General features: G+C 39.8%; 1 protein-coding gene across 1 annotated transcript; it reads right to left on the reverse strand.

Annotated features, from left to right (window-relative positions):
* Positions 1-46,029: 46,029 nt before the first annotated feature.
* Positions 46,030-49,287, reverse strand: LOC128982225 (uncharacterized). The gene has a single exon (XM_054401292.1). It carries the CDS (start codon positions 49,285-49,287, stop codon positions 46,030-46,032), a length of 3,258 nt encoding a protein of 1,085 aa, XP_054257267.1.
* Between the last annotated feature and the right edge of the window lie 22,802 nt (positions 49,288-72,089).

Genomic DNA, 72,089 nt, shown 5'->3' on the forward strand with positions numbered 1-72,089 from the left:
CAACCTTGTACACAATTGTACAACCTTGTACACACTTGTACAACCTTGTACACACTTGTACAACCTTGTACACACTTGTACAACCTTGTACACAATTGTACAACCTTGTACACACTTGTACAACCTTGTACACAATTGTACAACCTTGTACACAATTGTACAACCTTGTACACACTTGTACAACCTTGTACACACTTGTACAACCTTGAACACACTTGTACAGCCTTGTACACAATTGTACAACCTTGTACACACTTGTACAACCTTGTACACACTTGTACAACCTTGTACACACTTGTACAACCTTGTACACAATTGTACAGCCTTGTACACACTTGTACAACCTTGTACACACTTGTACAGCCTTGTACACAATTGTACAACCTTGTACACACTTGTACAACCTTGTACCCACTTGTACAACCTTGTACACAATTGTACAGCCTTGTCCACACTTGTACAACCTTGTACACACTTGTACATCCTCGTAAAAACTTGTACACCTTTGTACACACTTGTACAACCTTGTACAACCTTGTACACACTTGTACAGCCTTGTACAACCTTGTACACACTTGTAGAGCCTTGTAAAAACTTGTACACCCTTGTACACACATGTACAACCTTGTACACAACTTGTACAACCTTGTACACACTTGTACAACCTTGTAAAACTTGTACACATTTGTACACACTTGTACACCCTTGTACACACTTGTACAACCTTGTACAAACTTATACAATCTTGTACACACTTGTACATCCCAGTACACACTTGTACAATCTTGTACAAACTTGTACTCCCTTGTACAAACTTGTACAACCTTGTACACAATTGTAAAACCTTGTACACACTTGTACAACCTTGTACAAACTTGTACACACTTGTACAAACTTTTACATCCTTGTACACATTTGTACACCCTTGTACACACTTGTACAACCTTGTACAACCTTGTACAAACCTGTACACCCTTGTACACACTTGTACAAGCTTGTACACGATTGTACACCCTTGTACACACTTGTGCACCCTTGTACAAACTTGTACATCCTTGTACACACTTGTACAACCTTGTACAAACTTGTACAAACTTGTACAAACTTGTACATCCTTGTACACGATTGTTCACCCTTGTACACACTTGTACAACCTTGTACACACTTGTACAACCTGATACACAATTGTACAACCTTGTACACACTTGTACAACCTTGTACACACTTGTACAACCTTGTACACACTTGTACAACCTTGTACACACTTGTACAACCTTGTACACACTTGTACAGCCTTGTACACAATTGTACAACCTTGTACACACTTGTACAACCTTGTACACACTTGTACAACCTTGTATACAATTGTACAGCCTTGTACACACTTGTACAACCTTGTACACACTTGTACAGCCTTGTACAAAATTGTACAACCTTGTACACACTTGTACAGCCTTGTACACAATTGTACATCCTTGTACACACTTGTACAACCTTGTACACCCTTGTACAAACTTTTACACAACGTACACACTTGTACACCCTTGTACAAACTTGTACATCCTTGTACACACTTGTACAACCTTGTACACACTTGTACAATCTTGTACACACTTGTACAGCCTTGTACACAATTGTACAACCTTGTACACACTTGTACAGCCTTGTACACAATTGTACAACCTTGTACACACTTGTACAACCTTGTACACCCTTGTATACACTTTTACTTATCGTACACACTTGTACACCCTTGTACAAACTTGTACATCCTTGTACACACTTGTACAACCTTGTACAAACTTGTACAAACTTGTACATCCTTGTACACGATTTTACACCCTTGTACAACCTTGTAAAAACTTGTACAACCTTGTACACACTTGTACACCCTTGTACACACTTGTACAAGCTTGTACACACTTGTACAACCTTGTACACACTTGTACACCCTTGTATACACATGTACAACCTTGTACACAACTTGTACAACCTTGTACACACTTGTACAACCTTGTAAAACTTGTACTACCTTGTACAAACTTGTACACCCCTGTACACACTTGTACACATTTGTACACACTTGTACACCCTTGTACACACTTGTACAACCTTGTACAAACTTATACAATCTTGTACACACTTGTACAACCCAGTACACAACTTGTACAACCTTGTACACACTTGTACAACCTTGTAAAACTTGTACACCCTTGTACAAACTTGTACACCCCTGTACACACTTGTACACATTTGTACACACTTGTACACCCTTGTACACACTTGTACAACCTTGTACAAACTTATACAATCTTGTACACACTTGTACAACCCAGTACACACTTGTACAATCTTGTACAAACTTGTACATCCTTGTACACGATTGTACACCCTTGTACACACTTGTACAACCTTGTACACACTTGTACAACCTTGTACACAATTGTACAACCTTGTACACACTTGTACAACCTTGTTTACACTTGCACAACTTTGTACACACTTGTACAGTCTTGTACACAATTGTACAACCTTGTACACACTTGTACAACCTTGTACACACTTGTACAACCTTGTACACAATTGTACAGCCTTGTACACACTTGTACAACCTTGTACACACTTGTACAGCCTTGTACACAATTGTACAACCTTGTACACACTTGTACAACCTTGTACACACTTGTACAACCTTGTACACAATTGTACAGCCTTGTACACACTTGTACAACTTTGTACACACTTGTACAACCTTGTAAAAACTTGTACACCCTTGTACACACTTGTACAACCTTGTACAACCTTGTACACACTTGTACAGCCTTGTACACAATTGTACATACTTGTACACACTTGTACAACCTCGTACACAATTGTACAACCTCGTACACACTTATACAACCTTGTACACACTTGTACAACCTTGTACACACTTGTACAACCTTGTACACACTTGTACAACCTTGTACACACTTGTACAACCTTGTACACACTTGTACAACCTTTTACACACTTGTACAGCCTTGTACACAATTGTACAATCTTGTACACACTTGTACAGCCTTGTACACAATTGTACAACCTTGTACACACTTGTACAACCTTGTACACCCTTGTACACACTTTTACTTATCGTACACACTTGTACACCCTTGTACATCCTTGTACACGATTTTACACCCTTGTACACACTTGTACAACCTTGTAAAAACTTGTACAACCTTGTACACACTTGTACACCCTTGTACACACTTGTACAAGCTTGTACACACTTGTACAACCATGTACACACTTGTACAACCTTGTACACACTTGTACAACCTTGTACACACTTGTACAACCTTGTACACACTTGTACAACCTTGTACACACTTGTACAACCTTGTACACACTTGTACAACCTTGTACACACTTGTACAACCTTGTACACACTTGTACAACCTTGTACACACTTGTACAACCTTGTACACACTTGTACAGCCTTGTACACAATTGTACAACCTTGTACACACTTGTACAGCCTTGTACACAATTGTAAAACCTTGTACACACTTGTACAACCTTGTACACCCTTGTACACACTTTTACTTATCGTACACACTTGTACACCCTTGTACAAACTTGTACATCCTTGTACACACTTGTACAACCTTGTACAAACTTGTACAAACTTGTACATCCTTGTACACGATTTTACACCCTTGTACACACTTGTACAACCTTGTAAAAACTTGTACAACCTTGTACACACTTGTACACCCTTGTACACACTTGTACAAGCTTGTACACACTTGTACAAGCTTGTACACACTTGTACAACCTTGTACACACTTGTACAACCTTGTACACACTTGTACAACCTTGTACACACTTGTACAACCTTGTACACACTTGTACAACCTTGTACACACTTGTACAACCTTGTACACACTTGTACAACCTTGTACACACTTGTACAACCTTGTACACACTTGTACAACCTTGTACACACTTGTACAACCTTGTACACACTTGTACAACCTTGTACACACTTGTACAACCTTGTACACACTTGTACAACCTTGTACACACTTGTACAACCTTGTACACACTTGTACAACCTTGTACACACTTGTACAGCCTTGTACACAATTTTACAACCTTGTACACACTTGTACAGCCTTGTACACAATTGTAAAACCTTGTACACACTTGTACAACCTTGTACACCCTTGTACACACTTTTACTTATCGTACACACTTGTACACCCTTGTACAAACTTGTACCTCCTTATACACACTTGTACAACCTTGTACAAACTTGTACATACTTGTACATCCTTGTACACGATTTTACACCCTTGTACACACTTGTACAACCTTGTAAAAACTTGTACAACCTTGTACACACTTGTACACCCTTGTACACACTTGTACAAGCTTGTACACACTTTTACAAGCTTGTACACACTTGTACAAGCTTGTACACACTTGTACAAGCTTGTACACACTTGTACAACCTTGTACACACTTGTACAACCTTGTACACACTTGTACAACCTTGTACACACTTGTACAACCTTGTACACACTTGTACAACCTTGTACACACTTGTACAACCTTGTACACACTTGTACAACCTTGTACACACTTGTACAACCTTGTACACACTTGTACAACCTTGTACACACTTGTACAACCTTGTACACAATTGTACAACCTTGTACACACTTGTACAACCTTGTACACAATTGTACAACCTTGTGCACACTTGTACAACCTTGTACACACTTGTACAACCTTGAACACACTTGTACAGCCTTGTACACAATTGTACAACCTTGTACACACTTGTACAACCTTGTACACACTTGTACAACCTTGTACACAATTGTACAGCCTTGTACACACTTGTACAACCTTGTACACACTTGTACAGCCTTGTACACAATTGTACAACCTTGTACACAATTGTACAACCTTGTACACACTTGTACAACCTTGTACACACTTGTACAACCTTGTACACAATTGTACAGCCTTGTACACACTTGTACAACCTTGTACACACTTGTACATCCTCGTAAAAACTTGTACACCTTTGTACACACTTGTACAACCTTGTACAACCTTGTACACACTTGTACAGCCTTGTACAACCTTGTACACACTTGTAGAGCCTTGTAAAAACAAGTTTTACAAGGTTGTACAAGTGTGTACAAGGTTGTACAAGTGTGTACAAGGTTGTACAAGTGTGTACAAGGTTGTACAAATGTGTACAAGGTTGTACAAGTGTGTACAAGGTTGTACAAGTGTGTACAAGCTTGTACAAGTGTGTACAAGCTTGTACAAGTGTGTACAAGCTTGTACAAGTGTGTACAAGCTTGTACAAGTGTGTACAAGCTTGTACAAGTGTGTACAAGGGTGTACAAGTGTGTACAAGGTTGTACAAGTTTTTACAAGGTTGTACAAGTGTGTACAAGGGTGTAAAATCGTGTACAAGGATGTACAAGTTTGTACAAGTTTGTACAAGGTTGTACAAGTGTGTATAAGGATGTACAAGTTTGTACAAGGGTGTACAAGTGTGTACGATAAGTAAAAGTGTGTACAAGGGTGTACAAGGTTGTACAAGTGTGTACAAGGTTTTACAATTGTGTACAAGGCTGTACAAGTGTGTACAAGGTTGTACAATTGTGTACAAGGCTGTACAAGTGTGTACAAGGTTGTACAAGTGTGTACAAGGTTGTACAAGTGTGTACAAGGTTGTACAAGTGTGTACAAGGTTGTACAATTGTGTAAAAGGTTGTACAAGTGTGTACAAGGTTGTACAAGTGTGTACAAGGTTGTACAAGTGTGTACAAGGTTGTACAAGTGTGTACAAGGTTGTACAAGTGTGTACAAGGTTGTACAAGTGTGTACAAGGTTGTACAAGTGTGTACAAGGTTGTACAAGTGTGTACAACCTTGTACAAGTGTGTACAAGCTTGTACAAGTGTGTACAAGCTTGTACAAGTGTGTACAAGCTTGTACAAGTGTGTACAAGGTTGTACAAGTTTTTACAAGGTTGTACAAGTGTGTACAAGGGTGTAAAATCGTGTACAAGGATGTACAAGTTTGTACAAGTTTGTACAAGGTTGTACAAGTGTGTACAAGGATGTACAAGTTTGTACAAGGGTGTACAAGTGTGTACGATAAGTAAAAGTGTGTAAAGGGTGTACAAGGTTGTACAAGTGTGTACAAGGTTTTACAATTGTGTACAAGGCTGTACAAGTGTGTACAAGGTTGTACAATTGTGTACAAGGCTGTACAAGTGTGTACAAGGTTGTACAAGTGTGTACAAGGTTGTACAAGTGTGTACAAGGTTGTACAAGTGTGTACAAGGTTGTACAAGTGTGTACAAGGTTGTACAAGTGTGTACAAGGTTGTACAAGTGTGTACAAGGTTGTACAAGTGTGTACAAGGTTGTACAAGTGTGTACAAGGTTGTACAAGTGTGTACAAGGTTGTACAAGTGTGTACATGGTTGAACAAGTGTGTACAAGCTTGTACAAGTGTGTACAAGGGTGTACAAGTGTGTACAAGGTTGTACAAGTTTTTACAAGGTTGTACAAGTGTGTACAAGGGTGTAAAATCGTGTACAAGGATGTACAAGTTTGTACAAGGTTGTACAAGTGTGTACAAGGATGTACAAGTTTGTACAAGGGTGTACAAGTGTGTACGATAAGTAAAAGTGTGTACAAGGGTGTACAAGGTTGTACAAGTGTGTACAAGGTTGTACAATTGTGTACAAGGCTGTACAAGTGTGTACTAGGTTGTACAATTGTGTACAAGGCTGTACAAGTGTGTAAAAGGTTGTACAAGTGTGTACAAGGTTGTACAAGTGTGTACAAGGTTGTACAAGTGTGTACAAGGTTGTACAAGTGTGTACAAGGTTGTATAAGTGTGTACGAGGTTGTACAATTGTGTACAAGGTTGTACAAGTGTGTACAAGTATGTACAATTGTGTACAAGGCTGTACAAGTGTGTACAAGGTTGTACAAGGTTGTACAAGTGTGTACAAGGGTGTACAAGTTTTTACAAGGTTGTACAAGTGTGTACAAGGTTGTACAAGTGTGTACAAGGTTGTACAAGTGTGTACAAGGCTGTACAATTGTGTACAAGGTTGTACAAGTGTGTACAAGGTTGTACAAGTGTGTACAAGGTTGTACAATTGTGTACAAGGTTGTACAAGTGTGTACAAGGTTGTACAATTGTGTACAAGACTGTACAAGTGTGTACAAAGTTGTGCAAGTGTAAACAAGGTTGTACAAGTGTGTACAAGGTTGTACAATTGTGTACAAGGTTGTACAAGTGTGTACAAGGTTGTACAAGTGTGTACAAGGGTGTACAATCGTGTACAAGGATGTACAAGTTTGTACAAGATTGTACAAGTGTGTACTGGGTTGTACAAGTGAGTACAAGATTGTATAAGTTTGTACAAGGTTGTACAAGTGTGTACAAGGGTGTACAAGTGTGTACAAATGTGTACAAGTGTGTACAGGGGTGTACAAGTTTGTACAAGGGTGTACAAGTTTTACAAGGTTGTACAAGTGTGTACAAGGTTGTACAAGTTGTGTACTGGGTTGTACAAGTGTGTACTGGGTTGTACAAGTGTGTACAAGATTGTATAAGTTTGTACAAGGTTGTACAAGTGTGTACAAGGGTGTACAAGTGTGTACAAATGTGTACAAGTGTGTACAGGGGTGTACAAGTTTGTACAAGGGTGTACAAGTTTTACAAGGTTGTACAAGTGTGTACAAGGTTGTACAAGTTGTGTACAAGGTTGTACATGTGTGTACAAGGGTGTACAAGTGTGTACAAGCTTGTACAAGTGTGTACAAGGGTGTACAAGTGTGTACAAGGTTGTACAAGTTTTTACAAGGTTGTACAAGTGTGTACAAGGGTGTAAAATCGTGTACAAGGATGTACAAGTTTGTACAAGTTTGTACAAGGTTGTACAAGTGTGTACAAGGATGTACAAGTTTGTACAAGGGTGTACAAGTGTGTACGATAAGTAAAAGTGTGTACAAGGGTGTACAAGGTTGTACAAGTGTGTACAAGGTTGTACAATTGTGTACAAGGCTGTACAAGTGTGTACAAGGTTGTACAATTGTATACAAGGCTGTACAAGTGTGTACAAGATTGTACAAGTGTGTACAAGGTTGTACAAGTGTGTACAAGGATGTACAAGTTTGTACAAGGGTGTACAAGTGTGTACGATGTGTAAAAGTTTGTACAAGGGTGTACAAGGTTGTACAAGTGTGTACAAGGTTGTACAATTGTGTACAAGGCTGTACAAGTGTGTACAAGGTTGTACAATTTTGTACAAGGCTGTACAAGTGTGTACAAGGTTGTACAAGTGTGTACAAGGCTGTACAATTGTGTACAAGGTTGTACAAGTGTGTACAAGGTTGTACAAGTGTGTACAAGGTTGTACAATTGTGTACAAGGTTGTACAATTGTGTACAAGGCTGTACAAGTGTGTACAAGGTTGTACAAGTGTGTACAAGGTTGTACAAGTGTGTACAAGGTTGTACAAGTGTGTACAAGGTTGTACAAGTGTGTACAAGGTTGTACAATTGTGTATCAGGTTGTACAAGTGTGTTCAAGGTTGTACAAGTGTGTACAAGGGTGAACAATCGTGTACAAGGATGTACAAGTTTGTACAAGTTTGTACAAGTTTGTACAAGGTTGTACAAGTGTGTACAAGGATGTACAAGTTTGTACAAGGGTGCACAAATGTGTACAAGGGTGTACAATCGTGTACAAGCTTGTACAAGTATGTACAAGGGTGTACAGGTTTGTACAAGGTTGTACAAGGTTGTACAAGTGTGTACAAGGGTGTACAAATGTGTACAAGGATGTAAAAGTTTGTACAAGTGTGTACAAGTTTGTACAAGGTTGTACAAGTGTGTACAAGGTTTTACAATTGTGTACAAGGTTGTACAAGTTTGTACAAGGGAGTACAAGTTTGTACAAGATTGTACAAGTGTGTACTGGGTTGTACAAGTGTGTACAAGATTGTATAAGTTTGTACAAGGTTGTACAAGTGTGTACAAGGGTGTACAAGTGTGTACAAATGTGTACAAGTTTTACAAGGTTGTACAAGTGTGTACAAGGTTGTACAAGTTGTGTACAAGGTTGTACATGTGTGTACAAGTGTGTACAAGTTTTTACAAGGCTCTACAAGTGTGTACAAGGTTGTACAAGGCTGTACAAGTGTGTACAAGGTTGTACAAGGTTGTACAAGTGTGTACAAAGGTGTACAAGTTTTTACGAGGATGTACAAGTGTGTACAAGGCTGTACAATTGTGTACAAGGTTGTACAAGTGTGTACAAGGTTGTACAAGTGTGTACAAGGTTGTACAATTGTGTACAAGGCTGTACAAGTGTGTACAAGGTTGTACAAGTGTGTACAAGGCTGTACAATTGTGTACAAGGTTGTACAAGTGTGTACAAGGTTGTACAAGTGTGTACAAGGCTGTACAAGTGTGTACAAGGCTGTACAAGTGTGTTCAAGGTTGTACAAGTGTGTACAAGGTTGTACAAGTGTGTACAAGGTTGTACAATTGTGTACAAGGTTGTACAAGTGTGTACAAGGTTGTACAAGTGTGTACAAGGTTGTACAAGTGTGTACAAGGTTGTACAATTGTGTACAAGGTTGTACAAGTGTGTACAAGGTTGTACAAGTGTGTACAAGGTTGTACAAGTGTGTACAAGGTTGTACAAGTGTGTACAAGGTTGTACAAGTGTGCAAGGTTGTACAAGTGTGTACAAGGTTGTACAAGTGTGTACAAGGTTGTACAAGTGTGTACAAGCTTGTACAAGTGTGTACAAGCTTGTACAAGTGTGTACAAGGGTGTACAAGTGTGTACAAGGTTGTACAAGTTTTTACAAGGTTGTACAAGTGTGTACAAGGGTGTAAAATCGTGTACAAGGATGTACAAGTTTGTACAAGTTTGTACAAGGTTGTACAAGTGTGTATAAGGATGTACAAGTTTGTACAAGGGTGTACAAGTGTGTACGATAAGTAAAAGTGTGTACAAGGGTGTACAAGGTTGTACAAGTGTGTACAAGGTTTTACAATTGTGTACAAGGCTGTACAAGTGTGTACAAGGTTGTACAATTGTGTACAAGGCTGTACAAGTGTGTACAAGGTTGTACAAGTGTGTACAAGGTTATACAAGTGTGTACAAGGTTGTACAAGTGTGTACAAGGTTGTACAAGTGTGTACAAGGTTGTACAAGTGTGTACAAGGTTGTACAAGTGTGTACAAGGTTGTACAAGTGTGTACAAGGTTGTACAAGTGTGTACAAGGTTGTACAAGTGTGTACAAGGTTGTACAAGTGTGTACAAGGTTGTACAAGTGTGTACAAGCTTGTACAAGTGTGTACAAGCTTGTACAAGTGTGTACAAGGTTGTACAAGTTTTTACAAGGTTGTACAAGTGTGTACAAGGGTGTAAAATCGTGTACAAGGATGTACAAGTTTGTACAAGGTTGTACAAGTGTGTACAAGGATGTACAAGTTTGTACAAGGGTGTACAAGTGTGTACGATAAGTAAAAGTGTGTACAAGGGTGTACAAGGTTGTACAAGTGTGTACAAGGTTGTACAATTGTGTACAAGGTTGTACAATTGTGTACAAGGTTGTACAATTGTGTACAAGGCTGTACAAGTGTGTAAAAGGTTGTACAAGTGTGTACAAGGTTGTACAAGTGTGTACAAGGTTGTACAAGTGTGTACAAGGTTGTACAAGTGTGTACAAGGTTGTACAAGTGTGTACAAGGTTGTACAAGTGTGTACGAGGTTGTACAATTGTGTACAAGGTTGTACAAGTGTGTACAAGGTTGTACAATTGTGTACAAGGCTGTACAAGTGTGTACAAAATTGTACAAGGTTGTACAAGTGTGTACAAGGGTGTACAAGTTTTTACAAGGTTGTACAAATGTGTACAAGGTTGTACAAGTGTGTACAAGGCTGTACAATTGTGTACAAGGTTGTACAAGTGTGTACAAGGTTGTACAAGTGTGTACAAGGTTGTACACACTTGTACAGCCTTGTACACAATTGTACAACTTTGTACACACTTGTACAACCTTGTACACCCTTGTACAAACTTTTACACATCGTACACACTTGTACACCTTTGTACAAACTTGTACATCCTTGTACACACTTGTACAACCTTGTACACACTTGTACAATCTTGTACACACTTGTACAATCTTGTACACACTTGTACAGCCTTGTACACAATTGTACAACCTTGTACACACTTGTACAGCCTTGTACACAATTGTACAACCTTGTACACACTTGTACAACCTTGTACACCCTTGTACAACCTTGTACAAACTTGTACAAACTTGTACATCCTTGTACACGATTTTACACCCTTGTACACACTTGTACAACCTTGTAAAAACTTGTACAACCTTGTACACACTTGTACACCCTTGTACACACTTGTACAAGCTTGTACACACTTGTACAACCTTGTACACACTTGTACACCCTTGTACACACATGTACAACCTTGTACACAACTTGTACAACCTTGTACACACTTGTACAACCTTGTAAAACTTGTACACCCTTGTACAAACTTGTACACCCCTGTACACACTTGTACACATTTGTACACACTTGTACACCCTTGTACACACTTGTACAACCTTGTACAAACTTATACAATCTTGTACACACTTGTACAACCCAGTACACAACTTGTACAACCTTATACACACTTGTACAACCTTGTAAAACTTTTACACCGTTGTACAAACTTGTACACCCCTGTACACACTTGTACACATTTGTACACACTTGTACACCCTTGTACACACTTGTACAACCTTGTACAAACTTATACAATCTTGTACACACTTGTACAACCCAGTACACACTTGTAAAATCTTGTACAAACTTGTACATCATTGTACACCCTTGTACACACTTGTACAACCTTGTACACACTTGTACAACCTTGTACACAATTGTACAACCTTGTACACACTTGTACAACCTTGTACACACTTGCACAACTTTGTACACACTTGTACAGTCTTGTACACAATTGTACAACCTTGTACACACTTGTACAACCTTGTACACACTTGTACAACCTTGTACACAATTGTACAGCCTTATACACACTTGTACAACCTTGTACACACTTGTACAGCCTTGTACACAATTGTACAACCTTGTACACACTTGTACAACCTTGTACACACTTGTACAACCTTGTACACAATTGTACAGCCTTGTACACACTTGTACAACCTTGTACACACTTGTACAACCTTGTAAAAACTTGTACACCCTTGTACACACTTGTACAACCTTGTACAACCTTGTACACACTTGTACAGCCTTGTACACAATTGTACAACCTTGTACACACTTGTACAGCCTTGTACACAATTGTACAACCTTGTACACAATTGTACAACCTCGTACACAATTGTACAACCTCGTACACACTTGTACAACCTTGTACACACTTGTACAACCTTGTACACACTTGTACAACCTTGTACACACTTGTACAACCTTGTACACACTTGTACAACCTTGTACACACTTGTACAACCTTGTACACACTTGTACAACCTTTTACACACTTGTACAACCTTGTAAAACTTGTACACCCTTGTACAAACTTGTACACCCCTGTACACACCTCGTACACCTTGTACACACTTGTACAACCTCGTACACAATTGTACAACCTCGTACACACTTGTACAACCTTGTACACACTTGTACAACCTTGTACACACTTGTACAACCTTGTACACACTTGTACAACCTTGTACACACTTGTACAACCTTGTACACACTTGTACAATCTTGTACACACTTGTACAGCCTTGTACACAATTGTACAACCTTGTACACACTTGTACAGCCTTGTACACAATTGTACAACCTTGTACACACTTGTACAACCTTGTACACCCTTGTACACACTTTTACTTATCGTACACACTTGTACACCCTTGTACAAACTTGTACATCCTTGTACACACTTGTACAACCTTGTACAAACTTGTACAAACTTGTACATCCTTGTACACGATTTTACACCCTTGTACACACTTGTACAACCTTGTAAAAACTTGTACAACCTTGTACACACTTGTACACCCTTGTACACACTTGTACAAGCTTGTACACACTTGTACAACCTTGTACACACTTGTACACCCTTGTACACACATGTACAACCTTGTACACAACTTGTACAACCTTGTACACACTTGTACAACAAACTTGTACACCCCTGTACACACTTGTACACATTTGTACACACTTGTACACCCTTGTACACACTTGTACAACCTTGTACAAACTTATACAATCTTGTACACACTTGTACAACCCAGTACACAACTTGTACAACCTTGTACACACTTGTACAACCTTGTAAAACTTGTACACCCTTGTACAAACTTGTACACCCCTGTGTACCTTTGAACACCCAAGTTGTACCTTTGTACAAGGCTGTACACACTTGTACAGCCTTGTACACAATTGTACAACCTTGTACACACTTGTACAGCCTTGTACACAATTGTACAACCTTGTACACACTTGTACAACCTTGTACACCCTTGTACATACTTTTACTTATCGTACACACTTGTACACCCTTGTACAAACTTGTACATCCTTGTACACACTTGTACAAGCTTGTACACACTTGTACAAGCTTGTACACACTTGTACAACCTTGTACACACTTGTACAACCTTGTACACACTTGTACAACCTTGTACACACTTGTACAACCTTGTACACACTTGTACAACCTTGTACACACTTGTACAACCTTGTACACACTTGTACAACCTTGTACACACTTGTACAACCTTGTACACACTTGTACAACCTTGTACACACTTGTACAACCTTGTACACACTTGTACAACCTTGTACACACTTGTACAACCTTGTACACACTTGTACAACCTTGTACACACTTGTACAACCTTGTACACACTTGTACAACCTTGTACACACTTGTACAGCCTTGTACACAATTGTTCAACCTTGTACACACTTGTACAGCCTTGTACACAATTGTAAAACCTTGTACACACTTGTACAACCTTGTACACCCTTGTACACAATTTTACTTATCGTACACACTTGTACACCCATGTACAAACTTGTACATCCTTATACACACTTGTACAACCTTGTACAAACTTGTACAAACTTGTACATCCTTGTACACGATTTTACACCCTTTTACACACTTGTACAAGCTTGTACACACTTGTACAACCTTGTACACACTTGTACAACCTTGTACACACTTGTACAACCTTGTACACACTTGTACAACCTTGTACACACTTGTACAACCTTGTACACACTTGTACAACCTTGTACACACTTGTACAACCTTGTACACACTTGTACAACCTTGTACACACTTGTACAACCTTGTACACAATTGTACAACCTTGTACACAATTGTACAACCTTGTACACACTTGTACAACCTTGTACACACTTGTACAACCTTGTACACAATTGTACAACCTTGTACACACTTGTACAACCTTCTACACACTTGTACAACCTTCTACACACTTGTACAACCTTGAACACACTTGTACAACCTTGTACACACTTGTACAACCTTGTACACACTTGTACAACCTTGTACACAATTGTACAGCCTTGTACACACTTGTACAACCTTGTACACACTTGTACAGCCTTGTACACAATTGTACAACCTTGTACACACTTGTACAACCTTGTACACACTTGTACAACCTTGTACACAATTGTACAGCCTTGTACATACTTGTACAACCTTGTACACACTTGTACATCCTCGTAAAAACTTGTACACCTTTGTACACACTTGTACAACCTTGTACAACCTTGTACACACTTGTACAGCCTTGTACAACCTTGTACACACTTGTAGAGCCTTGTAAAAACTTGTACACCCTTGTACACACATGTACAACCTTGTACACAACTTGTACAACCTTGTACACACTTGTACAACCTTGTAAAACTTGTACACATTTGTACACACTTGTACACCCTTGTACACACTTGTACAACCTTGTACAAACTTATACAATCTTGTACACACTTGTACAACCCAGTACACACTTGTACAATCTTGTACAAACTTGTACTCCCTTGTACAAACTTGTACAACCTTGTACACAATTGTAAAACCTTGTACACACTTGTACAACCTTGTACAAACTTGTACACACTTGTACAAACTTTTACATCCTTGTACACATTTGTACACCCTTGTACACACTTGTACAACCTTGTACAACCTTGTACAAACCTGTACACCCTTGTACACACTTGTACAAGCTTGTACACGATTGTACACCCTTGTACACACTTGTGCACCCTTGTACAAACTTGTACATCCTTGTACACACTTGTACAACCTTGTACAAACTTGTACAAACTTGTACAAACTTGTACATCCTTGTACACGATTGTTCACCCTTGTACACACTTGTACAACCTTGTACACACTTGTACAACCTAAAAAACACAATTGTACAACCTTGTACACACTTGTACAACCTTGTACACACTTGTACAACCTTGTACACACTTGTACAACCTTGTACACACTTGTACAACCTTGTACACACTTGTACAGCCTTGTACACAATTGTACAACCTTGTACACACTTGCACAACCTTGTACACACTTGTACAACCTTGTACACAATTGTACAGCATTGTACACACTTGTACAACCTTGTACACACTTGTACAGCCTTGTACAAAATTGTACAACCTTGTACACACTTGTACAGCCTTGTACACAATTGTACAACCTTGTACACACTTGTACAACCTTGTACACCCTTGTACAAACTTTTACACATCGTACACACTTGTACACCCTTGTACAAACTTGTACATCCTTGTACACACTTGTACAGCCTTGTACACAATTGTACAACCTTGTACACACTTGTACACACTTTTACTTATCGTACACACTTGTACACCCTTGTACAAACTTGTACATCCTTGTACACACTTGTACAACCTTGTACAAACTTGTACAAACTTGTACATCCTTGTACACGATTTTACACCCTTGTACACACTTGTACAACCTTGTAAAAACTTGTACAACCTTGTACACACTTGTACACCCTTGTACACACTTGTCCAAGCTTGTACACACTTGTACAACCTTGTACACACTTGTACACCCTTGTACACACATGTACAACCTTGTACACAACTTGTACAACCTTGTACACACTTGTACAACCTTGTAAAACTTGTACACCCTTGTACAAACTTGTACACCCCTGTACACACTTGTACACATTTGTACACACTTGTACACCCTTGTACACACTTGTACAACCTTGTACAAACTTATACAATCTTGTACACACTTGTACAACCCAGTACACAACTTGTACAACCTTGTACACACTTGTACAACCTTGTAAAACTTGTACACCCTTGTACAAACTTGTACACCCCTGTACACACTTGTACACATTTGTACACACTTGTACACCCTTGTACACACTTGTACAACCTTGTACAAACTTATACAATCTTGTACACACTTGTACAACCCAGTACACACTTGTACAATCTTGTACAAACTTGTACATCCTTGTACACGATTGTACACCCTTGTACACACTTGTACAACCTTGTACACACTTGTACAACCTTGTACACAATTGTACAACCTTGTACACACTTGTACAACCTTGTTTACACTTGCACAACTTTGTACACACTTGTACAGTCTTGTACACAATTGTACAACCTTGTACACACTTGTACAACCTTGTACACACTTGTACAACCTTGTACACAATTGTACAGCCTTGTACACACTTGTACAACCTTGTACACACTTGTACAGCCTTGTACACAATTGTACAACCTTGTACACACTTGTACAACCTTGTACACACTTGTACAACCTTGTACACAATTGTACAGCCTTGTACACACTTGTACAACCTTGTACACACTTGTACAACCTTGTAAAAACTTGTACACCCTTGTACAAACTTGTACAACCTTGTACAACCTTGTACACACTTGTACAGCCTTGTACACAATTGTACATACTTGTACACACTTGTACAACCTTGTACACAATTGTACAACCTCGTACACACTTATACAACCTTGTACACACTTGTACAACCTTGTACACACTTGTACAACCTTGTACACACTTGTACAACCTTGTACACACTTGTACAACCTTTTACACACTTGTACAGCCTTGTACACAATTGTACAACCTTGTACACACTTGTACAGCCTTGTACACAATTGTACAACCTTGTACACATTTGTACAACCTTGTACACCCTTGTACACACTTTTACTTATCGTACACACTTGTACAACCTTGTACAAACTTGTACATCCTTGTACACACTTGTACAACCTTGTACAAACTTGTACATCCTTGTACACGATTTTACACCCTTGTACACACTTGTACAACCTTGTAAAAACTTGTACAACCTTGTACACACTTGTACACCCTTGTACACACTTGTACAAGCTTGTACACACTTGTACAACCATGTACACACTTGTACAACCTTGTACACACTTGTACAACCTTGTACACACTTGTACAACCTTGTACACACTTGTACAACCTTGTACACACTTGTACAACCTTGTACACACTTGTACAACCTTGTACACACTTGTACAACCTTGTACACACTTGTACAACCTTGTACACACTTGTACAACCTTGTACACACTTGTACAACCTTGTACACACTTGTACAACCTTGTACACACTTGTACAACCTTGTACACACTTGTACAGCCTTGTACACAATTGTACAACCTTGTACACACTTGTACAGCCTTGTACACAATTGTAAAACCTTGTACACACTTGTACAACCTTGTACACCCTTGTACACACTTTTACTTATCGTACACACTTGTACAACCTTGTACAAACTTGTACATCCTTGTACACACTTGTACAACCTTGTACAAACTTGTACAAACTTGTACATCCTTGTACACGATTTTACACCCTTGTACACACTTGTACAACCTTGTAAAAACTTGTACAACCTTGTACACACTTGTACACCCTTGTACACACTTGTACACCCTTGTACACACTTGTACAAGCTTGTACACACTTGTACAAGCTTGTACACACTTGAACAAGGTTGTACACACTTGTACAACCTTGTACACACTTGTACAACCTTGTACACACTTGTACAACATTGTACACACTTGTACAACCTTGTACACACTTGTACAACCTTGTACACACTTGTACAACCTTGTACACACTTGTACAACCTTGTACACACTTGTACAACCTTTTACACACTTGTACAACCTTTTACACAATTGTACAACCTTGTACACACTTGTACAACCTTGTACACACTTGTACAACCTTGTACACACTTGTACAACCTTGTACACACTTGTACAGCCTTGTACACAATTGTAAAACCTTGTACACACTTGTACAGCCTTGTACACAATTGTAAAACCTTGTACACACTTGTACAACCTTGTACACCCTTGTACACACTTTTACTTATCGTACACACTTGTACACCCTTGTACAAACTTGTACATCCTTATACACACTTGTACAACCTTGTACAAACTTGTACAAACTTGTACATCCTTGTACACGATTTTACACCCTTGTACACACTTGTACAACCTTGTAAAAACTTGTACAACCTTGTACACACTTGTACACCCTTGTACACACTTGTACAAGCTTGTACACACTTGTACAAGCTTGTACACACTTGTACAAGCTTGTACACACTTGTACAAGCTTGTACACACTTGTACAACCTTGTACACACTTGTACAACCTTGTACACACTTGTACAACCTTGTACACACTTGTACAACCTTGTACACACTTGTACAACCTTGTACACACTTGTACAACCTTGTACACACTTGTACAACCTTGTACACAATTATACAACCTTGTACACACTTGTACAACCTTGTACACACTTGTACAACCTTGTACACACTTGTACAACCTTGTACACAATTGTACAACCTTGTACACACTTGTACAACCTTGTACACACTTGTACAACCTTGAACACACTTGTACAGCCTTGTACACAATTGTACAACCTTGTACACACTTGTACAACCTTGTACACACTTGTACAACCTTGTACACAATTGTACAGCCTTGTACACACTTGTACAACCTTGTACACACTTGTACAGCCTTGTACACAATTGTACAACCTTGTACACACTTGTACAACCTTGTACACACTTGTACAACCTTGTACACAATTGTACAGCCTTGTACACACTTGTACAACCTTGTACACACTTGTACATCCTCGTAAAAACTTGTACACCTTTGTACACACTTGTACAACCTTGTACAACCTTGTACACACTTGTACAGCCTTGTACAACCTTGTACACACTTGTAGAGCCTTGTAAAAACTTGTACACCCTTGTACACACATGTACAACCTTGTACACAACTTGTACAACCTTGTACACACTTGTACAACCTTGTAAAACTTGTACACATTTGTACACACTTGTACACCCTTGTACACACTTGTACAACCTTGTACAAACTTATACAATCTTGTACACACTTGTACAGCCCAGTACACACTTGTACAATCTTGTACAAACTTGTACTCCCTTGTACAAACTTGTACAACCTTGTACACAATTGTAAAACCTTGTACACACTTGTACAACCTTGTACAAACTTGTACACACTTGTACAAACTTTTACATCCTTGTACACATTTGTACACCCTTGTACACACTTGTACAACCTTGTACAACCTTGTACAAACCTGTACACCCTTGTACACACTTGTACAAGCTTGTACACGATTGTACACCCTTGTACACACTTGTGCACCCTTGTACAAACTTGTACATCCATGTACACACTTGTACAACCTTGTACAAACTTGTACAAACTTGTACAAACTTGTACATCCTTGTACACGATTGTTCACCCTTGTACACACTTGTACAACCTTGTACACACTTGTACAACCTGAAACACAATTGTACAACCTTGTACACACTTGTACAACCTTGTACACACTTGTACAACCTTGTACACACTTGTACAACCTTGTACACACTTGTACAACCTTGTACACACTTGTACAGCCTTGTACACAATTGTACAACCTTGTACACACTTGTACAACCTTGTACACACTTGTACAACCTTGTACACAATTGTACAGCCTTGTACACACTTGTACAACCTTGTACACACTTGTACAGCCTTGTACAAAATTGTACAACCTTGTACACACTTGTACAGCCTTGTACACAATTGTACAACCTTGTACACACTTGTACAACCTTGTACACCCTTGTAAAAACTTTTACACATCGTACACACTTGTACACCCTTGTACAAACTTGTACATCCTTGTACACACTTGTACAACCTTGTACACACTTGTACAATCTTGTACACACTTGTACAGCCTTGTACACAATTGTACAACCTTGTACACACTTGTACAGCCTTGTACACAATTGTACAACCTTGTACACACTTGTACAACCTTGTACACCCTTGTACACACTTTTACTTATCGTACACACTTGTACACCCTTGTACAAACTTGTACATCCTTGTACACACTTGTACAACCTTGTACAAACTTGTACAAACTTGTACATCCTTGTACACGATTTTACACCCTTGTACACGTTTGTACAACCTTGTAAAAACTTGTACAATCTTGTACACACTTGTACATCCTTGTAAACACTTGTACAAGCTTGTACACACTTGTACAACCTTGTACACACTTGTACACCCTTGTACACACATGTACAACCTTGTACACAACTTGTACAACCTTGTACACACTTGTACAACCTTGTAAAACTTGTACACCCTTGTACAAACTTGTACACCCCTGTTTACACTTGTACACATTTGTACACACTTGTACACCCTTGTACACACTTGTACAACCTTGTACAAACTTATACAACCTTGTACACAATTGTACAGCCTTGTACACACTTGTACAACCTTGTACACACTTGTACAGCCTTGTACACAATTGTACAACCTTGTACACACTTGTACAACCTTGTACACACTTGTACAACCTTGTACACAATTGTACAGCCTTGTACACACTTGTACAACCTTGTACACACTTGTACATCCTCGTAAAAACTTGTACACCTTTGTACACACTTGTACAACCTTGTACAACCTTGTACACACTTGTACAGCCTTGTACAACCTTGTACACACTTGTAGAGCCTTGTAAAAACTTGTACACCCTTGTACACACATGTACAACCTTGTACACAACTTGTACAACCTTGTACACACTTGTACAACCTTGTAAAACTTGTACACATTTGTACACACTTGTACACCCTTGTACACACTTGTACAACCTTGTACAAACTTATACAATCTTGTACACACTTGTACAGCCCAGTACACACTTGTACAATCTTGTACAAACTTGTACTCCCTTGTACAAACTTGTACAACCTTGTACACAATTGTAAAACCTTGTACACACTTGTACAACCTTGTACAAACTTGTACACACTTGTACAAACTTTTACATCCTTGTACACATTTGTACACCCTTGTACACACTTGTACAACCTTGTACAACCTTGTACAAACCTGTACACCCTTGTACACACTTGTACAAGCTTGTACACGATTGTACACCCTTGTACACACTTGTGCACCCTTGTACAAACTTGTACATCCATGTACACACTTGTACAACCTTGTACAAACTTGTACAAACTTGTACAAACTTGTACATCCTTGTACACGATTGTTCACCCTTGTACACACTTGTACAACCTTGTACACACTTGTACAACCTGAAACACAATTGTACAACCTTGTACACACTTGTACAACCTTGTACACACTTGTACAACCTTGTACACACTTGTACAACCTTGTACACACTTGTACAACCTTGTACACACTTGTACAGCCTTGTACACAATTGTACAACCTTGTACACACTTGTACAACCTTGTACACACTTGTACAACCTTGTACACAATTGTACAGCCTTGTACACACTTGTACAACCTTGTACACACTTGTACAGCCTTGTACAAAATTGTACAACCTTGTACACACTTGTACAGCCTTGTACACAATTGTACAACCTTGTACACACTTGTACAACCTTGTACACCCTTGTAAAAACTTTTACACATCGTACACACTTGTACACCCTTGTACAAACTTGTACATCCTTGTACACACTTGTACAACCTTGTACACACTTGTACAATCTTGTACACACTTGTACAGCCTTGTACACAATTGTACAACCTTGTACACACTTGTACAGCCTTGTACACAATTGTACAACCTTGTACACACTTGTACAACCTTGTACACCCTTGTACACACTTTTACTTATCGTACACACTTGTACACCCTTGTACAAACTTGTACATCCTTGTACACACTTGTACAACCTTGTACAAACTTGTACAAACTTGTACATCCTTGTACACGATTTTACACCCTTGTACACGTTTGTACAACCTTGTAAAAACTTGTACAATCTTGTACACACTTGTACATCCTTGTAAACACTTGTACAAGCTTGTACACACTTGTACAACCTTGTACACACTTGTACACCCTTGTACACACATGTACAACCTTGTACACAACTTGTACAACCTTGTACACACTTGTACAACCTTGTAAAACTTGTACACCCTTGTACAAACTTGTACACCCCTGTTTACACTTGTACACATTTGTACACACTTGTACACCCTTGTACACACTTGTACAACCTTGTACAAACTTATACAATCTTGTACACACTTGTACAACCCAGTACACAACTTGTACAACCTTGTACACACTTGTACAACCTTGTAAAACTTGTACACCCTTGTACAAACTTGTACACCCCTGAACACACTTGTACACATTTGTACACACTTGTACACCCTTGTACACACTTGTACAACCTTGTACAAACTTATACAATCTTGTACACACTTGTACAACCCAGTACACACTTGTACAATCTTGTACAAACTTGTACATCCTTGTACACGATTGTACACCCTTGTACACACTTGTACAACCTTGTACACACTTGTACAACCTTGTACACAATTGTACAACCTTGTACACACTTGTACAACCTTGTACACACTTGCACAACTTTGTACACACTTGTACAGTCTTGTACACAATTGTACAACCTTGTACACACTTGTACAACCTTGTACACACTTGTACAACCTTGTACACAATTGTACAGCCTTGTACACACTTGTACAACCTTGTACACACTTGTACAGCCTTGTACACAATTGTACAACCTTGTACACACTTGTACAACCTTGTACACACTTGTACAACCTTGTACACAATTGTACAGCCTTGTACACACTTGTACAACCTTGTACACACTTGTACAACCTTGTAAAAACTTGTACACCCTTGTACACACTTGTACAACCTTGTACAACCTTGTACACACTTGTACAGCCTTGTACACAATTGTACATACTTGTACACACTTGTACAACCTTGTACACAATTGTACAACCTCGTACACACTTATACAACCTTGTACACACTTGTACAACCTTGTACACACTTGTACAACCTTGTACACACTTGTACAACCTTGTACACACTTGTACAACCTTGTACACACTTGTACAACCTTTTACACACTTGTACAGCCTTGTACACAATTGTACAACCTTGTACACACTTGTACAGCCTTGTACACAATTGTACAACCTTGTACACACTTGTACAACCTTGTACACCCTTGTACACACTTTTACTTATCGTACACACTTGTACACCCTTGTACAAACTTGTACAACCTTGTACACAATTGTACAGCCTTGTACACACTTGTACATCCTTGTACACACTTGTACAGCCTTGTACAAAATTGTACAACCTTGTACACACTTGTACAGCCTTGTACACAATTGTACAACCTTGTACACACTTGTACAAACTTGTACACCCTTGTACAAACTTTTACACATCGTACACACTTGTACAGCCCTTGTACAAACTTGTACATCCTTGTACACACTTGTACAACCTTGTACACACTTGTACATCCTTGTACACAATTGTACACCCTTGTACACACTTGTACAACCTTGTACACACTATTACAACCTTGAACACACTTGTACAGCCTTGTACACAATTGTACAACCTTGTACACACTTGTACAACCTTGTACACACTTGTACAACCTTGTACACAATAGTACAGCCTTGTACACACTTGTACAACCTTGTACACACTTGTACAGCCTTGTACACAATTGTACAACCTTGTACACACTTGTACAACCTTGTACACACTTGTACAGCCTTGTACACAATTGTAAGACCTTGTACACACTTGTACAACCTTGTACACCCTTGTACACACTTTTACTTATCGTACACACTTGTACACCCTTGTACAAACTTGTACATCCTTGTACACACTTGTACAACCTTGTACAAACTTGTACAAACTTGTACATCCTTGTACACGATTTTACACCCTTGTACACACTTGTACAACCTTGTACACACTTGTACAACCTTGTACACACTTGTACAACCTTGTACACACTTGTACAACCTTGTACACACTTGTACAACCTTGTACACACTTGTACAACCTTGTACACACTTGTACAACCTTGTACACACTTGTACAACCTTTTACACACTTGTACAACCTTGTACACACTTGTACAACCTTGTACACACTTGTACAACCTTGTACACACTTGTACAACCTTGTACACACTTGTACAACCTTGTACACACTTGTACAACCATGTAAAAACTTGTACAACCTTGTACACACTTGTACACCCTTGTACACACTTGTACAAGCTTGTACACACTTGTACAACCTTGTACACACTTGTACACCCTTGTACACACTTGTACAACCTTTTACAAACTTGTACACACTTGTACAAACTTGTACATTATTGTACATACTTGTACACCCTTGTACACACTTGTACAACCTTGTACAAACCTGTACACCCTTGTACACACTTGTACAAGCTTGTACACACTTGTACAAGCTTGTACACACTTGTACACCCTTGTTCAAACTTGTGCACCCTTGTACACCTTTGTACACCCTTGTACACATTTGTACAACCTTGTACAAACTTGTACACACTTGTACAAACTTGTACACACTTGTACAACCTTGTACAAACTTGTACAACCTTGTACACACTTGTACAACCTTGTACACACTTGTACAAGCTTGTACACACTTGTACAAGTTGTACACACTTGTACAACCTTGTACACACTTGTACAACCTTGTACACACTTGTACAACCTTGTACAAACTTGTACACACTTGTACAACCTTTTCATCCTTGTACACATTTGTACACCCTTGTACACACTTGTACAACCTTGTACAAACCTGTACACCCTTGTACACACTTGTACAAGCTTGTACACGATTGTACACCCTTGTACACACTTGTGCACCCTTGTACACACTTGTACACCCTTGTACACACTTGTACAACCTTGTACAAACTTGTACACACTTGTACAACATTGTACAAACCTGTTCACCCTTGTACACACTTGTACAACCTTGTACACACTTGTACAACCTTGTACCCCCTGTTACAACCTTGTACACACTTGTACAACCTTGTACACACTTGTACAGCCTTGTACACAATTGTACACCCATGTACACAATTTAAAAACTTGTACACACTTGTACAACCTTGTACACACTTGTACAACCTTGTACACACTTGTACAACCTTGTACACACTTGTACAAACTTGTACACACTTGTACAACCTTGTACAAACTTGTACAAACTTGTACACACTTGTACACCCTTGTACACACTTGTAAAAGCTTGTACACACTTGTACAACCTTGTACACACTTGTACAACCTTGTACACAATTGTATAACCTTGTACACTTTTGTACAACCTTGTACAAACTTGTACAAACTTGTACACACTTGTACACCCTTGTACACACTTGTAAAAGCTTGTACACACTTGTACAACCTTGTACACACTTGTACACCCTTGTACACACTTGTACAACCTTGTACACACTTGTACAACCTTGTACACAATTGTACAACCTTGTACACACTTGTACAACCTTGTACACACTTGTACAACCTTGTACACACTTGTACAGCCTTGTACACAATTGTACAACCTTGTACACACTTGTACAACCTTGTACACACTTGTACAACCTTGTACACAATTGTACAGCCTTGAACACACTTGTACAACCTTGTACACACTTGTACAGCCTTGTACAAAATTGTACAACCTTGTACACACTTGTACAGCCTTGTACACAATTGTGTAACGAGTTATTTTTCCTAGGGGGGTAAATATGGTATTTATTTTCCAGTGCGGGTTAGAGCGTCGCAAGATGGCGCCTGCGAACAGGGACTGAGGTTGGCAGTGGTGCTGAGTTGCTGACGTATTAACGGCGCCCGAACAAAATAATTTTATTAGTGCAGATTTGCTGCGGACTTGTGCAGATTGGCTGCGGACCTGAGCTGTTGAGCAGAGTTTTAGGCAGACCTGCTGTGATTTTATAGTCGGCTGGGTAGGCCTAACCTGTTTTCTGTTACAGCGTGGTGTGTTGTGAACCCTAATTTATTTAGTGGTTGTATACATAGATATTAGTTAGTAATTTTAATTTTGCTAATTAATTGAGCTTTATCATCGAATATTATTTGAGTGAGAACCCTTATTGTGTATTTGTGGTTTGACTTTCACACCTATAATTGGTTTGATTTAATAGTACGGTGTTAAATAGATTTTAATTGGTTACGCCCTTATTTTTGTGGATTAGTCTTGGTATTTGAGTTTTAAATATGGTTGTCACTACGAGTACGACGTCTGTGCTGGGCGGTACGCCTATTACGTCTGCTATTGTTACAACTAGTTCTGGGGTTAGCTCCGAACTGTCGGTGATGACGACGTCGTCATTGTGGCCTGCGTCATCGCCCGTTTGGCCGACTATTTCATCGGTCGTGGGTACGACGGTGACAACGTCTCTGACCTATTCCGCGCCAGCGACTATGTCCTTGGGGTCGCAGCCCCGGGACGGTCGCGTGGGTTGGATATATGACCTCTCGAAAGGGGAGCTCATGAGAACGATGGACCAGTATGGTTTGGTGACCACTGGGACCTCTGCGGAATTACGGCAGAGATTTTCATCGTTTTGGAAGCAGCGGAATGCCCGTCGGTACAGCGATGATAGGATGTTTACGGCTGGGGCTGCTGCACCGACATATGTACCGCCGGCTACTACAACTATGGAACTTCCTGACCCCCTGAGAACCGTACCTCAGGTACTGGGTAGTACGGGATCGGGTCAAACAGAGTTAGTGGGACTTAACAGTGAGTTAGAGGCGATTAAAGAGATCCTTGGGTTGTCTTTGGAGACGGATACCCGGACTCTTCGAGAATGTCTGGCATCGGTGGTGCGACAGGCGAGAGGCTCGCCGAGTAATGAGGTCGGCTATGGGTTCGAAAGACCCGCCAACCCTATGTCCCCTGTTGTGGCTGCTCCCATGCCTACCTTTGGGTTACCAAGTAGACCCGAGGGATGGCAACGACCTAGTGATCATTCAGAGAGACCAATTCGTCCTTCTAGCGTGGAGGTGCCACGTGGATCGGATATGCTCTCGAATGAGGCCAGCAGGGTGGAGCCGAAGAATTGCTCCAAGATATGTGACATGGTCCAAAAGTGGGGTTTGAGGTTTGATGGCCGACGAGACCCTGTGTCGTTCCTGGAGCGTCTTGAAGAGTTGATGGTCTCGTACTCTATAACACCAGAGGACCTGCTCAGAGCGCTGCCGGAGCTGTTGCAAGGCTCAGCACTTCTTTGGTACAGGAACTGCAAGGAGCTCCTGTATTCTTTTGAAGCTTTCCGGCATCAATTTGAGATCCAGTTCCTTCCACCTGGTTATCAGAGGAATTTGGATGAGGAGATCCGGAAAAGGACGCAGGGTGAGACCGAACACTTCCGAGATTATGTCGTGGCCATAAGTACCTTGCTTAGGCGTAGCGGTACGTTGTCAGAGCATGGTAGATTGGACTTGATCTACAAAAATATGCGTCCTGAGTACAAGCTCATGGTGCGACGGCGGGACTTCAGCAACGTGGCTGAGATGATTGAGTTGGCTGAAGACTATGAGGCCATTCTGCGAGAGAAGGCGGCCTTCCGACCTCCTCCTTCTCCGAACGTAGCGCTGGTTTTGGAAACCGCCTACACACCCAAAAAGAAGGTGGAGAAGCGCGCCGAAACTGCCGCCGTCGAGAAGCGGAGTTTCGAGAGACCATCTCCGGAAGCCGAGTCGCGTGGGCGGGTAGCTTTGAAGTTGGATCGGGTCCACGGTCAACGGCCCGTGACAGCAGCTAGAGCGCCTGAGGGTCCAAAGGGGACGGTGAAATGTTTTAGGTGCCAGGAGGTTGGTCACTTTGCCCGAGAATGTGGTAAACCAAGGACCGTCTCCTGTTTTGGGTGTGGCAAACCTGGTTTGACGGCGAGGGATGTGGATGTCGTGCGGGAAACGGCAGGCCAGCTCAGACATCCGGAGGTAAACTGGGCAAGGCTACCGAAAACGAACGACCTCAGAAGAGTGGTCCGAGTGGCTCGGAAAACTAAACAGCCTGGTCGGTGGAGTAGACGAGGACCGGCTAACTTTGGACTCTAGGCCCTTCGTTGAAGTTGTGCTGATGGGCAGCGTTTTTGTGGCGTTACTGGACACTGGGTCCGTCGTCAACTTGGTTGGGCGAGGAGTCACCGAACATCTTCAACGCCTGGGGATAGAGCCTTGTAAGAAAACCACTCCTCTGAGGATGGCAGATGGGACACGGTCAACAGCCGAGTATTCATTCCGATTGGCAGGAGAAGCTGCGGGAAGACGGTGGGTTGGAGATGCCTTGTACGTCCCCACTCCCACCAGGTATGGATGTCATCCGAGACCTCGGATTGGTGACATGGGGGACAGAGGTAGTAAGAATGGGCGTGGGTGATGACTGTTCTGGCCAAGGTGGCCGCATAGACAGTGTCAAAATTGGTGACGAAGACCCCGAAGGCCCTTGCAATGGAAATCCCCGTCTGGTTCCTGATGCTAAATCATTCTGCACCTTGTTGGCTGGTAGTGGCTAGTAGAAGAGTTTTTTTTTTTGTTTTGAGTTTGAGACCTGTGGTGTAGGGTTCACCATTGGGTTAGGGGTTGGAGTATTTTGTTTTGGCCGGAGTTCAAAGATTTTTTTTCTTTTTGGCCGTTTTCTTTTTTTTCATCCCGATGTAAGTGGGGGATGTAACGAGTTATTTTTCCTAGGGGGGTAAATATTTGCTATTTGGCCGCGCACCGATTGTTGAGGTAGGCAAGCGGCGGCGGCGAACCTGGCTAGCGCCCTTTGACCCGGCTTATCAGTGCCGATAAGCCTGGGATATCCTAGTTTCTCAGGATAGCCTAGGACAGACATTCTAGTGGTGGATCTCGGACAGTCAAGAAGTGAGTGTTGGTGTCCTGTGCCTGTGGAGACGTCCAGTGGTGTACGTGACAGTGGTGTCGGGGTATGCTGGTGGTGTGATCGCGCCGAGTGTTGGTGTAAGTTGGGTACTGACCCACTTGTGGTGAGTGGACGACTTGATATTATTCGTTTGATAATATTAATATCTGGTTTTATTGCGAGAGTTAGAGTTGTAACCGTGCTGGTCAAAGCCTGACGGTAGTTAGGATTTATTTATTAGTCAGGAATAATATTAAAGTATATTCCTGACGGTTCTGGGCAGGTGCTAAAGCGCAAATAATATATTTAATTGGCTGTAGTAGATATTATTTTGCGTTGTACCTAGAGTTAGTTATATTACTAATAACTGTAAGGCCCGACAAACCTAGGCTGCACGATTTGGCGTGCGTAGTTGGAAGCACGAGGCCAGTAGGCTAGTAGCTAGTTTTATCAGCCTATTAACAGAAGCCCGGCTAAGCAATATAACGTTGATATAGTAGCAGTAGTGGTAGTAGCAGTAGGGTTGGTATTGATTAATCATTTAATTATCTTAATTTAACCTGAACAGCTTGCTTAGTAGTCCAACACGTTAGCTTGGTAGCTTGGATAGCGAAGTACCGGCTATCAGATAATATATTTATCTAGTGTTTGGAACGTATTTAATATTTATTTATCTGCTACTAAGTAGCTCAATATTTTAATAGTGCAATTGCCATTTAATTTTGCTTGTTTGGCTTGGTATTTATTGAGACCAGCTACTAGTAGGCTACCTAGCTCTTGCGGGGACCAATCAGAGAGCAGCATTTCATCCCCACCCCTCCCTAGGCCACGCCCCCTAGCCAATCAGAGCTCAGCATTCCACCTAGGCCACGCCCCCTAGCCAATCAGAGAGCAGCATTCCCCAGCCAATCAGAGAGCAATATTTCCCTTAAGCCATGCCCCCCTGGTGTCCCACGTGGTCTATCCTCACACGTGTTCTAACCTCACTTTTATTTTCCCGCCAAATAACGTAACCTTAAGCCATGCCCCCCTGGTGTCCCACGTGGTCTATCCTCACACGTGTTCTAACCTCACTTTTATTTTCCCGCCAAGTAACGTAACCTCATCTCCCCATGCAAATATTGTAAATGTCTACAAGGTAAGGATTACAAGGTAAGGTAAGGTAAGGATTGAACCTGTGAACCTCTTAGATCAACGACTAACGCTACTCCCGCTATGATACATCACCATACCAAAAATCAACATTTCACCCCGACCAGAAATAAAACGTTTGGTGATTGGTAAGGTTCGAACCCGTGAACATCTGGCTCATACACAGTCTCATACACAGTCAGCTACTAGAAAGAAACATTATTCACATTACCAATCATCCCAAAAATACATGGCATCTATGAAATGTAAGTTTAACATCGAACATATTGGTGGCCTTTACAAAGGCCGTTTTTTATGTTCAATGGTAAAGTTCCGTTTAAGCCTTCTTTCAGTTGTTTTTAACATTGGATACGTGAATTATCATTTGTTTTGTCATTTTTATTGACTGCAGTATATTATAGGTATATGTAAATAAGACTCAGTCATCAGGGACTCCACAGCAGTGACAACTCTCCGAGACTTCGTCGACGGCCTTCGAGCGAGACTTGAAGAATCGGCGGATGTTTCTCCGTGGGAACATATCAGGGACCTGGTCGCTGAGGATGTTCCGCAGCTCCGCCCCCAGATCAACGAATAACCCCCAGGAACGACGTTGACGTCTACAGGTAGCTGAGCTACCAGGGCTTGGACCCACAGCAGACCGGAAGTATATGCTCCCAGCGAGCAGGCACTTCCCCCAGACGTGGCGCTAGTCGCCACAATCATATACACTTGGACTTGGACTTGGACTTGGAGCAAATATTGTGATTGGTAAGGATCGAACCCATGAACCTCCGGCTCATATACAGCTTCATACACAGCCAACTGCTAGAAAGAAACATTATTCAGATTACCATCATCCTAACATTACATAACATCTATGAAATGTTGATTTAACGTTCAACATTTCGTGGCCTTTACAAAGGCCATTTTTTATTCTCAACGGTAAAGTTCCGCTTAAGCGTTTTTTCAGCTGTTTTTAACATTGGATACGTGAATTATCATTTGTTTTGTTATTTTTGGATACGTGAATTATCATTTGTTTTGTTATTTTTATTGACTGCAGTATTATAGGTATATGTAAATAAGACTCAGCAAATATTGTGATTGGTAAGGATCGAACCCATGAAACTCCGGCTCATATACAGCTTCATACACAGCCAACTGCTAGGAAGAAACATTATTCAGATTACCATCATCCTAACATTACATAACATCTATGAAATTTTGATTTAACGTTTTAAAATTTGGTGGCCTTTACAAAGGCCGTTTTTTATTCTCAACGGTAAAGATCCGCTTAAGCGTTTTTTTGTGCTGTTTTTAACATTGGATACGTGAATTATCATTTGATTCGCTTTTGTTATGGACTACAGCATGTAGAATTTTATAAAATAAAATAAAAATTTAATGTTTTTTTCTTGGATAATTATACACATTGCTTAGTATATAATGGTTTTAATACTATGGTTTAATACTATCTATCTACGATTTAAATTTACATTTCTCTATCTAAAAATTAGTAATGTCTAAGAAGAATTGGTGGTCATTTGTAAAGTTTTGTTTAATGGCTATTACTAATACCTATTATTTACAATAATCTAAAAAGTTATTGCAAACATTATATTTCTACAAATTTTCTTCTTCTTCTTCATCATCATCACGGTTCTGTAACAAAACAAGGAAGTGTTAATTGTGTGTATCCTGGTTGCTGATTGGTTGTAATAAGCTTGTACCTGATTGGTCATAAATAGGTAATCTGTTGTGTGATTGGTCAATTTTTGCTATTTATACTTTTCAGTACTAATTTTCTTTCACTTTGCTTTTGGCAGTTGAACGTGTTGGATGTGTGCTCTTGTGTTTGACGTTTTGAGGTTATGTTTGCAAGTTATTTCTAGTGTTAATGTTAGTCTGATTATTTATTGTGTAGTACATCAGTTTTATAGTAAGTGAACATTTTTTCTTTTGTGTAACGTGTTGTGCAATCAGTGTGTTATATTAAGCTTTGTGTGCACGCAGCTGTGCCCCCACCACATCTTGTGTCCCTGTGTTGTATTGTGCAATCCGTGTGATATATTTAGCTGTGTGCCCCCACTAGAACTAGTGTATCTGTGTCCCTTTCACTTTTCTCTAGGCATCTGACTACGATGGATGTAAGTATGGCTGATAATGTATCCGATGAAGTAGTTGAACCCGTTAAAGTAGTTGAGCCTGTTACTTTGATTAGTACTGATCAAACTTATGTTAATTGTGTGTATCCTGGTTGCTGATTGGTTGTAATAAGCTTGTACCTGATTGGTCATAAATAGGTAATCTGTTGTGTGATTGGTCAATTTTTGCTATTTATACTTTTCAGTACTAATTTTCTTTCACTTTGCTTTTGGCAGTTGAACGTGTTGGATGTGTGCTCTTGTGTTTGACGTTTTGAGGTTATGTTTGCAAGTTATTTCTAGTGTTAATGTTAGTCTGATTATTTATTGTGTAGTACATCAGTTTTATAGTAAGTGAACATTTTTTCTTTTGTGTAACGTGTTGTGCAATCAGTGTGTTATATTAAGCTTTGTGTGCACGCAGCTGTGCCCCCACCACATCTTGTGTCCCTGTGTTGTATTGTGCAATCCGTGTGATATATTTAGCTGTGTGCCCCCACTAGAACTAGTGTATCTGTGTCCCTTTCACTTTTCTCTAGGCATCTGACTACGATGGATGTAAGTATGGCTGATAATGTATCCGATGAAGTAGTTGAACCCGTTAAAGTAGTTGAGCCTGTTACTTTGATTAGTACTGATCAAACTTATGTAAATAAATTTAGATTGTATGGAAGTAAAACAGTATTTAAGTTCACTAATCCGCCTCCAGAGACTAATGAGATTGATTGGTTGAGACAAGGGTTTGCGCAAATTGTAAATAGTATGAAAGAACAAGCATTTGAAAACGATCAACTTGGGTTTACTCTACAAAGTCTCAACTTGAAATCAAAAGCACCTGGCTATGTAAATTTTCGTCCGGCTACTGAAATTGATGAAAATGTTTTGTGGCAAATCTTTGGTGGTATTGTGCAATCAAACTCTGAATCCATCAAATCTACCGACACCTTTAAAGTGGAATGCACTAGAATTAATCTTCCTGTAGGTTCTGGGAGAGTAAGGCCTGGGTTTTACAATACGTTTGATGAGGAATGCAAGTCAAGACGGGGAATTGTTGTCATTAATAATAAAGATAAATTGTGTTTACCCCGTGCAATTGTAGTGGCTATGGCCAATGTAACCAAAGACCCCCTTTACAATGCAGTTAGAAAAGATGATGGGAAAAGACAGACTGTTAGGGCTCAGGAACTTGTGTGTCGAGCCAGGGTTGAAATGCCAGAGGGTGGAGCTGGGATCCCGGAACTTGAAAAATTTCAGGGGTTTTTGAGAGACTACAAAATTGTCGTGTACAACTATGACAGGAAAGGACGTGATGTCTACTTTGAGGGAAATGTAGAAAACCCCAAGTTCAAAATTAACTTGATTTTTCACAATGGACACTACAATGTGATTAATTGTTTGACTGCTGCTTTTGTTTGTAATTATTTCTGTGAAGCCTGTCATGTACCCTACGACCATAAAAGAGAGCATCGTTGCTCAAACATTTGCCCACAGTGTCAAACTATCTCACCTCCTTGTGTAGTGGAGAGTGGTGGTGTTCTGTGCCCTAAATGTAACATGACTTATAAAAATCAGAGATGTTTTATCGCGCATCAAGCTGATAGATGTAAAAATGTAAAAAAGTGTCTAGACTGTGGGAAATTGGTTTTGATTAGAGATCGGTCTAAGCCTCATAAATGTGGTGAAGTATATTGCAAACCTTGCTGTTCATTTGAAGACCCTAACCACAAATGCTATATGAAACCAGACACAAGAAAGCCTAAATCCAAAAACTTTTTGTTTATTTTCTTTGACTTGGAAACCCGTCAAGATGAGTCCCTGCCCTCAGATCCCGAGTCTAAATTGCATCAAGTGAACTTGTGTGTGTCACAACAGTTTTGCTATCAGTGTATTGAGGCTAAATTTTGTATGGCTTGTAAAAATCGTACGCGAGTGTTTAGTTCTGAACCAGTCACTCAGTTCATGGACTATGTGATGCAAGTCCGTAAAAATTTTAAAGATGTCTGTGTCATCGCACACAATGGGCAGGGCTTTGATTTCCAGTTTTTGCTCAAGTATGTGCTGGAGGATACGAAGTTCACTCCGAAACTTGTAATGCGGGGAACTAAGGTAATTTTGATGGAGATTGACAATGTGAGGTTTGTTGATTCACTTAGTTATTTCCCTATGCCTCTTGCTGCACTACCTAAAGCCTTTGACCTTCCCCCGGAAAAGAAGAAAGGCTATTTTCCCCACCTCTTCAACACCCTTAAGAATCAAAATTATGTGGGTCCTATGCCGGCAAAGGAGTTTTACTGCCCAGAATCTATGTTTGAAAAATCACACAAAGATTTTGAAAGATGGTATAATGATCAGGTTGGAAACCACGTTACATTTGACTTTAAGAAAGAAATCCTAGAGTATTGTATGTCGGACGTTGATATCTTGGCTCAAGCTTGTTTAAAGTTCCGTTCAATTTTCCTGCAAGAGTGTAATGTGGACCCGTTTCTCGAGGCTGTAACCATTGCCAGTGCTTGTAACTTGGCCTTCCGTCGGAAATTTTTGAAGAAAAATACCATCGGCATCGTTCCTAAAAACGGCTATAGGCTTACAGACGCCCAATCGGCAATCGCGTTACAGTGGCTAACGTGGGAAGAGGAGAAACGTGGAGTTAGAATAGAACACGCCGGCCGTGGAAAAGAAGTTAAGATTAGTGGAATGAAAGTTGATGGTTTTGACGGTCAAAATATTTATGAATTTCAAGGCTGCTACTGGCATGGCTGCCCTAAATGCTTTCCCTATGATCGTGAACTTGCTTTGAAAGAGGATCCCTCTGACTCACTCCATTTGCGGTATGAACGGACCAAATCGAAAATAGCAAAGTTGGGTGATAACGTTGTACAAATGTGGGAATGTGAGTTTAGAAAGTTAAAAAAGACAGAAAACCTGAAACACCTAGAAAAGTTGCCGATCCTCAACAATTTACCTCTGAATCCGAGGCAAGCATTTTTTGGGGGCCGAACCGGGAATGCCAAAACCTATCACAAATGCGCCGAAGGGGAAACCATTGAGTATGTGGATGTTTGCTCTCTCTCTATCCCTGGGTATGTAAATATGGCAAGTACCCTGTAGGCCATCCAACGATCTATGTAGGAGACAAAGAGTGTAGACAGAGAGGTCTCAATGTTGAGGGTCTATTAAAATGTAAAGTACTTCCACCTCGTGAGCTCTATCACCCCGTTCTCCCAGCCAAAATGAATGACAAGTTAATGTTTGTTTTGTGTGCGACTTGTGGAGATGGTCAGATTCAAACTGATTGCGACCACGAAAGTGGTGACAGAGCACTTATTGGGACCTGGACCATGGACGAAGTTCGTAAAGCTGTAGAAAAGGGTTATGTTGTGCTTGACATGTATGAACTTTGGGAGTATAAGGTAGCCACATATGAAAACGGGGGATTGTTCACTGACTTTATAAATACATTTTTAAAAATGAAACAGGAAGCATCTGGGTTCCCTAGTTGGTGTGAAACCGAGGAAGATAAGGATCAGTACGTTGACGATTATTTTAAAAGAGAGGGTGTCCAACTGGAAAAAGACCAAATTATCAAGAATGGTGGATTGAGGTCGTTAGCTAAACTGATGTTGAACTCTTTTTGGGGAAAATTTGGACAGCGTGAAAATCAGACCAAAGCTACAATCGTCAGGGACCCTAAAACACTTTTCAAAATGTTAACTAGCCCTGAAATAGATGTAAATAGAGTACAGATTGTCAATGATAAGGTTCTTGTTGTCAGCTGGGAGTATATTGAGGAGGTTGGGGAGCCATTGCAAAATGTAAATGTTGTGTTGGCAGCTTACACCACAGCCCAAGCGAGATTGAAGCTCTATGAGCATCTAGATGCTCTGGGTGGTCAGGTATTGTATTATGATACTGATTCTGTACTATATGTATATAAGGGTGGTTTGTACAGAGTCCCCACGGGAGATTATCTAGGGGAAATGACCGATGAGTTGGCCGAGTACGGCCCTGGATCATATATAGTAGAGTTTGTTTCTGGAGGTCCGAAAACCTATGCATACCTTGTGTGGTCAACAAACAAACAAAAATTGATTCCCGTATGTAAAGTAAAAGGGCTTACATTAAACATGAAAACTTCTAAAAAGATTGGATTTGACAGTTTGAAAGAGATGGTCCTTGGTGATGCTGCACAAACAATGGACATTGAGGAAAATAGAATCAGACGAACAAAGAATAGGAACATAGTTACAATCAGTGAAGTCAAACAGTTTAAAATTACGGGACCAAAGAGGAAACATAGTAGCAATTATGATACACTTCCATATGGGTTTAAAATTAAAAAAACTCGCCAAAATCTCAACTCCTGAATCATCACTATCACTCAAGTACTCCCAGTCCCCAACATCCACCTCGTTCCAGCCATTCCACCCTCCTTGCTACCAATTAAACCCAAATACCGAATCTGTGTCTTCGTCTTCTTTTTCTTCGCTTAAATTTAAAAATTAACAAATCCTACACCATAAATAATTTTGAATGAAATAATTTACAACCAACACTAGAGAGATCATGTTGGACACTGAACACATGTTGCACATGCTGCACATGTGTAGCGCTCCCCTCTCCACTATCGCTACATACCTTAATGGCGGCATACGCAGTTTTTCTTGGCGGTAACGGTGGTGGCCTTAGATCCAGGGGTTGAAGTTCTTAGTATATTGGCTCCAACGGCTCGCGTTTGATGGAAAACACCCACCCAAAACATGATGCGAAGCACATGGTGACTGAGATCCAACTGGAGTGGGGCTATTTTTAAATCTGTTTGTACATTGAGGCGCTCAAATCTGGAGGGACTTGGGCTACTCCTTGTGCATGTGTGAATGCTATTGGTCACTGGCGCGGCCGACTAAAAAGCCCGTAAACCATGAGTGAATGTTGGTCACTGGCACGGCTGACTAAAAAGCCTGTAAACCATGTGTGAAGGTCACTGGCGCGGCTGACTAAAAGGCCCGTAAACCACGTGTGGAGGGGTAAGTGTCATTCCACTTGGAACCTTTACACCACCATGTTGTCCCTACTCGAGTTTTCAGCTAGAACGATTACTGTTAATCTGTTTCTTTTAAATACTGTAAAGCAAGCAGCAATCCCACCTATGATTAAAGATTAAATATTCAATTACCACCATGAAAACTGCGGCTATGTCTACTACCATATTTGTTTTTTCGACAATGAAGAGTTTTGTAGGGATTTTGGAGAGGCAGCGAATATTTCTTTCCGATCGTTTGGAACGATTGTATGTGTACCAAAATTTAAAACTCCAAGAGATAGATGCACCGTCTGTGCAGCACGTCTATACAAATGGACCAGATTGAGATGTTCCTGTTTACAATCCATGATCCCATCCTTGAGAAGGTGGTAAGAGACGTTTTGGGGGAACGGAGACGGCAACTAGTTTGTTTTTGGAGGCCGTCACGAGCTGTGGCGGTGGAGGGGCCGCAGCTTTTCTGGGGGCAAATAAAAAGATAGTCTATTCTATTTGGAACATTCTAACCATCATGTTGTCCCTGTCCGAGCTTCCAATTAGAAAGATTTACACAACCGTCATCCTTTTACTTTATGTAAAAGAAAGTGTTGATCTTCCATCAACGCTATGGCAGGACATTTTGAACTATCATAAAGAAAACTGTGGTTATGTAACCCTAAAATACTACGAGTCTTTTCGAGGCTCTAGAAGGTTATGTATTGACTGTGGAAGAATGGTTGATCTTCCTTCTCACTTAAGGCAAAGAGACATATAAGGCGATACATGTATCCAAAGTTTAAGGTACCAAAAGAAACATGCCGCATTTGCATGGCTCCTTTATTTATCTTCCATAAAGTCACTTGTAAATATTGTAAAATCTAAATGTAAAAATAAGAATAATAAACGGAGATGGCAACTAGTTGGTTTTTGGAGGCCATCACGAGCTGTGGCGGTGGAGGGGCCGCAGCATTTCTAAAAACTTAATAAGTTATCAATACACTGTTAAGTTGTATCATTTTAACAATGGATGTCAGACGTGCTATAGCTAAAGAGCTACACAAACCTGCTAGAAAGAATTACACTAGACGGAAAGTGACTCTTAAAGGGTTGAATGATTTGTACCAGGCCGATCTCGTAGAGATGCAGCCTTATGCAAAGTTAAATAAAGGTAATCGGTACATAATGACTATGATTAACTGTTTTTCAAAATTCGGTTTTGCAGTCCCGTTAAAAGATAAGACAGGTCCAGCAGTTGTCAAGGCACTTGAACCTATATTGATCAAACATAAGATGAAACACTTTCAAACCGATCAGGGAACCGAATGGTTTAATAAACATATTGGTGCTCTCATGAAAAAGTATAGAATTAACCATTATTCTACGTTTTCCGATTTAAAAGCTAGTATCGTGGAGAGATTTAACAGAACTTTGAAACAGTGGATGTGGAAAGAGTTTACCGCTAAGGGTGCATATGAATGGTTATCATTACTTCCTGATATTCTCAAGCGATATAATAACTCGGTACATAGAACAATTGGTATGAAACCAAAAGATGTGAAACAAAAGAATGTAAAGGAAATATTAAAAAGGATAAACAAGAAGGGAAAAAGGGTGGCACCAAAATATAAACTGGGAGATAGTGTTAGGATAAGCAAGTATAAAAGAGTTTTCACTAAAGGCTATCTGCTAAACTGGACAAACGAGGTTTTCACCATTTACGCAATCAAACCGACAAAACCACCTACATATGTACTCAAAGACCATAATGGTGAAATACTAAAGGGAGGGTTTTATGAACAAGAGCTAAATAAATCAAAGACCGGAAATGTATATTTAGTTGAAAGAGTGTTACAACGGAAAGGAGATAAAATAAAAGTCAGATGGCTTGGCTTTGACAAGAAAAGTGACACGTGGCTTAGTAAAAGCGACATTCTTATTTAGAACATACATCCGGTGACTGCTACATGTAGATCAAGCAGCTGCATCCGGTCGTATTTATAAACGATAGGGTGAGTGTGCTACAATCAGTTGAACACGATGGGTGTGGCGCAGCAGAGCCCCCCTTTGACGTTAAGAAACTATGACAAGTATTTTGGCGAGGGTCTGGCATCTAAAAATAAACACGGCCATCTGTTACTAGACTTAATTCGCTGCTCCTTTCAGTCCCCAGCAACTGGGGTAAAACTAATTTTGTGTTTAATTTATTATTCGATTCAAATGGTCTTCTTTTTAAAAATATCTACATTTTTGAAAATCCCTTAATCAGTCTAAATACCAGTTTTTACCGTTGGCTCTGCCTAAGCAAATGGGCCATTTTGCATATGGTGACAACAACTTGGTAGTTCATCCAAGTAAGACTAAACAGCATTCAAACGCAATCAAACCGACAAAACCACCTACATATGTACTCAAAGACCATAATGGTGAAATACTAAAGGGAGGGTTTTATGAACAAGAGCTAAATAAATCAAAGACCGGAAATGTATATTTAGTTGAAAGAGTGTTACAACGGAAAGGAGATAAAATAAAAGTCAGATGGCTTGGCTTTGACAAGAAAAGTGACACGTGGCTTAGTAAAAGCGACATTCTTATTTAGAACATACATCCGGTGACTGCTACATGTAGATCAAGCAGCTGCATCCGGTCGTATTTATAAACGATAGGGTGAGTGTGCTACAATCAGTTGAACACAATCAGTTGATTTGAGTACAATCAGTTGGGTGTGGCGCAGCAGAGCCCCCCTTAAGAAACTATGACAAGTATTTTGGCGAGGGTCTGGCATCTAAAAATAAACACGGCCATCTGTTACTAGACTTAATTCGCTGCTCCTTTCAGTCCCCAGCAACTCGGGTAAAACTAATTTTGTGTTTAATTTATTATTCGATTCAAATGGTCTTCTTTTTAAAAATATCTACATTTTTGAAAATCCCTTAATCAGTCTGAATACCAGTTTTTACCGTTGGCTCTGCCTAAGCAAATGGGCCATTTTGCATATGGTGACAACAACTTGGTAGTTCATACAAGTAAGACTAAACAGCATTCAAAAATGATATTTGATGATATATACTGTGAGAAACACGACAAATAATAAATAAATTATATAAATAAATTGGCTCAAAATTATTTTCAAACCACCTTATAGTACTGTATTACAAATTTAAATGATAAAATGCAAAGAACCGCTCGCTGGGATTCAAAAAAGGGTTAATTGAAAGGCTTCACCAAGTAAATAACCCATTACATTAGTCAAAGGACAAAAAAAGTGGGAGGTGGCAAATCTGTTATGGAGTGGCCATCACCGTAGGCTGCGGTGGTTTGGGCAGCCTACCCCAGAGGTTAGGACTCTTGGTGAAGCTCTAGGTTAACAAAAAGAACGCGCCGGGACCCTACGGCCTAGCCTAACAGCTTACCGTAGTGTGGAAACTGGGTCACTTGTCTAAACTCCAAAGAACAGGTAGAATCTCTCCACAAACTAAACATTTGAGTTTGTCAAAGTCCAGATCACGGATATTTGTAACAAACCAGCCGCATGCTTCATCAGCATCATCAATAAAAAATGAATTACACACTCTAGATCAAATAAATTTATCGAATATCGGTTAGTACCAGAATTTTACCAAACACTGTCCGTACTCCATAGTCCACACAGCCACTCTAATTGACAGGCATCTTGTGGAAGCCAAGGATGATGCTAGTAATTCACGCGTGAGCTTGAACCAGGCAACACAGCCTCCACCAATTTACACTACATTGAGCCCTGTACAAATATCTCAAGAACCCCAATTATGAACATCTTTAGGGTTGCCGAGAGCTCTCCCGCAATGAATGCGATCTCGTCCCGAACCATCAACTTCAACAGGAAGAACTAGGGTAAGGTGATCGGGTTTGGGGAAAATACATATAGGTATACATTTAGACATACAATAATACTTACCTATGTTTCCAGAAGCGACAGTCTGCTGCTCGGTGTGTATCGTGCCAAGTTGAAGCCGACCGCCAACAAATTCGAGAGTTTAGGCTGGCCGACATTTTACAGAGTTGGAGCTGCAATCTACCGGAAGGTTACGAGCTAGCTGATATCTTGACAGCAGTACAGACTGTCAGAGTTGAATTGCAGGACACACTATGGCTAACTAACCACTTTATGGAGGATATTAATGTCCTAGAAATGATCCGTACAGCACCTGCATTTTGGGAAGATATCCGAGACTCTTTGGAAGCAATACTAGTATCGACTGGGGAGCGAATAAACAGAACCAGAGTTACGATAAAGATGCCAGTTCTAATGAAGAATTTCCCTCTGCAGGAACATCTTTTCCTAGCCTTTTGTGTAAATAATTTAAAAAGAATGCAAAGTGTTGTAATTAAACCTTCATTGTATGTTACAGATCCTTACCATGATGACGAGTTAACCAGCGAGCGGTTCTTTGCGTTGTATCGTTTAAATTTCCAGGTACTTCCACAGTGTGGACTATGGAGTACGGACAGTGTTTAGTAAAATTATGGTACTAACCAATATTCGATAAATTTATTTGATCTAGAGTGTGTAATTCATTTTTTATTGATGATGCTGATGAAGCATGCGGCTGGTTTGTTACAAATATCCGTGATCTGGACTTTGACAAACTCAAAGTTTAGTTTGTGGAGAGATTCTACCTGTTCTTTGGAGTTTAGACAAGTGACCCAGTTTCCACACCACGGTAAGCTGTTAGGCTAGGCCGTAGGGTCCCGGCGCGTTCTTTTTGTTAACCCAGAGCTTCACCAAGAGTCCTAACCTCTGGGGTAGGCTGCCCCAACCACAACAGCCTACGGTGATGGCCACTCCATAACAGATTTGCCACCTCCCACTTTTTTTTGTCCTTTGACTAATGTAATGGGTTATTTACTTGGTGAAGCCTTTCAATTAACCCTTTTTTGAATCCCAGCGAGCGGTTCTTTGCATTTTATCATTTAAATTTGTAATACAGTACTATAAGGTGGTTTGAAAATAATTTTGAGCCAATTTATTTATATAATTTATTTATTATTTGTCGTGTTTCTCACAGTATATATCATCAAATATCATTTTTGAATGCTGTTTAGTCTTACTTGGATGAACTACCAAGTTGTTGTCACCATATGCAAAATGGCCCATTTGCTTAGGCAGAGCCAACGGTAAAAACTGGTATTTAGACTGATTAAGGGATTTTCAAAAATGTAGATATTTTTAAAAAGAAGACCATTTGAATCGAATAATAAATTAAACACAAAATTAGTTTTACCCGAGTTGCTGGGGACTGAAAGGAGCAGCGAATTAAGTCTAGTAACAGATGGCCGTGTTTATTTTTAGATGCCAGACCCTCGCCAAAATACTTGTCATAGTTTCTTAACGTCAAAGGGGGGCTCTGCTGCGCCACACCCATCGTGTTCAACTGATTGTAGCACACTCACCCTATCGTTTATAAATACGACCGGATGCAGCTGCTTGATCTACATGTAGCAGTCACCGGATGTATGTTCTAAATAAGAATGTCGCTTTTACTAAGCCACGTGTCACTTTTCTTGTCAAAGCCAAGCCATCTGACTTTTATTTTATCTCCTTTCCGTTGTAACACTCTTTCAACTAAATATACATTTCCGGTCTTTGATTTATTTAGCTCTTGTTCATAAAACCCTCCCTTTAGTATTTCACCATTATGGTCTTTGAGTACATATGTAGGTGGTTTTGTCGGTTTGATTGCGTAAATGGTGAAAACCTCGTTTGTCCAGTTTGGCAGATAGCCTTTAGTGAAAACTCTTTTATACTTGCTTATCCTAACACTATCTCCCAGTTTATATTTTGGTGCCACCCTTTTTCCCTTCTTGTTTATCCTTTTTAATATTTCCTTTACATTCTTTTGTTTCACATCTTTTGGTTTCATACCAATTGTTCTATGTACCGAGTTATTATATCGCTTGAGAATATCAGGAAGTAATGATAACCATTCATATGCACCCTTAGCGGTAAACTCTTTCCACATCCACTGTTTCAAAGTTCTGTTAAATCTCTCCACGATACTAGCTTTTAAATCGGAAAACGTAGAATAATGGTTAATTCTATACTTTTTCATGAGAGCACCAATATGTTTATTAAACCATTCGGTTCCCTGATCGGTTTGAAAGTGTTTCATCTTATGTTTGATCAATATAGGTTCAAGTGCCTTGGCAACTGCTGGACCTGTCTTATCTTTTAACGGGACTGCAAAACCGAATTTTGAAAAACAGTTAATCATAGTCATTATGTACCGATTACCTTTATTTAACTTTGCATAAGGCTGCATCTCTACGAGATCAGCCTGGTACAAATCATTCAACCCTTTAAGAGTCACTTTCCGTCTAGTGTAATTCTTTCTAGCAGGTTTGTGTAGCTCTTCAGCTATAGCACGTCTGACATCCATTGTTAAAATGATACAACTTAACAGTGTATTGATAACTTATTAAGTTTTTAGAAATGCTGCGGCCCCTCCACCGCCACAGCTCGTGATGGCCTCCAAAAACCAACTAGTTGCCATCTCCGTTTATTATTCTTATTTTTACATTTAGATTTTACAATATTTACAAGTGACTTTATGGAAGATAAATAAAGGAGCCATGCAAATGCGGCATGTTTCTTTTGGTACCTTAAACTTTGGATACATGTATCGCCTTATATGTCTCTTTGCCTTAAGTGAGAAGGAAGATCAACCATTCTTCCACAGTCAATACATAACCTTCTAGAGCCTCGAAAAGACTCGTAGTATTTTAGGGTTACATAACCACAGTTTTCTTTATGATAGTTCAAAATGTCCTGCCATAGCGTTGATGGAAGATCAACACTTTCTTTTACATAAAGTAAAAGGATGACGGTTGTGTAAATCTTTCTAATTGGAAGCTCGGACAGGGACAACATGATGGTTAGAATGTTCCAAAAAGAATAGACTATCTTTTTATTTGCCCCCAGAAAAGCTGCGGCCCCTCCACCGCCACAGCTCGTGACGGCCTCCAAAAACAAACTAGTTGCCGTCTCCGTTCCCCCAAAACGTCTCTTACCACCTTCTCAAGGATGGGATCATGGATTGTAAACAGGAACATCTCAATCTGGTCCATTTGTATAGACGTGCTGCACAGACGGTGCATCTATCTCTTGGAGTTTTAAATTTTGGTACACATACAATCGTTCCAAACGATCGGAAAGAAATATTCGCTGCCTCTCCAAAATCCCTACAAAACTCTTCATTGTCGAAAAAACAAATATGGTAGTAGACATAGCCGCAGTTTTCATGGTGGTAATTGAATATTTAATCTTTAATCATAGGTGGGATTGCTGCTTGCTTTACAGTATTTAAAAGAAACAGATTAACAGTAATCGTTCTAGCTGAAAACTCGAGTAGGGACAACATAGTGGTGTAAAGGTTCCAAGTGGAATGACACTTACCCCTCCACACGTGGTTTACGGGCCTTTTAGTCAGCCGCGCCAGTGACCTTCACACATGGTTTACAGGCTTTTTAGTCAGCCGTGCCAGTGACCAACATTCACTCATGGTTTACGGGCTTTTTAGTCGGCCGCGCCAGTGACCAATAGCATTCACACATGCACAAGGAGTAGCCCAAGTCCCTCCAGATTTGAGCGCCTCAATGTACAAACAGATTTAAAAATAGCCCCACTCCAGTTGGATCTCAGTCACCATGTGCTTCGCATCATGTTTTGGGTGGGTGTTTTCCATCAAACGCGAGCCGTTGGAGCCAATATACTAAGAACTTCAACCCCTGGATCTAAGGCCACCACCGTTACCGCCAAGAAAAACTGCGTATGCCGCCATTAAGGTATGTAGCGATAGTGGAGAGGGGAGCGCTACACATGTGCAGCATGTGCAACATGTGTTCAGTGTCCAACATGATCTCTCTAGTGTTGGTTGTAAATTATTTCATTCAAAATTATTTATGGTGTAGGATTTGTTAATTTTTAAATTTAAGCGAAGAAAAAGAAGACGAAGACACAGATTCGGTATTTGGGTTTAATTGGTAGCAAGGAGGGTGGAATGGCTGGAACGAGGTGGATGTTGGGGACTGGGAGTACTTGAGTGATAGTGATGATTCAGGAGTTGAGATTTTGGCGAGTTTTTTTAATTTTAAACCCATATGGAAGTGTATCATAATTGCTACTATGTTTCCTCTTTGGTCCCGTAATTTTAAACTGTTTGACTTCACTGATTGTAACTATGTTCCTATTCTTTGTTCGTCTGATTCTATTTTCCTCAATGTCCATTGTTTGTGCAGCATCACCAAGGACCATCTCTTTCAAACTGTCAAATCCAATCTTTTTAGAAGTTTTCATGTTTAATGTAAGCCCTTTTACTTTACATACGGGAATCAATTTTTGTTTGTTTGTTGACCACACAAGGTATGCATAGGTTTTCGGACCTCCAGAAACAAACTCTACTATATATGATCCAGGGCCGTACTCGGCCAACTCATCGGTCATTTCCCCTAGATAATCTCCCGTGGGGACTCTGTACAAACCACCCTTATATACATATAGTACAGAATCAGTATCATAATACAATACCTGACCACCCAGAGCATCTAGATGCTCATAGAGCTTCAATCTCGCTTGGGCTGTGGTGTAAGCTGCCAACACAACATTTACATTTTGCAATGGCTCCCCAACCTCCTCAATATACTCCCAGCTGACAACAAGAACCTTATCATTGACAATCTGTACTCTATTTACATCTATTTCAGGGCTAGTTAACATTTTGAAAAGTGTTTTAGGGTCCCTGACGATTGTAGCTTTGGTCTGATTTTCACGCTGTCCAAATTTTCCCCAAAAAGAGTTCAACATCAGTTTAGCTAACGACCTCAATCCACCATTCTTGATAATTTGGTCTTTTTCCAGTTGGACACCCTCTCTTTTAAAATAATCGTCAACGTACTGATCCTTATCTTCCTCGGTTTCACACCAACTAGGGAACCCAGATGCTTCCTGTTTCATTTTTAAAAATGTATTTATAAAGTCAGTGAACAATCCCCCGTTTTCATATGTGGCTACCTTATACTCCCAAAGTTCATACATGTCAAGCACAACATAACCCTTTTCTACAGCTTTACGAACTTCGTCCATGGTCCAGGTCCCAATAAGTGCTCTGTCACCACTTTCGTGGTCGCAATCAGTTTGAATCTGACCATCTCCACAAGTCGCACACAAAACAAACATTAACTTGTCATTCATTTTGGCTGGGAGAACGGGGTGATAGAGCTCACGAGGTGGAAGTACTTTACATTTTAATAGACCCTCAACATTGAGACCTCTCTGTCTACACTCTTTGTCTCCTACATAGATCGTTGGATGGCCTACAGGGTACTTGCCATATTTACATACCCAGGGATAGAGAGAGCAAACATCCACATACTCAATGGTTTCCCCTTCGGCGCATTTGTGATAGGTTTTGGCATTCCCGGTTCGGCCCCCAAAAAATGCTTGCCTCGGATTCAGAGGTAAATTGTTGAGGATCGGCAACTTTTCTAGGTGTTTCAGGTTTTCTGTCTTTTTTAACTTTCTAAACTCACATTCCCACATTTGTACAACGTTATCACCCAACTTTGCTATTTTCGATTTGGTCCGTTCATACCGCAAATGGAGTGAGTCAGAGGGATCCTCTTTCAAAGCAAGTTCACGATCATAGGGAAAGCATTTAGGGCAGCCATGCCAGTAGCAGCCTTGAAATTCATAAATATTTTGACCGTCAAAACCATCAACTTTCATTCCACTAATCTTAACTTCTTTTCCACGGCCGGCGTGTTCTATTCTAACTCCACGTTTCTCCTCTTCCCACGTTAGCCACTGTAACGCGATTGCCGATTGGGCGTCTGTAAGCCTATAGCCGTTTTTAGGAACGATGCCGATGGTATTTTTCTTCAAAAATTTCCGACGGAAGGCCAAGTTACAAGCACTGGCAATGGTTACAGCCTCGAGAAACGGGTCCACATTACACTCTTGCAGGAAAATTGAACGGAACTTTAAACAAGCTTGAGCCAAGATATCAACGTCCGACATACAATACTCTAGGATTTCTTTCTTAAAGTCAAATGTAACGTGGTTTCCAACCTGATCATTATACCATCTTTCAAAATCTTTGTGTGATTTTTCAAACATAGATTCTGGGCAGTAAAACTCCTTTGCCGGCATAGGACCCACATAATTTTGATTCTTAAGGGTGTTGAAGAGGTGGGGAAAATAGCCTTTCTTCTTTTCCGGGGGAAGGTCAAAGGCTTTAGGTAGTGCAGCAAGAGGCATAGGGAAATAACTAAGTGAATCAACAAACCTCACATTGTCAATCTCCATCAAAATTACCTTAGTTCCCCGCATTACAAGTTTCGGAGTGAACTTCGTATCCTCCAGCACATACTTGAGCAAAAACTGGAAATCAAAGCCCTGCCCATTGTGTGCGATGACACAGACATCTTTAAAATTTTTACGGACTTGCATCACATAGTCCATGAACTGAGTGACTGGTTCAGAACTAAACACTCGCGTACGATTTTTACAAGCCATACAAAATTTAGCCTCAATACACTGATAGCAAAACTGTTGTGACACACACAAGTTCACTTGATGCAATTTAGACTCGGGATCTGAGGGCAGGGACTCATCTTGACGGGTTTCCAAGTCAAAGAAAATAAACAAAAAGTTTTTGGATTTAGGCTTTCTTGTGTCTGGTTTCATATAGCATTTGTGGTTAGGGTCTTCAAATGAACAGCAAGGTTTGCAATATACTTCACCACATTTATGAGGCTTAGACCGATCTCTAATCAAAACCAATTTCCCACAGTCTAGACACTTTTTTACATTTTTACATCTATCAGCTTGATGCGCGATAAAACATCTCTGATTTTTATAAGTCATGTTACATTTAGGGCACAGAACACCACCACTCTCCACTACACAAGGAGGTGAGATAGTTTGACACTGTGGGCAAATGTTTGAGCAACGATGCTCTCTTTTATGGTCGTAGGGTACATGACAGGCTTCACAGAAATAATTACAAACAAAAGCAGCAGTCAAACAATTAATCACATTGTAGTGTCCATTGTGAAAAATCAAGTTAATTTTGAACTTGGGGTTTTCTACATTTCCCTCAAAGTAGACATCACGTCCTTTCCTGTCATAGTTGTACACGACAATTTTGTAGTCTCTCAAAAACCCCTGAAATTTTTCAAGTTCCGGGATCCCAGCTCCACCCTCTGGCATTTCAACCCTGGCTCGACACACAAGTTCCTGAGCCCTAACAGTCTGTCTTTTCCCATCATCTTTTCTAACTGCATTGTAAAGGGGGTCTTTGGTTACATTGGCCATAGCCACTACAATTGCACGGGGTAAACACAATTTATCTTTATTATTAATGACAACAATTCCCCGTCTTGACTTGCATTCCTCATCAAACGTATTGTAAAACCCAGGCCTTACTCTCCCAGAACCTACAGGAAGATTAATTCTAGTGCATTCCACTTTAAAGGTGTCGGTAGATTTGATGGATTCAGAGTTTGATTGCACAATACCACCAAAGATTTGCCACAAAACATTTTCATCAATTTCAGTAGCCGGACGAAAATTTACATAGCCAGGTGCTTTTGATTTCAAGTTGAGACTTTGTAGAGTAAACCCAAGTTGATCGTTTTCAAATGCTTGTTCTTTCATACTATTTACAATTTGCGCAAACCCTTGTCTCAACCAATCAATCTCATTAGTCTCTGGAGGCGGATTAGTGAACTTAAATACTGTTTTACTTCCATACAATCTAAATTTATTTACATAAGTTTGATCAGTACTAATCAAAGTAACAGGCTCAACTACTTTAACGGGTTCAACTACTTCATCGGATACATTATCAGCCATACTTACATCCATCGTAGTCAGATGCCTAGAGAAAAGTGAAAGGGACACAGATACACTAGTTCTAGTGGGGGCACACAGCTAAATATATCACACGGATTGCACAATACAACACAGGGACACAAGATGTGGTGGGGGCACAGCTGCGTGCACACAAAGCTTAATATAACACACTGATTGCACAACACGTTACACAAAAGAAAAAATGTTCACTTACTATAAAACTGATGTACTACACAATAAATAATCAGACTAACATTAACACTAGAAATAACTTGCAAACATAACCTCAAAACGTCAAACACAAGAGCACACATCCAACACGTTCAACTGCCAAAAGCAAAGTGAAAGAAAATTAGTACTGAAAAGTATAAATAGCAAAAATTGACCAATCACACAACAGATTACCTATTTATGACCAATCAGGTACAAGCTTATTACAACCAATCAGCAACCAGGATACACACAATTAACACTTCCTTGTTTTGTTACAGAACCGTGATGATGATGAAGAAGAAGAAGAAAATTTGTAGAAATATAATGTTTGCAATAACTTTTTAGATTATTGTAAATAATAGGTATTAGTAATAGCCATTAAACAAAACTTTACAAATGACCACCAATTCTTCTTAGACATTACTAATTTTTAGATAGAGAAATGTAAATTTAAATCGTAAATAGATAGTATTAAACCATAGTATTAAAACCATTATATACTAAGCAATGTGTATAATTATCCAAGAAAAAAACATTAAATTTTTATTTTATTTTATAAAATTCTACATGCTGTAGTCCATAACAAAAGCGAATCAAATGATAATTCACGTATCCAATGTTAAAAACAGCACAAAAAAACGCTTAAGCGGATCTTTACCGTTGAGAATAAAAAACGGCCTTTGTAAAGGCCACCAAATTTTAAAACGTTAAATCAAAATTTCATAGATGTTATGTAATGTTAGGATGATGGTAATCTGAATAATGTTTCTTCCTAGCAGTTGGCTGTGTATGAAGCTGTATATGAGCCGGAGGTTCATGGGTTCGATCCTTACCAATCACAATATTTGCTGAGTCTTATTTACATATACCTATAATACTGCAGTCAATAAAAATAACAAAACAAATGATAATTCACGTATCCAAAAATAACAAAACAAATGATAATTCACGTATCCAATGTTAAAAACAGCTGAAAAAACGCTTAAGCGGAACTTTACCGTTGAGAATAAAAAATGGCCTTTGTAAAGGCCACGAAATGTTGAACGTTAAATCAACATTTCATAGATGTTATGTAATGTTAGGATGATGGTAATCTGAATAATGTTTCTTTCTAGCAGTTGGCTGTGTATGAAGCTGTATATGAGCCGGAGGTTCATGGGTTCGATCCTTACCAATCACAATATTTGCTGAGTCTTATTTACATATACCTATAATATACTGCAGTCAATAAAAATGACAAAACAAATGATAATTCACGTATCCAATGTTAAAAACAACTGAAAGAAGGCTTAAACGGAACTTTACCATTGAACATAAAAAACGGCCTTTGTAAAGGCCACCAATATGTTCGATGTTAAACTTACATTTCATAGATGCCATGTATTTTTGGGATGATTGGTAATGTGAATAATGTTTCTTTCTAGTAGCTGACTGTGTATGAGACTGTGTATGAGCCAGATGTTCACGGGTTCGAACCTTACCAATCACCAAACGTTTTATTTCTGGTCGGGGTGAAATGTTGATTTTTGGTATGGTGATGTATCATAGCGGGAGTAGCGTTAGTCGTTGATCTAAGAGGTTCACAGGTTCAATCCTTACCAATCACATTTACAATATTTGCATGGGGAGATGAGGTTACGTTACTTGGCGGGAAAATAAAAGTGAGGTTAGAACACGTGTGAGGATAGACCACGTGGGACACCAGGGGGCATGGCTTAAGGTTACGTTATTTGGCGGGAAAATAAAAGTGAGGTTAGAACACGTGTGAGGATAGACCACGTGGGACACCAGGGGGGCATGGCTTAAGGGAAATATTGCTCTCTGATTGGCTGGGGAATGCTGCTCTCTGATTGGCTAGGGGGCGTGGCCTAGGTGGAATGCTGAGCTCTGATTGGTTAGGGGGCGTGGCCTAGGTGGAATGCTGAGCTCTGATTGGCTAGGGGGCGTGGCCTAGGGAGGGGTGGGGATGAAATGCTGCTCTCTGATTGGTCCCCGCAAGAGCTGGGTAGCCTACTGCTACTAGTGGTGTAGTCACTCTACCTATAGTGTACTTGTATATTATTATGTGGTACGATTATTGAGTGAACTGTTTGATTCTTAGCTTGGGCATTAGAGTTGTGTATTGGATTATAGTGGCCTAGTAGACCCCGCCTGGTGATAACACGCGTTGTGGTTTTTATTGGCAAGTCGTCGTGTACTCACCGTGTTTTAGGCACTCTGGGCTTAACTATTGGATAGTTAGGACGAAGCCCGAGTTGCGTAGTCAGCAACGACCCCCTAGGAGTGTGGAGAATCGGCGTAGGCCTGGTAGTGATTATTGCACGTTTGTTTTGGTGACTTGTTTTTGACTTGTTCACAGTGCCCGTGTATGAGCCAGTCCTATACCGGTTAGACCCGGCTTTTGGCCTAGTGGTTTCCCTGACCTTATCGCAGACCCTGGAATTTTACCCAGCCATCGTAGGTTGAGCTATCCCCGGCAAACGGTTGCGACTGCGACTGCACTTTTAATAATATTTGTCCAGTGCAGAAAGTATCGTCGCAATTGTACAACCTTGTACACACTTGTACAAACTTGTACACCCTTGTACAAACTTTTACACATCGTACACACTTGTACAGCCCTTGTACAAACTTGTACATCCTTGTACACACTTGTACAACCTTGTACACACTTGTACATCCTTGTACACAATTGTACACCCTTGTACACACTTGTACAACCTTGTACACACTTGTACTACCTTGAACACACTTGTACAGCCTTGTACACAATTGTACAACCTTGTACACACTTGTACAACCTTGTACACACTTGTACAACCTTGTACACACTTGTACAACCTTGTACACAATTGTACAGCCTTGTACACACTTGTACAACCTTGTACACACTTGTACAGCCTTGTACACAATTGTACAACCTTGTACACACTTGTACAACCTTGTACACACTTGTACAACCTTGTACACAATTGTACAGCCTTGTACACACTTGTACAACCTTGTACACACTTGTACAACCTTGTAAAAACTTGTACACCCTTGTACACACTTGTACAACCTTGTACAACCTTGTACACACTTGTACAGCCTTGTACAACCTTGTACAACCTTGTACACACTTGTACAGCCTTGTAAAAACTTGTACACCCTTGTACACACATGTACAACCTTGTACACAACTTGTACAACCTTGTACACACTTGTACAACCTTGTAAAACTTGTACACATTTGTACACACTTGTACACCCTTGTACACACTTGTACAACCTTGTACAAACTTATACAATCTTGTACACACTTGTACAACCCAGTACACACTTGTACAATCTTGTACAAACTTGTACTCCCTTGTACAAACTTGTACATCCTTGTACACACTTGTACAACCTTGTACAAACTTGTACAAACTTGTACAAACTTGTACATCCTTGTACACGATTGTACACCCTTGTACACACTTGTACAACCTTGTACACACTTGTACAACCTGACACACTATTGTACAACCTTGTACACACTTGTACAACCTTGTACACACTTGTACAACCTTGTACACACTTGTACAGCCTTGTACACAATTGTACAACCTTGTACACACTTGTACAACCTTGTTTACACTTGTACAACCTTGTACACAATTGTACAGCCTTGTACACAATTGTACAACCTTGTACACACTTGTACAGCCTTGTACACACTTGTACAGCCTTGTACAAAATTGTACAGCCTTGTACACATTTGTACAACCTTGTACACACTTGTACAACCTTGTACACCCTTGTACAAACTTTTACACATCGTACACACTTGTACACCCTTGTACAAACTTGTACATCCTTGTACACACTTGTACAACCTTGTACACACTTGTACAACCTTGTACACACTTGTACAGCCTTGTACACAATTGTACAACCTTGTACACAGTTGTACAGCCTTGTACACAATTGTACAACCTTGTACACACTTGTACAACCTTGTACACCCTTGTACACACTTTTACTTATCGTACACACTTGTACACCCTTGTACAAACTTGTACATCCTTGTACACACTTGTACAACCTTGTACAAACTTGTACAAACTTGTACATCCTTGTACACGATTTTACACCCTTGTACACACTTGTACAACCTTGTAAAAACTTGTACAACCTTGTACACACTTGTACACCCTTGTACACACTTGTACAACCTTGTACACACTTGTACAACCTTGTACACACTTGTACAACCTTGTACACACTTGTACAACCTTGTACACACTTGTACAACCTTGTACACACTTGTACAACCTTGTACACATTTGTACACCCTTGTACACACTTGTACAACCTTGTACAACCTTGTACAAACCTGTACACCCTTGTACACACTTGTACAAGCTTGTACACGATTGTACACCCTTGTACACACTTGTGCACCCTTGTACAAACTTGTACATCCTTGTACACACTTGTACAACCTTGTACAAACTTGTACAAACTTGTACAAACTTTTACAAACTTGTACACACTTGTACAACCTTTTCATCCTTGTACACATTTGTACACCCTTGTACACACTTGTACAACCTTGTACAAACCTGTACACCCTTGTACACACTTGTACAAGCTTGTACACGATTGTACACCCTTGTACACACTTGTGCACCCTTGTACACACTTGTACACCCTTGTACACACTTGTACAACCTTGTACAAACTTGTACACACTTGTACAACATTGTACAAACCTGTTCACCCTTGTACACACTTGTACAACCTTGTACACACTTGTACAACCTTGTACCCCCTGTTACAACCTTGTACACACTTGTACAACCTTGTACACACTTGTACAGCCTTGTACACAATTGTACACCCATGTACACAATTTAAAAACTTGTACACACTTGTACAACCTTGTACACACTTGTACAACCTTGTACACACTTGTACAACCTTGTACACACTTGTACAACCTTGTACACACTTGTACAACCTTGTACACACTTGTACAACCTTGTACAAACTTGTACAAACTTGTACACACTTGTACACCCTTGGACACACTTGTAAAAGCTTGTACACACTTGTACAACCTTGTACACACTTGTACAACCTTGTACACAATTGTATAACCTTGTACACTTTTGTACAACCTTGTACAAACTTGTACAAACTTGTACACACTTGTACACCCTTGTACACACTTGTAAAAGCTTGTACACACTTGTACAACCTTGTACACACTTGTACACCCTTGTACACACTTGTACAACCTTGTACACACTTGTACAACCTTGTACACAATTGTACAACCTTGTACACACTTGTACAACCTTGTACACACTTGTACAACCTTGTACACACTTGTACAGCCTTGTACACAATTGTACAACCTTGTACACACTTGTACAACCTTGTACACACTTGTACAACCTTGTACACAATTGTACAGCCTTGAACACACTTGTACAACCTTGTACACACTTGTACAGCCTTGTACAAAATTGTACAACCTTGTACACACTTGTACAGCCTTGTACACAATTGTACAACCTTGTACACACTTGTACAAACTTGTACACCCTTGTACAAACTTTTACACATCGTACACACTTGTACAGCCCTTGTACAAACTTGTACATCCTTGTACACACTTGTACAACCTTGTACACACTTGTACATCCTTGTACACAATTGTACACCCTTGTACACACTTGTACAACCTTGTACACACTTGTACAACCTTGAACACACTTGTACAGCCTTGTACACAATTGTACAACCTTGTACACACTTGTACAACCTTGTACACACTTGTACAACCTTGTACACAATTGTACAGCCTTGTACACACTTGTACAACCTTGTACACACTTGTACAGCCTTGTACACAATTGTACAACCTTGTACACACTTGTACAACCTTGTACACACTTGTACAACCTTGTACACAATTGTACAGCCTTGTACACACTTGTACAACCTTGTACACACTTGTACAACCTTGTAAAAACTTGTACACCCTTGTACACACTTGTACAACCTTGTACAACCTTGTACACACTTGTACAGCCTTGTACAACCTTGTACAACCTTGTACACACTTGTACAGCCTTGTAAAAACTTGTACACCCTTGTACACACATGTACAACCTTGTACACAACTTGTACAACCTTGTACACACTTGTACAACCTTGTAAAACTTGTACACATTTGTACACACTTGTACACCCTTGTACACACTTGTACAACCTTGTACAAACTTATACAATCTTGTACACACTTGTACAACCCAGTACACACTTGTACAATCTTGTACAAACTTGTACTCCCTTGTACAAACTTGTACATCCTTGTACACACTTGTACAACCTTGTACAAACTTGTACAAACTTGTACAAACTTGTACATCCTTGTACACGATTGTACACCCTTGTACACACTTGTACAACCTTGTACACACTTGTACAACCTGACACACTATTGTACAACCTTGTACACACTTGTACAACCTTGTACACACTTGTACAACCTTGTACACACTTGTACAGCCTTGTACACAATTGTACAACCTTGTACACACTTGTACAACCTTGTTTACACTTGTACAACCTTGTACACAATTGTACAGCCTTGTACACAATTGTACAACCTTGTACACACTTGTACAGCCTTGTACACACTTGTACAGCCTTGTACAAAATTGTACAGCCTTGTACACATTTGTACAACCTTGTACACACTTGTACAACCTTGTACACCCTTGTACAAACTTTGACACATCGTACACACTTGTACACCCTTGTACAAACTTGTACATCCTTGTACACACTTGTACAACCTTGTACACACTTGTACAACCTTGTACACACTTGTACAGCCTTGTACACAATTGTACAACCTTGTACACAGTTGTACAGCCTTGTACACAATTGTACAACCTTGTACACACTTGTACAACCTTGTACACCCTTGTACACACTTTTACTTATCGTACACACTTGTACACCCTTGTACAAACTTGTACATCCTTGTACACACTTGTACAACCTTGTACAAACTTGTACAAACTTGTACATCCTTGTACACGATTTTACACCCTTGTACACACTTGTACAACCTTGTAAAAACTTGTACAACCTTGTACACACTTGTACACCCTTGTACACACTTGTACAACCTTGTACACACTTGTACAACCTTGTACACACTTGTACAACCTTGTACACACTTGTACAACCTTGTACACACTTGTACAACCTTGTACACACTTGTACAACCTTGTACACATTTGTACACCCTTGTACACACTTGTACAACCTTGTACAACCTTGTACAAACCTGTACACCCTTGTACACACTTGTACAAGCTTGTACACGATTGTACACCCTTGTACACACTTGTGCACCCTTGTACAAACTTGTACATCCTTGTACACACTTGTACAACCTTGTACAAACTTGTACAAACTTGTACAAACTTTTACAAACTTGTACATCCTTGTACACGATTGTACACCCTTGTACACACTTGTACAACCTTGTACACACTTGTACAACCTGATACACACTTGTACAACCTTGTACACACTTGTACAACCTTGTACACACTTGTACAACCTTGTACACACTTGTACAGCCTTGTACACAATTGTACAACCTTGTACACACTTGTACAACCTTGTACAAACTTGTACACACTTGTACAAACTTTTACATCCTTGTACACATTTGTACACCATTGTACACACTTGTACAACCTTGTACAACCTTGTACAAACCTGTACACCCTTGTACACACTTGTACAAGCTTGTACACGATTGTACACCCTTGTACACACTTGTGCACCCTTGTACAAACTTGTACATCCTTGTACACACTTGTACAACCTTGTACAAACTTGTACAAACTTGTACAAACTTTTACAAACTTGTACATCCTTGTACACGATTGTACACCCTTGTACACACTTGTACAACCTTGTACACACTTGTACAACCTGATACACAATTGTACAACCTTGTACACACTTGTACAACCTTGTACACACTTGTACAGCCTTGTACACAATTGTACAACCTTGTACACACTTGTACAGCCTTGTACACACTTGTACAGCCTTGTACAAAATTGTACAGCCTTGTACACAATTGTACAACCTTGTACACACTTGTACAACCTTGTACACCCTTGTACAAACTTTTACACATCGTACACACTTGTACACCCTTGTACAAACTTGTACAACCTTGTACACACTTGTACAGCCTTGTACACAATTGTACAACCTTGTACACAATTGTACAGCCTTGTACACACTTGTACAACCTTGTACACACTTGTACAACCTTGTAAAAACTTGTACACCCTTGTACACACTTGTACAACCTTGTACAACCTTGTACACACTTGTACAGCCTTGTACAACCTTGTACAACCTTGTACACACTTGTACAGCCTTGTAAAAACTTGTACACCCTTGTACACACATGTACAACCTTGTACACAACTTGTACAACCTTGTACACACTTGTACAAACTTGTACACCCTTGTACAAACTTTTACACATCGTACACACTTGTACAGCCCTTGTACAAACTTGTACATCCTTGTACACACTTGTACAACCTTGTACACACTTGTACATCCTTGTACACAATTGTACACCCTTGTACACACTTGTACAACCTTGTACACACTTGTACAACCTTGAACACACTTGTACAGCCTTGTACACAATTGTACAACCTTGTACACACTTGTACAACCTTGTACACACTTGTACAACCTTGTACACAATTGTACAGCCTTGTACACACTTGTACAACCTTGTACACACTTGTACAGCCTTGTACACAATTGTACAACCTTGTACACACTTGTACAACCTTGTACACACTTGTACAACCTTGTACACAATTGTACAGCCTTGTACACACTTGTACAACCTTGTACACACTTGTACAACCTTGTAAAAACTTGTACACCCTTGTACACACTTGTACAACCTTGTACAACCTTGTACACACTTGTACAGCCTTGTACAACCTTGTACAACCTTGTACACACTTGTACAGCCTTGTAAAAACTTGTACACCCTTGTACACACATGTACAACCTTGTACACAACTTGTACAACCTTGTACACACTTGTACAACCTTGTAAAACTTGTACACATTTGTACACACTTGTACACCCTTGTACACACTTGTACAATCTTGTACAAACTTGTACTCCCTTGTACAAACTTGTACATCCTTGTACACACTTGTACAACCTTGTACAAACTTGTACAAACTTGTACAAACTTGTACATCCTTGTACACGATTGTACACCCTTGTACACACTTGTACAACCTTGTACACACTTGTACAACCTGACACACTATTGTACAACCTTGTACACACTTGTACAACCTTGTACACACTTGTACAACCTTGTACACACTTGTACAGCCTTGTACACAATTGTACAACCTTGTACACACTTGTACAACCTTGTTTACACTTGTACAACCTTGTACACAATTGTACAGCCTTGTACACAATTGTACAACCTTGTACACACTTGTACAGCCTTGTACACACTTGTACAGCCTTGTACAAAATTGTACAGCCTTGTACACATTTGTACAACCTTGTACACACTTGTACAACCTTGTACACCCTTGTACAAACTTTGACACATCGTACACACTTGTACACCCTTGTACAAACTTGTACATCCTTGTACACACTTGTACAACCTTGTACACACTTGTACAACCTTGTACACACTTGTACAGCCTTGTACACAATTGTACAACCTTGTACACAGTTGTACAGCCTTGTACACAATTGTACAACCTTGTACACACTTGTACAACCTTGTACACCCTTGTACACACTTTTACTTATCGTACACACTTGTACACCCTTGTACAAACTTGTACATCCTTGTACACACTTGTACAACCTTGTACAAACTTGTACAAACTTGTACATCCTTGTACACGATTTTACACCCTTGTACACACTTGTACAACCTTGTAAAAACTTGTACAACCTTGTACACACTTGTACACCCTTGTACACACTTGTACAACCTTGTACACACTTGTACAACCTTGTACACACTTGTACAACCTTGTACACACTTGTACAACCTTGTACACACTTGTACAACCTTGTACACACTTGTACAACCTTGTACACATTTGTACACCCTTGTACACACTTGTACAACCTTGTACAACCTTGTACAAACCTGTACACCCTTGTACACACTTGTACAAGCTTGTACACGATTGTACACCCTTGTACACACTTGTGCACCCTTGTACAAACTTGTACATCCTTGTACACACTTGTACAACCTTGTACAAACTTGTACAAACTTGTACAAACTTTTACAAACTTGTACATCCTTGTACACGATTGTACACCCTTGTACACACTTGTACAACCTTGTACACACTTGTACAACCTGATACACACTTGTACAACCTTGTACACACTTGTACAACCTTGTACACACTTGTACAACCTTGTACACACTTGTACAGCCTTGTACACAATTGTACAACCTTGTACACACTTGTACAACCTTGTACAAACTTGTACACACTTGTACAAACTTTTACATCCTTGTACACATTTGTACACCATTGTACACACTTGTACAACCTTGTACAACCTTGTACAAACCTGTACACCCTTGTACACACTTGTACAAGCTTGTACACGATTGTACACCCTTGTACACACTTGTGCACCCTTGTACAAACTTGTACATCCTTGTACACACTTGTACAACCTTGTACAAACTTGTACAAACTTGTACAAACTTTTACAAACTTGTACATCCTTGTACACGATTGTACACCCTTGTACACACTTGTACAACCTTGTACACACTTGTACAACCTGATACACAATTGTACAACCTTGTACACACTTGTACAACCTTGTACACACTTGTACAGCCTTGTACACAATTGTACAACCTTGTACACACTTGTACAGCCTTGTACACACTTGTACAGCCTTGTACAAAATTGTACAGCCTTGTACACAATTGTACAACCTTGTACACACTTGTACAACCTTGTACACCCTTGTACAAACTTTTACACATCGTACACACTTGTACACCCTTGTACAAACTTGTACAACCTTGTACACACTTGTACAGCCTTGTACACAATTGTACAACCTTGTACACAATTGTACAGCCTTGTACACACTTGTACAACCTTGTACACACTTGTACAACCTTGTAAAAACTTGTACACCCTTGTACACACTTGTACAACCTTGTACAACCTTGTACACACTTGTACAGCCTTGTACAACCTTGTACAACCTTGTACACACTTGTACAGCCTTGTAAAAACTTGTACACCCTTGTACACACATGTACAACCTTGTACACAACTTGTACAACCTTGTACACACTTGTACAACCTTGTAAAACTTGTACACATTTGTACACACTTGTACACCCTTGTACACACTTGTACAACCTTGTACAAACTTATACAATCTTGTACACACTTGTACAACCCAGTACACACTTGTACAATCTTGTACAAACTTGTACTCCCTTGTACAAACTTGTACATCCTTGTACACACTTGTACAACCTTGTACAAACTTGTACAACCTTGTACACACTTGTACAACCTGACACACTATTGTACAACCTTGTACACACTTGTACAACCTTGTACACACTTGTACAACCTTGTACACACTTGTACAGCCTTGTACACAATTGTACAACCTTGTACACACTTGTACAACCTTGTTTACACTTGTACAACCTTGTACACAATTGTACAGCCTTGTACACAATTGTACAACCTTGTACACACTTGTACAGCCTTGTACACACTTGTACAGCCTTGTACAAAATTGTACAGCCTTGTACACATTTGTACAACCTTGTACACACTTGTACAACCTTGTACACCCTTGTACAAACTTTTACACATCGTACACACTTGTACACCCTTGTACAAACTTGTACATCCTTGTACACACTTGTACAACCTTGTAAACACTTGTACAACCTTGTACACACTTGTACAGCCTTGTACACAATTGTACAACCTTGTACACAGTTGTACAGCCTTGTACACAATTGTACAACCTTGTACACACTTGTACAACCTTGTACACCCTTGTACACACTTTTACTTATCGTACACACTTGTACACCCTTGTACAAACTTGTACATCCTTGTACACACTTGTACAACCTTGTACAAACTTGTACAAACTTGTACATCCTTGTACACGATTTTACACCCTTGTACACACTTGTACAACCTTGTAAAAACTTGTACAACCTTGTACACACTTGTACACCCTTGTACACACTTGTACAACCTTGTACACACTTGTACAACCTTGTACACACTTGTACAACCTTGTACACACTTGTACAACCTTGTACACACTTGTACAACCTTGTACACACTTGTACAACCTTGTACACATTTGTACACCCTTGTACACACTTGTACAACCTTGTACAACCTTGTACAAACCTGTACACCCTTGTACACACTTGTACAAGCTTGTACACGATTGTACACCCTTGTACACACTTGTGCACCCTTGTACAAACTTGTACATCCTTGTACACACTTGTACAACCTTGTACAAACTTGTACAAACTTGTACAAACTTTTACAAACTTGTACATCCTTGTACACGATTGTACACCCTTGTACACACTTGTACAACCTTGTACACACTTGTACAACCTTGTACACACTTGTACAGCCTTGTACACAATTGTACAACCTTGTACTTACTTGTACAACCTTGTACAAACTTGTACACACTTGTACAAACTTTTACATCCTTGTACACATTTGTACACCATTGTACACACTTGTACAACCTTGTACAACCTTGTACAAACCTGTACACCCTTGTACACAATTGTACAACCTTGTACACACTTGTACACACTTTTACTTATCGTACACACTTGTACACCCTTGTACAAACTTGTACATCCTTGTACACACTTGTACAACCTTGTACAAACTTGTACAAACTTGTACATCCTTGTACACGATTTTACACCCTTGTACACACTTGTACAACCTTGTAAAAACTTGTACAACCTTGTACACACTTGTACACCCTTGTACACACTTGTACAACCTTGTACACACTTGTACAACCTTGTACACACTTGTACAACCTTGTACACACTTGTACAACCTTGTACACACTTGTACAACCTTGTACACACTTGTACAACCTTGTACACACTTGTACAACCTTGTACACACTTGTACAACCTTGTACACACTTGTACAACCTTGTACACACTTGTACAACCTTGTACACACTTGTACAACCTTGTACACACTTGTACAACCTTGTACACACTTGTACAACCTTGTACACACTTGTACAACCTTGTACACACTTGTACAACCATGTAAAAACTTGTACAACCTTGTACACACTTGTACACCCTTGTACACACTTGTACAAGCTTGTACACACTTGTACAACCTTGTACACACTTGTACACCCTTGTACACACTTGTACAACCTTGTACAAACCTGTACACCCTTGTACACACTTGTACAAGCTTGTACACACTTGTACAAGCTTGTACACACTTGTACAAGCTTGTACACACTTGTACAAGCTTGTACACACTTGTACACCTTTGTTCAAACTTGTGCACCCTTGTACACTTTTGTACACCCTTGTACACATTTGTACAACCTTGTACAAACTTGTACACACTTGTACAAACTTGTACACACTTGTACAACCTTGTACAAACTTGTACAACCTTGTACACACTTGTACAAGCTTGTACACACTTGTACAAGTTGTACACACTTGTACAACCTTGTACACACTTGTACAACCTTGTACACACTTGTACAACCTTGTACACACTTGTACAACCTTGTAGACAATTGTAAAACCTTGTACACACTTGTACAACCTTGTACAAACTTGTACACACTTGTACAAACTTTTACATCCTTGTACACATTTGTACACCCTTGTACACACTTGTACAACCTTGTACAAACCTGTACACCCTTGTACACACTTGTACAAGCTTGTACACGATTGTACACCCTTGTACACACTTGTGCACCCTTACACAAACTTGTACATCCTTGTACACACTTGTACAACCTTGTACAAACTTGTACAAACTTGTACAAACTTTTACAAACTTGTACATCCTTGTACACGATTGTACACCCTTGTACACACTTGTACAACCTTGTACACACTTGTACAACCTGATACACAATTGTACAACCTTGTACACACTTGTACAACCTTGTACACACTTGTACAACCTTGTACACACTTGTACAACCTTGTACACACTTGTACAACCTTGTACACACTTGTACAGCCTTGTACACAATTGTACAACCTTGTACACACTTGTACAACCTTGTACACACTTGTACAACCTTGTACACAATTGTACAGCCTTGTACACACTTGTACAACCTTGTACACACTTGTACAGCCTTGTACAAAATTGTACAACCTTGTACACACTTGTACAGCCTTGTACACAATTGTACAACCTTGTACACACTTGTACAACCTTGTACACCCTTGTACAAACTTTTACACATCGTACACACTTGTACACCCTTGTACAAACTTGTACATCCTTGTACACACTTGTACAACCTTGTACACACTTGTACAATCTTGTACACACTTGTACAGCCTTGTACACAATTGTACAACCTTGTACACACTTGTACAGCCTTGTACACAATTGTACAACCTTGTACACACTTGTACAACCTTGTACACCCTTGTACACACTTTTACTTATCGTACACACTTGTACACCCTTGTACAAACTTGTACATCCTTGTACACACTTGTACAACCTTGTACAAACTTGTACAAACTTGTACATCCTTGTACACGATTTTACCGCCTTGTACACACTTGTACAACCTTGTAAAAACTTGTACAACCTTGTACACACTTGTACACCCTTGTACACACTTGTACAAGCTTGTACACACTTGTACAACCTTGTACACACTTGTACACCCTTGTACACACATGTACAACCTTGTACACAACTTGTACAACCTTGTACACACTTGTACAACCTTGTAAAACTTGTACACCCTTGTACAAACTTGTACACCCCTGTACACACTTGTACACATTTGTACACACTTGTACACCCTTGTACACACTTGTACAACCTTGTACAAACTTATACAATCTTGTACACACTTGTACAACCCAGTACACAACTTGTACAACCTTGTACACACTTGAACAACCTTGTAAAACTTGTACACCCTTGTACAAACTTGTACACCCCTGTACACAATTGTACACATTTGTACACACTTGTAAACCCTTGTACACACTTGTACAACCTTGTACAAACTTATACAATCTTGTACACACTTGTACAACCCAGTACACACTTGTACAATCTTGTACAAACTTGTACATCCTTGTACACGATTGTACACCCTTGTACACACTTGTACAACCTTGTACACACTTGTACAACCTTGTACACAATTGTACAACCTTGTACACACTTGTACAACCTTGTACACACTTGCACAACTTTGTACACACTTGTACAGTCTTGTACACAATTGTACAACCTTGTACACACTTGTACAACCTTGTTCACACTTGTACAACCTTGTACACAATTGTACAGCCTTGTACACACTTGTACAACCTTGTACACACTTGTACAGCCTTGTACACAATTGTACAACCTTGTACACACTTGTACAACCTTGTACACACTTGTACAACCTTGTACACAATTGTACAGCCTTGTACACACTTGTACAACCTTGTACACACTTGTACAACCTTGTTAAAACTTGTACACCCTTGTACACACTTGTACAACCTTGTACAACCTTGTACACACTTGTACAGCCTTGTACACAATTGTACAACCTTGTACACACTTGTACAACCTTGTACACAATTGTGAAACCTCGTACACACTTGTACAACCTTGTACACACTTGAACAACCTTGTACACACTTGTACAACCTTGTACACACTTGTACAACCTTGTACACACTTGTACAACCTTTTACACACTTGTACAGCCTTGTACACAATTGTACAACCTTGTACACACTTGTACAACCTTGTACACACTTGTACAACCTTGTACACAATAGTAGAGCCCTGTACACACTTGTACAACCTTGTACACACTTGTACAGATTTGTACAAAATTGTACAACCTTGTACACACTTGTACAGCCTTGTACACAATTGTACAACCTTGTACACACTTGTACAAACTTGTACACCCTTGTACAAACATTTACACTTCGTACACACTTGTACAGCCCTTGTACAAACTTGTACATCCTTGTACACACTTGTACAACCTTGTACACACTTGTACATCCTTGTACACAATTGTACACCCTTGTACACACTTGTACAACCTTGTACACACTTGTACAACCTTGAACACACTTGTACAGCCTTGTACACAATTGTACAACCTTGTACACACTTGTACAACCTTGTACACACTTGTACAACCTTGTACACAATTGTACAGCCTTGTACACACTTGTACAACCTTGTACACACTTGTACAGCCTTGTACACAATTGTACAACTTTGTACACACTTGTACAACCTTGTACACACTTGTACAACCTTGTACACACTTGTACAAGCTTGTACACACTTGTACAAGTTGTACACACTTGTACAACCTTGTACACACTTGTACAACCTTGTACACACTTGTACAACCTTGTACACACTTGTACAACCTTGTACACAATTGTAAAACCTTGTACACACTTGTACAACCTTGTACAAACTTGTACACACTTGTACAAACTTTTACATCCTTGTACACATTTGTACACCCTTGTACACACTTGTACAACCTTGTACAACCTTGTACAAACCTGTACACCCTTGTACACACTTGTACAAGCTTGTACACGATTGTACACCCTTGTACACACTTGTGCACCCTTGTACAAACTTGTACATCCTTGTACACACTTGTACAACCTTGTACAAACTTGTACAAACTTGTACAAACTTTTACAAACTTGTACATCCTTGTACACGATTGTACACCCTTGTACACACTTGTACAACCTTGTACACACTTGTACAACCTGATACACAATTGTACAACCTTGTACACACTTGTACAACCTTGTACACACTTGTACAACCTTGTACACACTTGTACAACCTTGTACACACTTGTACAAATCTTGTACACACTTGTACAGCCTTGTACACAATTGTACAACCTTGTACACACTTGTACAACCTTGTACACACTTGTACAACCTTGTACACAATTGTACAGCCTTGTACACACTTGTACAACCTTGTACACAATTGTACAGCCTTGTACAAAATTGTACAACCTTGTACACACTTGTACAGCCTTGTACACAATTGTACAACCTTGTACACACTTGTACAACCTTGTACACCCTTGTACAAACTTTTACACATCGTACACACTTGTACACCCTTGTACAAACTTGTACATCCTTGTACACACTTGTACAACCTTGTACAAACTTGTACAAACTTGTACATCCTTGTACACGATTTTACCGCCTTGTACACACTTGTACAACCTTGTAAAAACTTGTACAACCTTGTACACACTTGTACACCCTTGTACACACTTGTACACCCTTGTACACACTTGTACAAGCTTGTACACACTTGTACAACCTTGTACACACTTGTACACCCTTGTACACACATGTACAACCTTGTACACAACTTGTACACCCTTGTACAAACTTGTACACCCCTGTACACACTTGTACACATTTGTACACAATTGTACACCCTTGTACACACTTGTACAACCTTGTACAAACTTATACAATCTTGTACACACTTGTACAACCCAGTACACAACTTGTACAACCTTGTACACACTTGAACAACCTTGTAAAACTTGTACACCCTTGTACAAACTTGTACACCCCTGTACACAATTGTACACATTTGTACACACTTGTAAACCCTTGTACACACTTGTACAACCTTGTACAAACTTATACAATCTTGTACACACTTGTACAACCCAGTACACACTTGTACAATCTTGTACAAACTTGTACATCCTTGTACACGATTGTACACCCTTGTACACACTTGTACAACCTTGTACACACTTGTACAACCTTGTACACAATTGTACAACCTTGTACACACTTGTACAACCTTGTACACACTTGCACAACTTTGTACACACTTGTACAGTCTTGTACACAATTGTACAACCTTGTACACACTTGTACAACCTTGTACACACTTGTACAACCTTGTACACAATTGTACAGCCTTGTACACACTTGTACAACCTTGTACACACTTGTACAGCCTTGTACACAATTGTACAACCTTGTACACACTTGTACAACCTTGTACACACTTGTACAACCTTGTACACAATTGTACAGCCTTGTACACACTTGTACAACCTTGTACACACTTGTACAACCTTGTTAAAACTTGTACACCCTTGTACACACTTGTACAACCTTGTACAACCTTGTACACACTTGTACAGCCTTGTACACAATTGTACAACCTTGTACACACTTGTACAACCTTGTACACAATTGTGAAACCTCGTACACACTTGTACAACCTTGTACACACTTGAACAACCTTGTACACACTTGTACAACCTTGTACACACTTGTACAACCTTGTACACACTTGTACAACCTTTTACACACTTGTACAGCCTTGTACACAATTGTACAACCTTGTACACACTTGTACAACCTTGTACACACTTGTACAACCTTGTACACAATAGTAGAGCCCTGTACACACTTGTACAACCTTGTACACACTTGTACAGATTTGTACAAAATTGTACAACCTTGTACACACTTGTACAGCCTTGTACACAATTGTACAACCTTGTACACACTTGTACAAACTTGTACACCCTTGTACAAACATTTACACTTCGTACACACTTGTACAGCCCTTGTACAAACTTGTACATCCTTGTACACACTTGTACAACCTTGTACACACTTGTACATCCTTGTACACAATTGTACACCCTTGTACACACTTGTACAACCTTGTACACACTTGTACAACCTTGAACACACTTGTACAGCCTTGTACACAATTGTACAACCTTGTACACACTTGTACAACCTTGTACACACTTGTACAACCTTGTACACAATTGTACAGCCTTGTACACACTTGTACAACCTTGTACACACTTGTACAGCCTTGTACACAATTGTACAACTTTGTACACACTTGTACAACCTTGTACACACTTGTACAACCTTGTACACACTTGTACAAGCTTGTACACACTTGTACAAGTTGTACACACTTGTACAACCTTGTACACACTTGTACAACCTTGTACACACTTGTACAACCTTGTACACACTTGTACAACCTTGTACACAATTGTAAAACCTTGTACACACTTGTACAACCTTGTACAAACTTGTACACACTTGTACAAACTTTTACATCCTTGTACACATTTGTACACCCTTGTACACACTTGTACAACCTTGTACAACCTTGTACAAACCTGTACACCCTTGTACACACTTGTACAAGCTTGTACACGATTGTACACCCTTGTACACACTTGTGCACCCTTGTACAAACTTGTACATCCTTGTACACACTTGTACAACCTTGTACAAACTTGTACAAACTTGTACAAACTTTTACAAACTTGTACATCCTTGTACACGATTGTACACCCTTGTACACACTTGTACAACCTTGTACACACTTGTACAACCTGATACACAATTGTACAACCTTGTACACACTTGTACAACCTTGTACACACTTGTACAACCTTGTACACACTTGTACAACCTTGTACACACTTGTACAAATCTTGTACACACTTGTACAGCCTTGTACACAATTGTACAACCTTGTACACACTTGTACAACCTTGTACACACTTGTACAACCTTGTACACAATTGTACAGCCTTGTACACACTTGTACAACCTTGTACACAATTGTACAGCCTTGTACAAAATTGTACAACCTTGTACACACTTGTACAGCCTTGTACACAATTGTACAACCTTGTACACACTTGTACAACCTTGTACACCCTTGTACAAACTTTTACACATCGTACACACTTGTACACCCTTGTACAAACTTGTACATCCTTGTACACACTTGTACAACCTTGTACAAACTTGTACAAACTTGTACATCCTTGTACACGATTTTACCGCCTTGTACACACTTGTACAACCTTGTAAAAACTTGTACAACCTTGTACACACTTGTACACCCTTGTACACACTTGTACACCCTTGTACACACTTGTACAAGCTTGTACACACTTGTACAACCTTGTACACACTTGTACACCCTTGTACACACATGTACAACCTTGTACACAACTTGTTCAACCTTGTACACACTTGTACAACCTTGTTAAACTTGTACACCCTTGTACAAACTTGTACAACCCTGTACACACTTGTACACATTTGTACACACTTGTACACCCTTGTACACACTTGTACAACCTTGTACAAACTTATACAATCTTGTACACACTTGTACAACCCAGTACACAACTTGTACAACCTTGTACACACTTGTACAACCTTGTAAAACTTGTACACCCTTGTACAAACTTGTACACCCCTGTACACACTTGTACACATTTGTACACACTTGTACACCCTTGTACACACTTGTACAACCTTGTACAAACTTATACAATCTTGTACACACTTGTACAACCCAGTACACACTTGTACAATCTTGTACAATCTTGTACATCCTTGTACACGATTGTACACCCTTGTACACACTTGTACAACCTTGTACACACTTGTACAACCTTGTACACAATTGTACAACCTTGTACACACTTGTACAACCTTGTACACACTTGCACAACTTTGTACACACTTGTACAGTCTTGTACACAATTGTACAACCTTGTACACACTTGTACAACCTTGTACACACTTGTACAACCTTGTACACAATTGTACAGCCTTGTACACACTTGTACAACCTTGTACACACTTGTACAGCCTTGTACACAATTGTACAACCTTGTACACACTTGTACAACCTTGTACACACTTGTACAACCTTGTACACAATTGTACAGCCTTGTACACACTTGTACAACCTTGTACACACTTGTACAACCTTGTTAAAACTTGTACACCCTTGTACACACTTGTACAACCTTGTACAACCTTGTACACACTTGTACAGCCTTGTACACAATTGTACAACCTTGTACACACTTGTACAACCTTGTACACAATTGTGAAACCTCGTACACACTTGTACAACCTTGTACACACTTGAACAACCTTGTACACACTTGTAAAACCTTGTACACACTTGTACAACCTTGTACACACTTGTACAACCTTTTACACACTTGTACAGCCTTGTACACAATTGTACAACCTTGTACACACTTGTAAACCCTTGTACACAATTGTACAACCTTGTACACACTTGTACAACCTTGTACACACTTGTACAACCTTGTACACAATTGTAGAGCCCTGTACACACTTGTACAACCTTGTACACACTTGTACAGCCTTGTACAAAATTGTACAACCTTGTACACACTTGTACAGCCTTGTACACAATTGTACAACCTTGTACACACTTGTACAAACTTGTACACCCTTGTACAAACATTTACACTTCGTACACACTTGTACAGCCCTTGTACAAACTTGTACATCCTTGTACACACTTGTACAACCTTGTACACACTTGTACATCCTTGTACACAATAGTACACCCTTGTACACACTTGTACAACCTTGTACACACTTGTACAACCTTGAACACACTTGTACAGCCTTGTACACAATTGTACAACCTTGTACACACTTGTACAACCTTGTACACACTTGTACAACCTTGTACACAATTGTACAGCCTTGTACACACTTGTACAACCTTGTACACACTTGTACAGCCTTGTACACAATTGTACAACCTTG

The sequence above is a fragment of the Macrosteles quadrilineatus genome, unplaced genomic scaffold (genome assembly GCF_028750875.1).
Source record: "Macrosteles quadrilineatus isolate MER2022 unplaced genomic scaffold, UCM_ALF_1.0 Scaffold_202__1_contigs__length_189345, whole genome shotgun sequence".
Taxonomy (NCBI): Eukaryota; Metazoa; Arthropoda; class Insecta; order Hemiptera; family Cicadellidae; genus Macrosteles; species Macrosteles quadrilineatus.

Coding starts and splice junctions, on each gene's coding strand:
- LOC128982225 (XM_054401292.1), bottom strand. CDS start 49,287: ATGGCCAATGTAACCAAAGACCCCCTTTACAATGCAGTTAGAAAAGAT.